Below are 72089 nucleotides of genomic sequence, written 5' to 3'. Positions count from 1 at the left end.
GTGTCTAGATTTAAACACATACAGATTGCTACAGACAGGGAACATGTACGGGAATTTCAAGAAGCCAAAATTACGTCAATGTGGAGCTCCTAATACCTGATCCTGTAACTGTAGTTGTATGAGTGAGGAGGGCAGGCGCAGTGGGGTTTTTTTTTTTTCAGTGGGAGGAGTAAAAGTGAGAGACTGTGGCCTTGAACAGTTTGATCCCTGTAATGACAGAGGGCTTTGGTAAGGGTCAATCTGTCAGCACTGTGCTCCCACTGATCCCTGCTGCTCCCTACTCTACTGCAAAGCATGTGAACGTGGTCATCCACACGCTGCAGAGAAATGTCCCCGATGTGTTCCCCTGTCCTACATGAAATATTATCTTCTGATCCTGGTGTTTTGGACTAATTGAGATATGAGGTAAACACAATTTAACGCTGGTTTTAAGGTCAGGTCATTAGCTCATTGTGGGGTCGAGAAAACGATTTAGGACATTTAATTGAAACCACAACTCCGTCAGCCCAAAACCAGATGGTGTAGCACATTGAAATGAATCATTTCCCAAACTTCCCCGTGATGTTGTTGTACACATAAACTCCTGTCCACACACACACACACTCACACACACACTGTGGTAGGAGACAGGACAGATTAGGTATCAGAGCCTTATAACGCCTTATTTATTCAAGAGACTCAAATGCCTTATCTTATACCAACTGAAAAAACAAACACGCTCACAATGCACATCAATCCCCAGCATGCACATACAGTACACACACACACACACACCCACACACACACACACATACAGACTGCAGAGCTTTAACAGGAGGTGGCAGACGACCAAGAATGGGAGGCTTCATTTTATAGCTGCCTCTTCCTTGTCAGCTTTACTCCTCGCAGCAATAAAACACTCCATAATAAAAGGCGCTATCCCCGAGAAGCAGCAGGACTGCAGCTATAGATAATCCACTCAGCTCACACGGCCTCGCTCGGCGTTTGCATATCTCGCAGCGGAATTCATTTTGTAGGTTTACTTCAGCGCACTCTGGTTTTAAGCATTATGGAAGGCGCAGAGCTATACGGCTTAGCTGCTGGATCATCATGAACAAAGCAATATTGTGACCTTAGCTACAAGTGGGAGAGCAAGCTGCTTAATTAGCACCTACTACATTATCTAAACAAGACCTTTAGAGAGAAGATAATTAAACCTCCAGATAAAAACTAATAAGGGAGAAAGGCTGGCGGGTAGTAAATTAGTATGTACACTATTGTTTTTCGACACTCTATGGCATTCAAGATATCTAACACACTGAGGAGAAACTTTAGTGCGCCTCTATAAACCCAACAGTATGGAAAGAAATGAATTAAAAATGAAATGTTATTCAAAGGACATAACTCTTCACATCAGCTGCGCATGGTTTACTGAACACTCTCGCTCCCTTTAAATCATTCACTACAATTTATAGCGTACTTGTAAATCCGCGGTCAAGGTTACTTGTTTGGAAGCGTATAGCCGAAGCAGGCATGTGTCATTACAGCGGGTATAATTCACACAATATTTATGACACATGATGTCCCAACTGGAGCTACTTCCTGTCTGTCCCCTCCCCCTCGGAGGACTGGCTGCCTGCAGCTCCAGCAGCTTTTCTGTGAGACATCTGCTCATCTCCTCTGGGTGTAATGCTATACAGTCGCCCTCAGACAGCACTGTTTGTCTCCAGATTTATGGTGATATGATGTTTACGGCTGAATCTATTGATAAATATCTGTTGATTATACTAGTGTAAATCTGGATCGATTAGTGGACTAGTTGCTATACACATTTTTTTTGACATTTCATTAATTGGTAAAGTGTAAATTAACATTTTAAGTGGAATAGGAGAAATGTATTTTCCTGTCTATGATAAAAAAAAAAAATAATATTTTAAGGTTTTAGATTGTTGTCCACGTGGGCTTTAGGAAATTGAAGTTAACATTGTTCCCTGTTTTATTTGCTATGCTAAAATGTTTACTATTAAATAGGAAAAAGAATGCAGGTCCAATTATTAAATAATTATCGACATAGCATAAATGTTATTCATAAACCAAAAAAAATACAACTCACTATTTTTGCAAGATTAACCGAGAGGTCGAGCTTTTTAAATCACAGGATTCCTCAAACACAATCTCCACTTAAGAGCACGGTTGGGTTTTCTCATAAAGTCATAAAGTTTGTTTCACATTTATTGTTATTCACTATGATTCAAATAGATCTAACATATGGGACACAGAACACATGCTCATAGACTTTTTTAAAGCTTAAAAACCTTTTCTTTAGAATGACTTCCTTTGCGGTCTTCTTCTCTCCTGCCTTCGCCGGCACAACAGCATTCTTTGGCACATTACCACCACCTGTAGGTCACTTGAACGGTGGGAAGCCTGTTGTAAAGTATGACGTATATTTAACCAGTTCACAGAGTTCACAGCAGCACAATTGGCAGGTGTCACGCTGGATCATTGCAGTGAAACATCAAGGGCCAGTGGATTACTTGTTCTTTGACGAGGGTGGGGGTTAAAAACGCCGTCAGTATAAATATCTGTACATTTGTTGCTGTATGATAATTATCTTTTTATATCCTAAATCGTGGCATTTGGAGGCCTTGTTATTAAATGGTGCAGGAAGGTGTGGCATGTGGGAGCAGACTGAACAAGGCAGAAGCCCTGATTTAACGCAGTGTGAAACTGCTGTTAGTCATAGATCGCCATGACAGCAGCTCTCATTATAACTACCTGGCTATGCATGGCATGGTTGTCAGAGCGACACAGACACAGGGGATGGACACACATGATCACCGCAAATCAACCGAGAAATGGGATGTCTGATCACTCTCAATTTTGATAGAAGCACAGAAATTCAGCTCTGGCAGTTCCACTTTATGGATGTTAATGGAAATGCAGATGCCTTATTAAGGTGCAAATTGAGAGGCGGACACATTCAGTCAAGTTTATTTTCCTGTTTTTGTTCGAGCACAAAGAATAAAGGGGAAATGATTCCCTAATTTCAACATGACAACACTAAAACTCGGGAGCTTTTGATAGAAAAAGTCCAAGTCCTTGGTTTTGGCACCCTCCAGCCACTCAAATCAGACCAGCCTCTCATCCCTGTGTCCTTCTGTCGAGTGCTGCTGGTCTGCCAGTTCTTCTCTCCCCCTCTGCTCTGCGCTGAGAGTGCTGAGGGCTCCAGGACTGCAGGTGCACAGCCTGTCTGCCCACTACAGGTGGGCCCCAGAGAAAAAGCTCACATCTCGCCCTCCTCTTGGCTCATTAAAACCTTCAGCTGTTCCCCCCGCCCCTCCTTTCTCCTCCAGCCTCATATGGCTGCTCACACCACGCTGATCACACCAATCAAGCTTTGATTTACTGTATTTACACCATCCTCATGTCCCCGTTGTGACTACAGGGAATCTGAGGAATGCCCTTCCCCCTCAATGCCCTCAGTACAGCCAGCATGCTTAAATGTGAGCCAATCAGTGGCAGTGGGTGGAGTGCCAAGCCACAGAGCACTTCTTCGCCTTGGCAACCTTCCCTGTGGTGGCTCTGATCACAGCGCAGTGTTAACAACACGTGACCTGGCCCCGCAGCCCGCAGTAATTGAGGTTACATCCCAGGCAATACCTTGATGAATAATTAAAAGGCCAGAAACAAAACTCTGAGTGACTTAGCCAGCGCCCTGGGGTCTAATAACGTGCTTGGACTGTATTAGGTAATCTATCCACTGGTGCCAGTTAGTGCCGCACTCACACACTCGTGCTGAAGCACACAACTGGGCCCGGATAAGGGCAACACAACAATATCAGTCATTGTCAGGGCAGAGTGCTGGGTATGGCTGCGGGAACAACATGAGGAATTATTTCAGGGCGAGTAGTGGGCACTTATCTTGACAGTCATGTGGAGAGAAATTGGAATTGCGGTAAAATTATGTCTAGCATCATATGATGTACAAGAACCCAATAAGTTCAAATATAGTACCCTCCAAATTAGATCAGACATGTGAAAAAAAATTATTACTGTGTATGCTTTATGTCCATGTCAGTGTTTCACATGTGAATTAGGAACTACTCTGTGACCTTGACCGCACTGAAACCCGAGTATGGAAACACAAGCCCCATTTATAAGTTGCCTCTAAGCCTGCAAAGGTGATAAAGATGTACCTCCATACCAACACCAGCCGTTAAAGCCACCAGCGTCATTCACAGGGTAACAGAGGTCATTCACACTATGCTAAAATATGACTTGTTTTATGGACTGCAACCCTGAGTATAAGATTAGAAACTACACGTCCAACTGAATCATCTCTGCAGAGACATTTCTGCTGACAACTCAGCGCGGAGGAAAAAGCTCAGGTGTAATCATAAATAATGGTTGTAAACTTATAAGCACCACAAAGACCAAAGGAACGCAGAACCAGAGAGGAAATAAATCCACACATCCACTGCCAAAAACTCGAGCCTAAAGAGGACACATTTTGTGAGCCAGTAAGCATAAAACAATTGTGGTATGAATTGCATCAAGCAGCACAAACGTGTGCTGAAGAAGGACACACGGCTTTACTAATTTAAAGTCTAAATGGCAGCTTTGTGAAGGGTGTATTCTGTTCATACGATGAACCAAACTGCTGCTTAAATGTTCTGTGGCTGCAGTGCAATATAAAGAACAGTGTGGCCCTTTCCTCTGACAAGCCCTTGTGTGTCAGGGCTTCAGCAGCGAACAGAGGGGAGCTGCCAGTGCAGAATAATTAAGACCTCTGTGGAAGTGACAGGGTCACTAGGAGGTATGCAGCATTGCAAAGCTCCTCTCCTCAGCTGCTTCCTCCGTGAGCTGTCACGGCTGCTGCGTATTTATAGCAGCATGGCGCAGCACTCTCCTCTCCTCTCCCCTCCAGCTTCCCAGACAGATGTCACCTTCAAGCCAGCGTCTCTGGGGCTAAACACGATGCTTTCAGCGGCCTAACAAGCCACACACACACACACACACACACACACGCACACACAGGCAATCAGCAGAACAACAGTAATCTGAGGACAACGTCAACGTCGCATCATTCAGCATGACTTCCTCAGGTGAGAAGGTAGCAGTCCGCCTCTCCCATTGGACTGGCCGTCTTTACATAACAGAGTAAACCAGAGCCAGTCAGGTACTGTTATTGTGCAGCATGATGTGCAGCATGAGGGCTCGAGGCAGGGGACACAATAACACACTCAGTCAGAGAGGAAAGGAACAATGTCTGCCACTCCAGAACAACACTTCATCCAGCAACAGAACCCCCAAAAACACATTCTTAATAATTTAATTCCATGCTGAACCTCTCGGGTGCAAGTATGAGACTTTTAATTTGATTCCATCAATAAATAACGTCTTTCAGTGCTTTCTAATCTTTGCACATTGTAAACAAGGCGAACATGTCCTCACGGCAGACAATAGAAAGATTCCCAAACTCATTTAAATTTCAACACAAAAGCATATTTATAGGAGAAAAACAAGGGGGGACAGTGGAATATTTGATGTGTGTTTGTGTGTGTAAAATGTTGACTTTCTGTCTGTGCCTCAGATAATAGACGAATGAGTGGCCGCAGTAATGTAAGCCCTGCTGACTGAATGTGTTGACATAGCTTTAATTCAGCTTGATACCAGACACCAGTAGTCTGTCTGAGCTTCTGAGCACAGGGGGTGTTAACCTCTCAGAGATTCTCAAAATACACAAACACCAAGCACCACTGGTCAGGAGGGATTAAAATAACTTTTCAGAGTGCCATGCTCGTATAATATCATTTCCACACTTGCCTTCGGTCAGCAATATAACTTATTCAAACATAGCAAAGCACTTGTGTAATGATGAGTAAACCTTTTTTTAGTTTAATGATCTATTAGCAATGTGTTTGCAGATATGATTCTAATCCTTTTCCGCTAGGTACAATCGCTCTGCTCTGCTTATCAAAGGAGTAATAAAGTTCAATTACAGCATCCGAGCACATAAACATCTTGTACGGGCAGCAGATGCAATTTATGACCGTGGCTATGATTTGATCCTTTAACCTTACACAGATTGCTAATGTGTCAGACTATCTGCCCAGTAGTGTGTTCTCAAGGCTAGGATAACACGGCCTGAGCCCCTGGATGAAGTGCCGGTTACTGAATATCAGCATGTCTTGCAAGTCATAAGCCTGTCACTGCCAAAGTGGGCTTCTTTTACTGCGCCGGGGGCGATAATCAGCTGATGCTGGCTGTCAGTTGATGTGGCTACTGGAACAGACAGGGGACAGACTCAGAGGACACCAGATCGCCCTGCTGACAAGTATCCCTAACCCCAGCTGCTCCGGCGGCTCCTCTGTCATGTGGGAGGGGAGACGGGCTGACAGAGGGAGGTGGCAAGAGGACCCTGCTGAGAAGGAGGGAGTCTTGTGAGAGCACAACATTTCAGCACCCATACATTGCTGTACTCTCCGCCCCTCTCAGCAGGTGATTCCCCTCTCCCTCACCGGCTGCAGTGCCTCACTAAACCCCCAGGAGAGCAGGTCAGCGGCTGGACGACAAGCCTCAGTGAGCATAGGCCGGAGATAAGCCAACAATCAGGTGCTACATTGTTCAGGAGTGTTAGCTCAGTTTAGACTGCTATTGTGAAATGTCACAGTACCCTTCAACATATGTGTGTCCTTCCATTTCATAGATATATATACACACACACACACACACACACACACACCATATAGTCACGTAACATAACCAGGTAGAATTATTTAGGTATAGTGTGTTCATTAACAAGGACATGTCATGGAAATTACAAGAGTTCCCTGGTCAAAATAGGAGACAAAATAAATTCATTACAGCGTAATAGCTTATCAAAGACATGCCACATGCCACATCAAACTTGAAATAGAAATGTAATAAAAGCTAAAATGTTTTTTTTTCACAACACAAACACATCTGCAGCATAATAAAACCAAAGAGCTGTCCAAGACAATGATCTAACACCAAGGTTTAACAGTAATTCAGGATTTTATAATTCCATCAAACATCAATACTTTACTTACATACTTTTGAATCCATTGTTTTTATCTTACACCTTTAGTCAGTACTAGAATCCATAAAATACAGATTTATGATTTTCTTTTTAATCCCTCAAAAAGTGTTAATTTGGTGACCAAGATATTTATGTAGTATGGAATTTCACTAGCCAGTGATCTCTGATGGACAAACTATGTGATACTGTTACTAAAACAGTAAATATTTTTCTACACTGCCTTTCTCTGTTACTTATCAGTCAATATACTGTCTGCACAAATACCTTAATCACCATAAATCTTTTATTATCTAATGTTATCATGATATCAGTCATATAACGTTGGGTTCTCTCTGTACAACAGCTCACCTCATCATGATAATATCTGTCTCTGCATACTGTGATCTGTTCTGCACATGTTAAATTTACAAATTATCCCTGCACTCATGTTCACTTCATTTGGCTGTCTACTCACCGTTATATTGTATAGTTTCTGCTTATTATATGTCTACACTCATGCACTTTAACTTATGTCAATACTGTCCATTTACGACTCTGTTTTTGCACATTTACATTTAATCTTTCATATTTAATCTTCCTATTTCAGACTAGTAATGCTTAGTTAAATCCTGGTTGTATATATTCACATTCTTATTTTTGATATCTTTTAGTACTTATTTACTTTGTAGTTAATATTATATTGTGTTTAGATTTGCTAACATTGTGTTTTTTACTCATATTGTGTGTTTGGATAACCTGCTGCTGTAACGCCACAATTTCCCAGTTTGGGATCAATAAAGTAATTCTATTCTATATTCTACTTTTATCATTTGTCAAATTATTTATTTTTATTAACAGAAGTAACTCTGAGTACAAAAATCCAGCAAAATTCTTCCTTTACCAACTTTCAAACTAAAGCCTTATAGTTTACCCGTTTTTTAATAATGACAATGTTTGTAATAGAATAAAACTGAGAGTGACCACTCAGTATTCTTAAGGTTTATGATATTTTGATGTTTTGTCTAATGTAAAGTGTAGCACATATTTTTTAAAGCCCCTGAAAACCTGACTTAGAAACAAGATCCCTCAAGACTCCGTATCTGTTCACTTAGGCGGCACTTTTCATTTGGATTCAGCAAAATGAGAATATGTTGGGTAATGTTCCTGGCTCTAAATAACCCTGCTGCATCTTCAATTTAAATTTAGAATTGGGTCCTACTGCTTGGACAGCTATGCATTGCCTTGAAAAGTTCAGCACCATTAATTAGTGTAAACTTAACTGTGGCCCCTTATAGACGTGCTGTTCTCGTTGTGCGTTGACATGTTCAAATGATCCTACATCAACACACATGCGACAGGGTTCATCCGCCGACCGTGCATGACGACATGGAGCTGTGGGAGCATGCGATACGCACGGTTTAGGCGGGGGGTTGTTGACCCCTTTGGGTTTTGATTGGCAGATAAATGGCTCAACTGGAATCTTCTTTCCGAGGAATGTGCTTGTGTCTTTCAGAGCAAAGAGCAGCTGGCAGGAGGAAAGACAGAAGATCAAGTCAGCTTTAAGTGTTAGAATAAGATCCTCACAGCTCTGCCTGCCATTTAACAGCACACCAGACTGTCTCACTTTAGAAGCTCATGAGCAAACCAAGGACTTGTTATTGCATTGCAGAGGGATTGCACTGCTCATGAACAAGGCAGCCTTGATTCACTCACACCCAACACCTATAGACCTGCTGAAGAGAAGCTTCTCATTGACACACAATGAGGAAATGAAACGTGTTGTTACACGAGTAAACTCGTATACTTAACATCAGAGATCATTGACATAGTGGGGCATTTAAATGATATGTCTTATTATGGCTCCATGTGTGAATTCAATGCTGAGCTGCAGAGACACACACACACACACACACACACACACACATACACACTCACACATTCCTCCAGTCCCTGCCAATTGCAAGTGTTGAGGTGTTGAGTGTTGATGTATGCATATCCTCTCACATAAGGCAGTTAAATTAGCAGTGAAGAGGCCTTAAGAGCTGTGCTCTCAGGCTGTCACTGCCTCACGCAGAATGAATTAACACTCACACCACCACCGATTTAATAAAAAAAGTCATTTAGGGAAGGTTTAGATAATTCCCTCATGATGAATTCAAAATGGCACTCCGACATATTAACACCTTTGCATTTCAACTTACAGTAGCATTCTCATCTTACAAGGAAAGAGGTGTAACTTAAGTGTCCCTCCTGTGGTCCATGACCTTGATCCCTCTTTATATGGTCAGACAGCACTGACAGTTCTCATCATGTCAAAATATCCAATGACGACTGGAGAGAATTTGCCTCAGTGATGAATATGTAAATTCTTTGGTCAGATGATTGTCAACTGCAGAGTCAAATGTAGCCATGAATAAACACTTTTACTTTGAAACCCCCAAACTTTCCTTTAACCCTAATCTATCACCTCAGTTATCCTGCGTGATTAATCATGGGCCTTAAATAACCACCGCAGGCTTGATTAATCGAAAGGGGTAAGGTGTTGAGATCTGGCCCTACAGTGAATGTGCAGAGCCAGCACACGCCTCGTTCTTCTGTGGCCGCTGCCATCTGTCTCCCAGTGGGAGTTGTTCCTCCATAGCGCCCCTCACGACTGTGCAGCTACATTACTAACACATTTCTGACAAAAATAACACCGATTTCCTTTTGCCTCCCGGAAGCCCTGCATCATGGACCCTTAGACCGTTTGGAACAAAGGTAAAATGACAACATAATGCTTCTGAAACACTTAGCTTCCTTAGGTCATCGACACGGTTATGCAGCAATACAATACATTTTATAAAGTGCAGGAAATGAAACATTACCTGAGCCAGCCCATGACAACTGGTCTGCCCAATGAGAGCTGTGAGAGTTGCAGAGAAGTGTGCTAATGGTTCCTCCCGGGCAGCAGCTCTGATAGCAGACAGACAGGGCAGACAGGTGGCATGCCTTTAGCCATGGTAAATCTTTGCCTCACCTCTCTCCAAGCAGCAGTAAATGTGAGCTAATACTGTGTGAGCTAATACTGGTCGACTTTCACTCTGAAGGTGAGACAAGAAAGTGCTCCCTGGAGGAGCTGAGAGGAATCATGTCTGTGGTGTGTCTGTCTGAATCTGTGTGTATGTGTTTGATGTAGACTTGTAAACTGTCTGCAGACATCGCAAATCCAAGTCAGCCCAGCAGTAACAAAGGCAGACTTAGGTTATTACAGTCTCCAGGTAATAAGTATGAGTGTGAAGTCTTTAAAGGAGCAATATGTAACTCTGACATGTAAGCGTTTAAGATTGGTACCGCATACCAAAACACCTAAGTTTGGTAAGTTTCCTAAGTTGGTCAGGTTTTTGTTTGGGTTCTTCTACTGTTGGGGTTTTCTCGTTGTTGGTTTGGTGTGTCATCAGTGGGTTGCTCTGCGTTTTGTTTTTTTGTTTGTGGTTTGGGTTCTTATGCTTTTTTGTCAAATCACTTCGTCGACCCTTCGTTTTTTTAAAAGTGCTACAAATAAAGTCCTTATTAGTATTAACTTTTAACTAGGTTGCTGATTCCTTGTCCTGGGTCTGACGTTGACTTTCAGATGGATGGTATCTGTACTGCAGGTGTCTGAGGTTATTGTTCAAGTGCATATGTGTTGCAGATGGGTGTTTGCCACATCACACACCATGTTTGTTGTGACACATTATTATGGAGCGGAATCTACCTACATCCGCCTGTCATGTGTTGCATGTCTGTGAGTTACCACACATGTAGAATCTAATGTAAAATCTACAGCAACATTCTGATACACTACGTGACACATTTCTATGTTATCTAAGGATAACCAAGAAAACAAACATGATCCAATGTTCAGAGTTTTCTCTGGTGCATACTTACATTCATTATGTGGTAATCAATTTGCATGTATAAAAAATAACCTATAGTATTATATAACATTGGCATTTGATCCTCAGCACTATAAACTATACTTTAAGTGAACACCTTTTCGCCCTGGTGTCTTTGTTCTTTGGTGATATAAAGCGTTATAATCAACAACCGTAAATCCATGATTTTCAGGTGACTTTAATTTTAAGATTTACGATAACCGCCACACCGCCGCTCAATTTCTGCCACAAATCACAAATCGTGTAAGCTAGTTAAGACATGACATCAAATCACTGAACTCTTGGTGTTTTGGTTTCAATACAGTCTATAAATAACAGACTGATGAGAGCGGACAACAAAGCCTGCGGCGCTGATCTTGCTAAAGGCAGTGTCAATGATTAAATTCATATCACGAACATAACAACCAAGAATAGCCCATCAGCTCGATAAATAGGTTTGTATTTAAAGTATGACTTGTTTCACACTGGACTTATACCTCCCTGTGTTGTTGGTGTGCTACATTTTCCACCCTTCTGATAATGACCCTACATACTGACCTAATGATATCATAAACCCTGCAGTTTAATGTTGCTATTAATATGAAGAGAGCTTTTTCGGACCTGTTATTTTAATTACCCACTGATGAAATGTGACAGAGCTACTCCTGGGTTAGATGGCAGCGCGTTATTACCACTGCCTTTCACATTTCAAAATAGTAAACCAACGGTGAAATAATGTAGTTAAAGATCCCCCTCTCTCTGTCTCTCTCACAGCGGTTGCCATTTTGTCTTTTCTGCAAGACTAATCCTTAAAAGTAGGCTCTAACAAGGCTATTTATTCCCATCCTCGCAAGCTGGGACCTGGTTCCTCCTAACACAAGTTACGAGAGGAGCTGAGCTGATACATAACTTCATACCGCTGAGAACAACTTAATTACTGTCAGAAAGGCAGATATACATTATAATCCATATTCAAAAATGCTTGACAAACTACTTTAGCAAGATATAGATTTGTCTTCCAGCCTCTTACGTGTAGTTTTAATTACTGGACAAACAGAACAAGGACAGTGCTAATGATGTCCCATAATCATTCTCTGATACAGACATTTGGTTGCTGTTAAAATTAGAACGGTACAATCTTCCTAGCATAGATGTGATATTTTCTAAATCTTCCCACTGCTTTAATCTTATCATTGCATAGATTCAGAGTTCTGCAGCTCAGCACAGTTTTATTGGTCAGTGTCTTATTTTCCACTGCGGGGGGGGGGGGGGGGGGGGGGGGGGGGGGGGGGGGAGGGAGGGGAGGGAGTGAGAGGCACACTCTGTTAATTGGACATCGAGTGAGCCGAACAATAAGCTATGCATGGTGAGATGTGCCTCGGAGAGCCGGGGTAAGGATTTGGAAGAAGAGGAATTATAATTGGCCGTAAGATGAGGAGCTCAAGCCAGCTGTACACGCTCAAACTGTGACATTGGACTCTTATTCCCCTCTTCTCCGTGAAAATGAGCTCAAGATTCAGAGCCCCGGGAGACATAATACATGTCACAGCCTACAATAATGGTTAATTTGAAATCATGTAGCACCCCTCTCTCTTGCTGTCTCCCCGTCTCCCCCTTTTCTATTCCACTTCCTCTCTCTCTCTCTCTCTCTCTCTCCCACTCTCCCTTTCTCGCTCGCTCCCTGAAATAACCCATTCATCCTAAAAATGGTTTTCATCGTTTTATGCCTCCACCCCCAGCCCACCCCCATACGCCATTAGTCCCATCCCTCCATGCTCTAACGACCAAATGCATTTCCTAGATTTTCTCTATAGCAACCCTTGTTATCCTGGAGCTAATGTTTTAAATTCAATTGCAACAATCCATATCCAGGCCAATTTACTGTCTCCTTTTTAAAAGCGGCCCTCCCAACACAAGCTTTAGAGAAGCGCGTCTGTGGAGCGGAGATAAAAAAAAAAAAAGCAGGCTGGCTCAACGTACAAGCATCCCATCCCCAATACAACACTCCTGTTTGTTGCTAATATATTCACACAGAATGTCTTGACAATAGGCGACCGCCTCCTCCACATTTAGAAAACACTAAAGCAAATGGACTCAAAATATACATGCTTTCATAAATGCACCCCCTCCCACCCACCCCACCCCTACCGTGACCTGTGTTGCTCTCTTTCCAGCTGTAGGCAAACTGCAGCAGTGGCTATTAATGTTTCACAACATAGTGTATCTGTGTCTTCGTCTCTTCTTCTTTTTTTTTTTCAAGGGCACACAGCCAGAGGGAGCGTGGGAGGGGTTTGGTGGAGGGTTGGGTGTTCAGACACAGACAATATTTCCCCCATCTCTTGTGCCTCAATGCTTCACTGCTCACCAGACTCAATCACATGTGCGGTGTGCTTTCATGAATTAATAACAGGCACTTTGGAGGCCTGGCAGGAACACAGTGACCACACGCTGATGGAAGTTTAATGAGCAGCACGGGGACCGCGTCGTCATGGCATTGGCGGGTCTCTCGGCGCACTAGGCCATGTCCCCGACCCCTCCCCACAGAGCCACAGTGTTTGGGCTCTCATTACCTAGATAAATATATCTGCCCTCTGGATCAGCCCACAGGCCCTGCTTCCTCCTCCTCCTCCACTCTAGAGATGCTATCACGGCCCTGATTACACTGCTGTGCCCTTGGGACAATGGCTGGGCTGGAATCACAAGCACACAAACATCAGTCTCAATTCACTCCTCTGCTAAATATCAGGCCTTATAGAAAGAACAGCAGCAGCTCGACCACATCATGACACGGGTTCAGGATTGTACGAGCAGGGATCACTGTGACTGGAGTAAAGTTCAATGGTGTTTCCAATAGGCAATTATCTCAATCGGATCACATTTGGATTCAGGCAGCAGCGCGGGGTAATTACCGAGGTCAGCGGCTAAGAGTGCACCCCTCCTCCTCTTTCACAGTGTCTATCCGCCTCTCCTTCCTCTTTGCTATCCAAGCTCTCTGGGGACAGCCCCGCTGATGAGTCTCTGAGATGCAACACGCTCATTGATTTAAGACCCGCCACAGGCATTGATTTGCAATGGCTGAGGTACCAGCCACCCTGCCTGTCTTAATGACTAGATCAAATGCATCACACCTTCTCGACTGGCCGGTCCAATACTGACTACATTCAGACCAAAATCACACAGCTAATACCCTTTCAGCCTCAGGAGTTTATTCTCTGCACCGTCTTCAGTAAAATCCATAAGAAGTGATTTGATCATTGATGTAAACAATGAAAGCTACAAGAAAACAGCTCAAAACCAAAATAATCAAGTCAACTTAATACCTCTGCTCAAATTGTACTCAAGCAGAAATTGGAAGGCTACTTTCTAATGCTATACCCTAATAGAGGAATATTTCATACTTTAGGGCTTCTACTTGAGGATTTTTTTTTACCATGAAGCAAAATTTTCACCCTTTAGAAATCATTTGGTTATTTGGTAGGGATGTAGTAATACCTCACAAAACAAAAAAACATTGCTACAAATAAGGGACAATTTAAATCTATGAGTCTAAAAAATATAGTTATATAATTTAAACAGGGAAAAAATGCTGGTTTTTGCCTACACCTACACAGCCAATGATGCAACTTGACCACCGACTGTTTGGGTTGGAGATTCTGGTTTGCTATGCTAGTGGCTAATGTACCCTCAAATGGCAACAGACTCCAATTGTCTTTAGCCAAAAGGGCTGACTCAAATGACATCACATGAGGCAATTTAGCTAATTTTGTGAGGCTCTCTATGGAGCCAGAGGGACTTCCTACAACTTTTTTCACACACCCAATATTAATTCTCAAGACCAATAAACAGACGTTCCTGTTGAGGGGAAGTTCCCCTTCATTTGCTCCTATAACATATCAATCAAATATCATAATCAAAAGCCAGTGATCAACTTCCACACTTTATTACATTTACAATGACAATACTTCCTGGATTTCAATCCTGCAATTTCACTTGTATTCAAATACCTTGAAACTGGTTACAGTTACTTTGAGTGTAACAAACCTTCTTAATACATCTTTTTGCCCATAACAGGCCCATGCCCAATGCACATTAATATATCATAGTGGTGTGTAGTTGCAATTTGTATTCAAAGAGAAACTGATGGCTTTGCAGACAGATGTAATATGCACTTGTAATGAAATGGAAGGGCCTCCTTGAATTCCCCGATGTGGAGGGGTCTCTTCGTTTTCTTGCCTCTTGCACCTCTTGCTCTCATGTTTATATAACAGTATAGTCTCAATCATTCTCTCCAGCTGGTTGAAGGTTACCAGGGGCAAGAGGGGTAACAAATGGGCTCTGCGCACCATCTGAGAGCTAGCAAGCTGAAGGCTGGATAATGGCCTGTCATAATGGACAATATAGGCAGAACCCTCCTGAGACCAGGAAACCAAAGAACAAGTAGGCTGAATTATTCATGGTTACCATGGCGGCCCGCACAGCTGCATTACATTAGGCTCTTCATTAGCCGTGGCGTATTCTACAAAAAGCTTGAAACTAAAATATGACCAATATTTCCCATTGAGGGAAGACATTATCATAAGCTCTCAAGGGGTTTTATTCGTGCTTAAATGTGCCTGAGTGCTGACCTTCCTCACCACAGTAATAATGTGGTGGGGATTAAAATGTGATTCCATCCACGACAAGAGCTTCTCATGCTTATTCTAATGATGGGTGCACTGTGACAGCTCGGCTCGCCTGACACTGCAGTCATTTCCCACTAATAAGACACTTAACACAGGGCCTCTCGCTCCTCTCCTCACTCTGAATACTGCAATGAGGCAGAGACAAGTAGGAAAGAAATCTGCACTCTGGGTTATATTTGCTTTTTCACCTACATGTACAAATCCATCTGTCACTCATACTACACTCAGGAGATAATATGGAGAGTGGTATAGCACTTATATCGCAAAAGCTTGTATGCTTTCTTTAATCATACACGGAGGATCATTTTTAACATGAATTAGTTAAGAAACGAGTTTAGAAATAAAGTATTCCAAATTTGCAAATGTAATAAGCAATCTATTTCAACACAGGGATTTAGTTCAACATGTAGTTAACATATTTAGAAACTGAAAGCTTCCGAGCAAATTGTCTTAACTCTGTCGCCAGATGACATTTATTGAATCATTGTTGTTATCTATACTTATCTGTGAGTTAAATCCATTGCTTGCTAATGGAGCAGCATTATCAGTGTACATCATTTAAAAATGGTACGATTGACTTTTCAAAAAAAAAGTGCGAGGAAAAATATGATTTAGTATTTCTTTCTTCAAAAGACACAGAAACGTTCGACATGTAATTCATAAGGATTTGACCATGATTACATAATGGAGTCTCAGCTTTCAGTGAAAAGCTCATTTGTTCCAGCAGTTCTGGATAGAAATCTCAAATATTCATAAAATGACGATAAGCTCAAAATGTCAGCGTCTGACCTTAAAACAAGAAAGATATTCAAAGGGATTGTCTGTGGTTCTTTTGAGAATTGTACTGCATCTTCAAAAGAAATCAGATGCCACAAGTATGTTTGAACAACCCCGCTATGATTGCTGCAACTTTCCTCATGTTACATCTGTTGAATAAAAAATATTGTGTAAAAATAGGAGATTGAAAACGTTTCTATAAGTATTAAAGTCACACTCACAGCTATGCACTTAGAAGCTAGCCTTAAGACCCTAATGGCCGCCTAGCTAGCAGTTAGGATTCTCACGTGCAACTCAGTTTTGAGCTAAAGGCTAACGTGGGAATGCCTACATGCTAATTATGTCGATGATGACAATCTAATGTGAAGCCTTTCAGACTAGCCTTTTAACATGCTAATGCTAAGCACTACCATATATTTTGCAGGTATTCGGTCATAAAAATGTAGATATTGACCTGCTGAAAAGGTCATGAATGGCTATAAATGATGTAACATCAATTATGTTCTTGAGATTGAGATATTTCTGGCTGAGGGAAAGCAACCCGACAATTTGTAATTTGAAAATGCTGCTGCTAACGAAACTACAATTGACTTTCATTATTATTTATCTTGGAAAGAGGCTTTGATTTAAAAGAACAAAAACGACTTTTGTACAGCAAAACTTGTAAAAAAAATTACCTTAGACCTTGATTTTATCATACAAGTAACTCAGACAGCTGTACTGTTCTTGTGTGATCAGCCTGCACTTTTCACCTGCTGAAACAAAGTAGAGATGTACACGGTAGCTTGTCAGTGTTGTGGCCATTTCTGTCATCTACTGTTTCACAGACACTGCATCATTTATTCATAGAGGGCAGTCTGTACGAACAGGATGGCTCGTGTTGGCCACTGTACCTCTACACCTGCAGCTCAGGGCCAGCGAACAGTCAGGCAGACAGCTGTTGGCAGTTCCTGGACGGTCAAAGTAACCTGTCAGGTGGATCTGATTTAGCAGAAAAATCTTATTTTACAGCCACGTAGTTAAAGCAGCTGGTGAGATAACAAATCATGTTTAAATTATTCCTTAAAATGACCCAGATACATGTTAACACACACACACACACACACACACACACACACACACACACACACACACACACACACACACACGCAAACACACACACACACACACACACACACACGCAAACACACACACACAGACACACACACACACACACACACACATCCAATCCGCCTCAAACAGATGCCACACAAATGTTTTATGCAGCAATTAAAGCATGCATGACCTTTCATACATAAACAAGCACACAGAAAACAATCCACACATTAAATCACACACATTTAACCACTCCCTCAAACACGCACACACGCGCACACACACACACACACACCAAACACACACACCAAACACACAAACTGTTAAAGATCCATTTGCAAGTGAAGCAAAATGATTAGCACTGCTGAAACATGAGCAGTTATTAAAAAGTCAATACATTGTCATTATAAGTGAAGACTGTTCCCTCAGAGTGAAGATATTGATCCATTCATGTGCTTACTGGTCATCGACCCAGCCAGTAATTTGCTCCCAAACAGATTTGCGATATGAGGTTTCTTTTCCACAATGGCCTCTATCTCTGTTAACATTTACTTCAAACTGAGGCTCACACACTGAACATGTTTAGAGAAGTTTAAAACATGTCAAAGGCACACGTGACCACCATCTTATCATGCGTTTATAAAGGAAAGCCACATTTTCACTTTATTTAGTGTTTATTTAATTCATCACCACTATGTCCATGTAATGGCCCGACCTCTTCAGGAGCCTTCAATCGCTTCTCTTTCTGCTGAAAGAATTTATGTGTTTGGATTCATAAAGATTACTGTTACTTTTTATTTCACGTGGTTAAACGTGAAGCAAGATTTTTAAGTTTATAATAATGAGTATTAGTATAGTGTTGAACATGAACGTGAACACACCAACCCACTGTTTTTTAAAATCACAAGTGTTGAAGTTCATGGATCAGGCAGACTTACCCTCAGCACAATGTACAAAGCAAGAAATGAACTACTTCAAAATAATATGTAAAAATGTTTTTCAACACAGAGGGACGTTATACCATGAGTGGAAACCTTAATCTAAAAAACTCAATGCCCAAACATCACTGAAAAAGTATGTCAAACAAAGCAAACAAGGATTGAAAATGTATTTATTTTTCTCTCTGGCTTCGCCACTTGGTGGATATTTGTGTTAATTAATTAAAAAGTTGAAAAAAACTTAATCCTTCTCCTTTTCAAACATGTTGTGTTTGCTTTAGGTTTAAAATGGTAGCTGATACGTTTGAAATAAAGATATCAACAGAGCAACCTAAGTTCAATGTAAGGAAAACTTAAATATGGGGCATCTTAAGCCAGGTGGATGGGGCGTGCGTCCCGTTTACAGAGGCTGTGGTACTTCGAGCGGACGGCCCAGGTTCAGATCCGTCCTGTGGCTCCTTTTCCTCATGTCATTCCCCACTCTTTCTCCCCGGTTTTTGACTCTATCCACTGTCTTGTCTCTAAAATAATAAAGGTATATATACATATATATATATATATATATATATATATATAAATACTTAAATATGGTCTACCACCATTCTCCCACTGTGAAAGATTATAGTACAGGTACTCTGACAGTTGTAAAGAATAAGCTTCCTTCAATATCTTGTGAATTATGATAATAGGGCTGACAAGTGGTTAAAGCTAAGTTAGCAAAATGTGTTCAGTAAAAAGAAAAAGTTTATTTATGGGGTCAAGTAATACTTTTTAGTCCCTCATCCAGAGGAATTTTGTCTCATGCTTTCCTGAATTTCTTCAAATGTTTAATATTTTACTGGCCATATTTTATCCTTACTAATAAGCAACTCAAAACATCGGAGGGCTTATATATTATCCATAGGCTTTTTTTACATAACATTTTTTTGCTAAAGTTGTTAAGTACAAAGATGATACTCACTTAAAAAAGGCTGCAACTTTTTAAAATAAAACTTGTTACTATCTTGAAACTCAACAAGATCAAAGTTGAATTTTCCCCACAGTGATGTGTGATCAGAAAAAGGAAAGGTACTTTTTGAGGAAAACAACGGTTGTGCTGTCTTACCAAACTCAAGGCACTGAAAGCTCCTGAGGTGTTTGATCAAACAGCGCTCTCTGCAAATCAAAGCAAAGAGATTATCTGTGGACTTCCACCTGATGTGCTTTCACTCAGCCTTTGTGACAGGCCTGTTTGTCTCAGAAACAATGCATTATTTAATTGGATATTATTCAGAGGTAATTCAAATGCAGACCTTGTCATAAGAGACCTTGAAGATTTATGTTTGCTTAATCCTTTGAATTTGTGTATGCTGTGTGATTCAGCAATGCACTGGAGCAAAACCCAATCATTTGAAAAGAAAGAAAAAAAATGCTCTCTTTAATATTCATAATCCCTTTTGAACTGTAAACTCCATCTGTAGTTAAAAGTGATGACTCGTTCAAAGCATAATCTTAATCCTTTTTTTACGCAGCTTAGTTCTGAAACCAAAGGGAACTGAGAGGGAAATTGAAAGCTGCCATCAATGCAATAAAGCAGAATCAAACACGGGCAGAAGGGCACAATCTAACTCTCATACAAGGGCACCAACACTGTTCATCTGTGAACCTCACTGAGAAGAAAAGGATGAAATAAACAAGCCGGGAAAAAAATACAATACAGGACCTCTCCCTTGTCAAGCTAGATCATTAAGAATTGGGAATAATGTAAGAATGGGAGAAGTATAAAACATTAAAAAAAATCTAGAAGCAGGTCATTATACTCTCACCTTTTTCTTAGGTTAGATTTTGCTGTTCCATACTGAGTGTGTGTGTTTCAAATTTAGACTACTGCGCCATTTAGTTGGGCTGAAATACCACACTGCATCCCTTAGCTTGGAACCAGTCACAGTAAAAGTGTAATTCAGCCATGATGAGGGTAAGGTTAACACATTTATAATTATTACGTAATGTATTGGTTTATGAACTGGATCCAATGTAAACGGTTAGGAAGTGATGAACTAAGATGAAGTCGGTTTATTAATCATGTTTTGTTTAAGTAGTGCACATGGTGTGTAGGGGGCTGTGCTGCTATCGGTTGTATACCTCTTGGAGTGTTAATATTTTGGGGGGTGGTTCATGTTAACGGTGCTGTTTGATATTGCTGAATGACATACTGGAACATTTGGTTGATTTTCAGTTAATGTGTCTGAATAACTCCATGTGGGACGGGTCATGCAAACGATCACACACGCAAATAAAACATTCATTCCTTCAAACCCATCCCTAATCTATAACACAATCATGGTAAACTTGGCCACAGTTTTCCTCAGATCTTGTCCATTACTTTTTTGTTTGCAGCTTTACTATAACAATATTTATTTTTCCATTATCCTTCCATAAATGTTACACCTTTGCAGTTTCCACATTCTGACATTGCTGGAAGGGAGAATTTTAGCGATGGTGGCATTAACATATTTCTAATGCTCTTGTGATCAGAACACACAAACTATTGTCTGACATTAAAAAAAAGTAATGACTCATCTAGTCGAGAACACAATGTTGTTTCATCTCATTGTGAGTAATTTGAAAGACACCCAGAGTCTCTGCAGAGACATTTAGAAGATCTGAAACATTTTGTTGACCTTATCTGTGTCTGTTTTCGCTTAGCTCAGTGATGATGAACGGAGCACTGGGAGTTATGGATGAGTTAATTAGCAGTGAGAGCCCATCTCATTAGACAGTGAATGGCATCAATGCTGAGTGTAACATGCTGTCAGAGCTCCGATGGCACATTCCTCTACAGACCTGCTGCAGCAGATCTCCATGTTGATGTCTCTTTATAGATGGTGACCTCACACGTTTCTCTACAGCACTCAAACCTTTTCTGCATCTACAATTCCAAATTCCTATCAAATTTTTCGCTTCCTTTTCTGCTAATAGATCACATTTTAGCAGACGATATCGCCACGATATTGACCAGAGACTATCAAAAAGGCACAGAAATATAATAAGAATAGAGATGCAGAAGGAAATGTGACTTAAAGTTAGTAAAACAACTTCATAAACTGAAGTTTAACTACATGAAATACAGCCTACAAATCCATAACTGATGTAAAAGTAAGAGCACTTAGCAGATTTCTAACCTTGTGTCCTTTACACCCTTACAATGTAAGAACTAGTGAACCAGCAAGCAAGTCCTCCTTAAAACAACAACAACGATATTTGAGCAAGGACTTCTAGCAGAATAAGGCATTAAACACAAATTCCTTGGAAGTATTGGGTCATAAGCTAAGCCTTATATACTTTTACTAAGTTATCTAAGAGATATCTTAACTTTGAGAGGTCCTTTATCTCCTCTAAATTGTGCACCACTAGAGAGAATATTTCCAGCAAAGCAAAACTGATCAGCAATGCTAAGCTTTCTTAGCCCTTCTTCTTCTTCATACACAACGAAAAGTTGACGTAGAAAGAGCTAAGAGTCCCACAATAAACAGGTTCAGGTTTCTTTTAAAAAGATAAAATGATGTATTTGGCAATAATCATCTTCTTTTTTTTTTTTTTACCTTGTTCAATGATGCCAATTGTGAAACTCAGAATAAACTTTTAACATCATGTGTTCAAAGTTATTTCAAAGTCACGCCTGTCTAAACAATTTCTTGTCTTTGTACTGCTGGGGTTTTTGTTTCAAACATTTTGTGTTAAAAGTGAAAATGTTGCAGTCATTCCTGATTTGAACTAAATTATGCACTTTCAATGACTTCCAACCACATTTTGAAATCTATCGTTTCACACATCATTGCACTAAATCACAGTCTGGTTTAGTCTTATGATTAAAGGTTTGGAAAATTCTGCTTTTTTAACCAAAACATAGTTAGAAAAAAATTCTGTCACTTTTCTGTGGATATGATACCACGAGTTATAGAATTTTATAAACAAAGTCAATTCTGATGATCTCTTTTTTTTAACTTACCCAGTGACTCAGTCATTATAATGATGCATGTACCTTTACCACAAAAGTCTGCTCATTTTGAATATTCTCATTTAATGTGACTTCATAGATTCCTGCCTGAATTGACTGATATCAGATGCAAAGTGTCATCAATTTAGTATCTAATTAAGGTCGATGTTTCCATGGAGCAGGTGGGAATCCCTCCTCTTCCACGCTGGCCATCTATATCAGACACAAAAAGCAACCCTGCATAACCCCACAGGCACATTAACAAGGCACCTTTCAAACCATATGCACGACTTTGAAAATTAAAGACTCTGGCAATTGGATTACACATTATATTTCTTACTTTCTGTTTAGGAAACCACAGGAGCTTTCTACATGTTCATCAAATACGGGCCATTTCACAAATCATTCCCCCCTAGCAGGCCTAATGTCTTGTGCATATTCATGGGTTTTTCACATTTCCAATCAAAGTGGCTGGCGGGTCTCTGGTGTGAGCTGCGCCTCTCACTTCTCTATGAATCATTCATGCTGTTTAGCTCACAGTTGTTTGGGTGCATCTGGCTCGGGGAGGTATGGGGTTGGCCAAATGGAGAGGCCACATGGCGGCTCCAGATGTTTCGCTTTTGTATATGCACAGCTCATCAGAAACAACAAGCAGTGCCACCCTGGAGTCTCTGCCATCTGGGAGAGACCAGACAACAGCTTCTCGTGCTCCCTGGTGAATTATTGTCGGGCTCCTTTCAAAAGACAGTTGAGTTACATTAGCTTCATTCAGCAGCTATAAGTACAGGAGAGCCTTGTCTAGAAAAAAATGGGCAGAAGGCAGCTAATTAGAAGGCTGTTCTTAACAGTCTTCTCAACCTTAACCAAAACACCAAATACCTGACAGAGTAAATAAGGTAAAGCTGGTTGACTTTGCTTCTTGAGAATATGCAAATAAAGATTTACAATTCTTCTCTATCTCTAACTCGTCTTTAGGTGGTCATTGAAATGCATCACAAAATCAATCCAAGTGATGAGAGAAATATTTCAGAGCTGTAGTTCACTTTTCACACAAAGTTTTTGAATATCTGTCAGATCACATTACTCTGAGTGCTGTGTGCCGTGCTCTCTGCAGGCTCTTTGTGTCCAGCCCCCCCTGCACACATCACACCCATCCCCAGATCCCTGCCACTCTCAGTAAAATCATTATTTAGTCCTTTTGTAAGCAAGCAGTGTCCCAGATCACAAATTAATCTTTCATATGTTTCCAAGATCTAGCCTTCTGTAATCCCATCTGTATGAGACACAACAAAGCGCAGCCAGCGAGCGCCCATGAATTATTCATTCATTTCTCATGAAAGCCTTTCGTTATGTCTGTCATGTTTCACTCTTGCAAGGAAAATCCATTGATCCTTGCCTTTTTCTCTGACAACAAGAACAAACAAGCCACATCACATGGCCATGCGTTTTCTCACACTCCGACAAAAAGATCTGATAACGTCGCACCGGCAATAAAGCAACGTATAATATGCATACGTGCATAATGTGCACACACATTACAAACGCTCACTCACACACACTGTATGCACATCACATTAAACACATCTCCATGCTCTTAACTAATAGCTGCAAGCGCGACCGCAGGGGAAATGTTTGAACTAGAGCTCGGCAAGGCGCCGTGGATTAAGTCACACGTGCCTTGCCAGTAATCATTTATCTCCAATAGCATTATAATATAACGGGCATGTCTTCTTTTTGACAAGTTGCCGTCATAATTCAGAGCAACAGAGCAGAGAAAACAGCATAGTTAACAAGAAAAGGCTTTAAATCACACGCACGGAGTACATTTCTTGTGAAATATTAATGTGGAAAGTATGTTTGTGTACGAGGAACAAAGGGCAGAGTGTTGTACATCAATGGACTGACAGTGCTGCGGGCTCTGCTTACTTCAGCCATGGCACGTTGTGTATGTATGGGAGGGTTGGTGCATTGTGGGGAGGGGGGGAGGGGGGGTCATTTATAATATATAGGCCTGCTGGGGCGTGAGGTGTTGGGTCTGCTCAGGTTAGTGTGCACAGCTCTGTGTGGCTGCTTTTTTTTTCTTTTTTTTTACCTCGCTGGTAGCACTTATTTCCCTTTAGAAGCTTTGCTCTGGAGTCTGGATTGTAAACTTGGTGAGGCTGGATAGATAAGACACCTGCAATTCACTAATACCTCCATTTTTTTTTTTTTTTTTACCATGATAAGCCAATCGCCTTACAAGAATTACAGCAGACAACAACTCCTCCTCTGAAAGTCCCAAAGCCATGTTAGTCCACATTAGTGTCTTGTTACCTGCGATGTAATGAGTTTAGTCTGTAGGTCGTCTGCAGGGTGCTTCAGCGCGCCCTTTGGCTCTCAGGTCGGAGGCATCTGACTTGATCCTATTAGAAAAAGAACAGTGAATTTGTCTAATCAAACTACAACCAAAGATCAGTGCACGTTTAAACCCTGCTATATTGGCACCACAGTAATCGCAATCCTTGTGCACCTGTAGCTGGTTCTATTATTGTCACTCATACTTATTTCATACAACACTGCAGCTCTGATATGACAAGTTGCTGGTGCTGATTGTGTGTACTTGACTATGTAGATTACACAGCAGCTTGCAGGATAAGAGTGCTGCTGTTGGCCCAGGCTTGCCTCCTCCCTGCCTGTCAGCGCCAAGCGGAGATGAGCTTGTGGCCCGTTCTGTCTGCTGTTAATCCTGCCTGTTCTGCTTTGTCAAAGCTGCTGTTTGAACAATGGAGCTGTCTTCTTGTCTGCTAATTTAGGAACAAACATTTGCCTGCGTAGCAAACAAGCTCTCCCAGGAAGTGCTATTAATAGGATAATTAAGCAGACGGTAATGAGCAGGATTACTGCTAATTATGACAAGATTTGTTTTGGCATTTGCCTGAGAGGCAGCGGAGTGTTAAAGTCTGCACAGGAGTTCATCACTGCAGAGAGCGAGTGAGCACCTGAGTAAACAGACTGCGACTCACTGGGGGTATGGGTGTGCTGTGTGCATGTGTGAACGTTTATGTGTGTGTGTGCGTGTGCGTGTGCGTGTGCGTGTGTGTGGAAGGGGAGTTGGGGGGGTGGGATAATCAGAGGGAGGATAATAGCAAATGCACAACAATGGAAGAGGTAGTGCCAGAGCCGACTATCAGTTTAAAACAAGGCCGGTCCAACCTGCATCCTGACTGTCTGGCTGTGAGGGGCAGCAGGATGAATCTGTACACAACACCCACACCCTGAGGCCAGAGAAAAATGGCAATCATGAATCCCCAGTGCAACATGATGACTCTTTAATGTCTTCTTCTGTCTGACAAAGAAGACATTCTGTCTGACAAAGAAGACCCGTCCTGCAGCAGGTAGAAGAAACACCGGAGGAAGTCCGTGTGAACATGTTCAGGAGTTTTTCATGAGTTTTGTGCTTGTATAGTGTGAACGTACTATAATACAGAGAGAAGACACACATGCTGAACAACTGTGAAACATTAACTTAAAATATTCTGAACTGTGTATTTCAGGTCTTTCTCATATGCATTCTCATATTTTGACCTTTACGTTTCATCCAGGCAACATTATCACTGACTTCTCAAACCACCTTAATAACAGTATAAGGACTACTTCAGGCCACATGTGACATGAATTCAATCTCTGCTCCCTGAATAAACACCCTAACCGGAGTGGGCTTTTTATTTTTCAGAATCTATTTTCTCACTTTGATTGGGAGGAATAAAAATACAAGCAAAGAACCAATCCTTTTTTTTTTTTTTCACTGCACAGTATGGTATTCACCGTGCTTTGTTAACCAGCCTTTTTTTTTTTTTTTTTTTTCGGAAAGAAGCTGTTTCGTTTTAAGTCAAAATTGTATTCATTTCATTTGAAAGTGTTTTTGTTTGTACTTCAAGGTTTGTTCATTTTGCAGCATCAAAAAGGTCAGAAAGGTAAATCTTGAGTTTTTAAGAAGTTTGATCATTTTCAGCACATTAGTGTGTTATTAGTTGGAGTATTATTGTTGTTCCCACACATGATAAGAGATTAAATTAGACCATTCGTTCCTCAGAATGCAGCTGACAGAAGAATTAAACCATGGGGGTGACTTTAACCTAGATGAAACCTTAATTCACAAGATTCAATCAAAAACTGACTACAAACAAGCGCAGTTGAGGTGAAGGGGAATCTTAATGCGATTGTAGCTAAAGCTCAGACAGCGAGCCGCCTCTATTAAAGCATGCCACACGGCCTAGCAGCTCGAGATAAGACAGCTGAGTCTGGGATTTAGAGCTTTGGCTTATCGTCATCTTCACACCACTGTCTCACCCAGAGCAGAGAACACAGCCCCTAAATCCTCTCCGACTGGGAACCAAGTTTGTCTTTGGGCTGTAGGTGCAGTCCAAGTCAAGCTCAGGTACATTAATGTGTTTTAACTCTCAATTAGGACCTTGATCGCTCAGCCTCCTACAAAACCACAGCAGCCATGGCACGCCGACAAGACTTTTCATTCTGTTGCAGAAGCCGGGATAAGATTATAGAGAGCTGGAGCTGTGTTGAGCACTGTTTCAGAAATAAAATTGCTTTTATTCCACCCAACATGTGTTCAGAGAGATTAAGGCATAATCTTACAACGTTTAATAAGAGCCCGTTTGTGGCCTTCCGGCTGAGGCAGAGAAAGTGGAGCATGCCTGCTCTACTTTAAATCCTGTTTATTGAATTATAAAGAACCTTAAAGGATCAGAAATGTGACTTATATGGTGAAATATTTTAAGGTATTTCTATGCCAAAGCAAATCATCAAGGTAAGTAAGCAGTGTTCAGAAACTTTCTCCATCAATAGACTATATGCAGGATATTTTTTGCTATATAACATGACTTATTTTATGTTAATGTGCAATATCAATTACTTAAGAATACTGGGTATAAAAAGAGTCATGATCCCTTTAGTTAAGATTCAACATTAAAGTAAAAACATGTCAACGTGCACAAGATTTTCCACCGCAACCTACATCCAAATCCTGCTCTATTCTCAAACATAAGGCCATATTGGAAATCCCTAACCTCAATTTATGTAATCCAAAGCCCTTGCATGAACTTCAGTTTGAGCTCTGGCTTTCAAGAGGTATTTGGAAGTTAAAGTCTCAGATCAGATTTGGACAGATTAGAATTAAGAGTTGGAAGTCTGGGAGGGGTGGATATGAGGATTTGCACTGCTTCACGAGACGGCCTTGTCAGTGATAAGTTATACTGAGCCGCGGGTAAGAGGATTGCCCAGACTAATCCGAATCAAAAGACATACCATGTGAATTACATCCCGAAACAGGTTCGCTTACAGAGATTAGAAACCTGCATGTAAATCCTGTCATACTCTACTTGGCGCTCGAAGATGAGCCTGAAAGAACAAACACAAACATGTGCTTTGTACCCCGCTGAAGCTGCTGGCAAGAGGTCGCCTACCAGAATCGTTGCTTTCCTTGATTACCGCTTTCTTTTTCTAGTTCTTTAGAAGATTAGATATCCATTGATGAGACTTTCTATGCCAGGAACACTAATTATGCACACCACATCGAAGAAAGTGCTCATGCGGAGGGTTGAGAATAACCCTCCTCTAGTGAGCTGACACCCACAGACACCCACACAGCACCCTGCTCAGCCCGCCCTTTCTCTCTCCTTCTCTCGCCATTCCCAACATCACCCAGCTAAGCTCTAGTTCAATGAAGCATTTATTTCTCTTCCTGTTTGACACGGGTGATTCTATCAAGGCATCTGGCAGCAAGTTGCTGTAATACAAGGCTTTCTGTGGAGACGTCAAAGAATGTTACTCTGTGCCATAGTGAAAGAAAAAAATAGCTTGCATTTTTCTTTTCCTTTTTTTTTTCTTCCAGAAGTACTGAACAAACAAGACGTGTATCCCTGGCCCAGAAATGCTTCAAAGAGCACATGTCTGCTGGGACTGGCTGTGAAATGTAGAGCAGTGTTGGCTGCTTAGCTTTGCATTTCAGCCAGAGCAAGCTCATAAGAGCACTGCAGAAATCTGGGCAGATCTGTAAACTAGGGAGCGTATGAGGCACAACCTCTCTCGCTCTGCAACATCTACAGAAGATGGAAAGATGTTACTGCAATAGAAAAAAAATTGCATCTGCAGTTTCACAACTCATCCAGCACCCTCATATTCAAGAGACTCGGAATTGCATGCTCTCTGTTGTTAATAAGACACAGTGATCCCAGAAGCATTTGAGCGGCGCAGGGTCGCAGCTGCATGCTAAAAAACTGATGAATAATATCACATCTTAAGGATGGAAGGAAACAGTTGTGCCCCCCCTGTGTACAATGAGATATACTATGGTAATTACCAGACACATCAAGACTCGTGAAAAATGCAGCAAAGCAAAGCAAAGCTATTTTGTTGTAGACTGAATGGATGTAAATGCTTTAGGGCACAGTGTAAATGGAGAGCACTGAGACGAGAGCAGTAGGAGCCGGCATAAGAAAAACCATCAAGCAGTGGTGCAAAACTCTATGCAGCGCTGTGAAGCATGCCGAATAGAGGTCTCTCACTGCAGTATAATGCCTCATAAAGCCGCAAATGGTATTTCCACTTCATTCAGTCTCAAGGCCTGGTTCCAAGCAGCTTCTCAACGACGGAATTGAACCCATTAGCAATCGATTAAAGAACCAGCAGGCAGTCACCACTCTGCCTGCGGGGAGGATGGGGGGTTGGCGGCGGCGGCGGGGGGGGGGGATGACGGCCAGCAGAGGCACTTGAGGATTGAGGTCCAAATCTTTGTTTATGTATTAATAGCGGCGAGCACTCTAACCTCAGATCCCACCCCTGTGGAGCAGATTAAGACGGTCAGATTGGAGCAGATGAAGCAGAGCGGGGGCGGCTTTTTGATTGACACATCGCATCATTGATGCATAAGGTACAACGCTTTCCCTGAGATAAGACAGCACCCAGAGGACACCTGTGACTCCTCCAGAGATGGCCGGCTCCTTATTTGATGAGCATATTCATAAGTCTTATTGAACGTTTGAGCCGCGGATGTTTACCCAGACCACGAGCTGTGAATGATGAACAATTTGACCTTTGGTAACAGATTAGAATTTCAATCAAGTGACCACAAACTAATCCATAAAACTCTATGAAAATCTAGAGTAGAGACATGCTATTACGTTTAAACATCTTAAAATGTCCTCTCTTTACCAGTGTCTTGGGACAAAGTGCACATGGAAAAATGTATTGTTCTTGGATCCTTACTCCTTCCTACACTATACAGTATATGCTCCATACAAGCGCCTGTCGTTCTAGGACTGACCTTTGTCTGCATCCGTCTCATAACTGACATTTTCAATTACACAGCAAACAACTTATCAATATGCATGGATTTCCCAGCCAATATCAGAGCAAACAGAGTCGTTGGGCGAGCTGAGGCTGTCAGGGGAGAGAAATAGGGCAGACATGTCAAGGTCAGGATTTTGTTAATGAGGGACAGGCCGCTGAATAATTGAATGGGCTGAGCAGCATCGACTGTTGAAGCAGAAGCGTTTAAAGCGTTGGCGATCGTTAAGGAAAATCCTCCCAGCACTTTATGTTCCGTGGCAGTAATTTATGCACGGGCATCCAAGCGGGTGCCCTATGGTTCACAGCACTGAATGCACAAAGCAATGAGTGGATTAGCCGAGCACACTCGAGAAATGGCAGCCAAGCGTGCAAGTCATTCCTGTGGATGAAGTAATGACTCTGGCAGTGCAATCATTCTGCTGTGCATTTTAAATACAGAGGCAAATGGTGATGAGAGATAGCGTTAAATATTTGCCCTGTACCTAGCAGAAACGCAGAAAAAAAGAATCATGGCGTATCAAAAACATTTTTACAATTTGATAAGATGCAGCAGTGACAAAAGAGGCTTTTGGGAGTAAAATAAACACAACACGATTGGATGTAAACAGCGATCTGATGAACAACTGATCTGATGACATCAGCTGGTTTTGCCAGATTCCCTGGCTGACAGATCTGTGATTTTTGGCTGCAGAAAATAAATTCAGATAATTGTTGGATCAAAGCAGCAGATGTAAATGCGTGTAAACAAGCTAAGTAATTCAGCTTTAGCCAAATGCCCCCTTTTGTTTAAAGCGCAATCGCAGCCATTCTTAATCTGCACCAAGAACTGCTCAAGCTGTTGTTGTTGCTGCAACACACTCGAGCAGTTCTCAGGCCTCTAAGCCTCCACCCCTCTCTCCTCTCGGTAGGTTGGGGAGCTTTGGGGGGGCTTTTAATCCCTCTATGTAATTACTGTTCCCTGCAATGGCCAGACCATCTCTGTGTAAATCAGATTAGCTGACCTAAATCGCTCTCATTTCTCTCTACCCCATCAAACAATTCCTTATCTACACCCAGAGAGCTAAACAACACACAGACACCACTCCTCCAACCTCCCGCCCCCCAAAGACATGGCCTGTTTATTTGATCAGCACAGGAAAGCAAACAGTGTCTCCATGATACACAAACAGGCAGGGCTGGGCCGGGCCCTGCTGGGTGGCCGGAGAGCGAGGGAAGCGAATCTGGAAGATAACTGCCTCCATCATGTACACGACTTCCATAGCAGGGCATTAAAAGCAAAGGAAGCGAGGCAGACGTATAACATAGACAACAATCTTTCTCAACGCGTGGTAAATAAAGGTCAGTGAACATGATAGAGATGCATTACTTTTTTTTCTGTGCTGCCTCCTTCCCATCCAATTTATTCCTCAGGTCATACATTTACAACTTTGAGAGGGGGCGATGGCAAGGGGGGGGGGTATAGAGAGGAAATGCTGCTCTTCAGTGGGAATAGAGACAGGCTAGAGTAAAGAGGGGGAACAAATGAGGTCTGTGATCCTGCCTGTCCCCTCCTCTCCTTCCCTCCTCCCTCCCCCCTGAGCCCCAATCAGGCTGAACCGCTGCTCTCAGTGCGACAGCCAGGCCTTTGTTGCCGTCTGAATGGAGGTTAAATATCCCTCGAAATCAGAGCTCTTTTGCTTTCTGGACGCATAGTCAGAGTCCCGGCGCCTTTCACATGCTAATGTACTTGTTTTTTTATATCCTTTGTAACCATGGTTAGACAGCGGTATCATGCTAAAGGCCGATGAATAAAGAGGGTGAATTTGTTTTTTTTCTCAGCTTTTCCTCTCTCTCTCTCTCTCTCCTCTATTCTCCAATCCACCCCCCCCTCTTTTATCACCATCTCTTTCCAAGCAAGCCCACATTCCATCCCCCTCCTGCAGGGGTTTAAAAAAGCACAGATGGTCTCTCCTGACCTGCTATTCATCATTGTGTCAAAAGCTTTGTCACAATAATGCACCACAACAACAAGCTGAAGGATTTTATTTGTTTCTATTGACAAGGCCCGTTAATTTCACAGACGTCTCATTAGGCTTAAACCACCAATTAATTTCTTTTGTTCTCATTAAATGGCTAATTCTAAACATGAACCGCGCTGACAATGAGAGCTGCTCAGAGCCGGAGCCAGACAGCGCTGCTCCCGCCACGGAGCCACTGGAGCATGAAGCAGGCAGGTAGAGGGAGAAAATTGAAGAGCAGGAGGGGGTGGGGGGGGGCAGCGAAGGGGGGAGGCGGGAGAATGAGAAAGAAAGTGGTGGCGAGAGCAGGAAAGAGCGAGGGAGCAAAGGAAAGCCCTGTCAAAAGCCTCTGTTAATTTGTAGATGCCCTTAACACCAGGCAGAGATGGCAACTCATTAACTGCTTGCAGATTTTTTTTTTTTTTTCCTGTCAGGGAATCAAGTGGCCCTCAGGAGTAAAGGTTGCAATCATGTGTTGGAGGCAGCAGTCGGCACTCTGCTCTGAATAAAAATAAAATAAAAATGATGGCAGAATAAATCAAAATACAAATGGGAACAAAGGAAAAAATGAACAGCGCAGACTGGGAACCAAGGTAGTGATTTTTCTATTGAAAGTGTGCGCACAAAAGCTATCTTGTGCCTGCACTCCATTATGGAGCTGCAAGCTGTCATTATGGCCAAGGATATATGGAAGCCTCATAATATCCAGAGATTGGTAGTTTGTTAGACAGCACTGTACAATTTGCTGCAGCCTTGAAGGATCCTTGAGCCTCTCTTGACAATTTACCGAGGGAATTGCCGGAGCGTTGCCTTTTGTCTGCTGGAGACACAGGGGCAATTATCCAGCCTCCTGTAATGTTTCCCTGGCTTTAATCTCCTGGCTGAGAGCGTAAAGCAGAATGGGTAAGGTTTCAGAGTGCCTCTGGGTTCTATTAACACACAACTGCTGTTTCTGTTCAGGTCAGGCAGTCAGGCAGACTGCAATCTGACAGACAGGCCTCCCCTGGGCTTTTAGGGAGAAAACATGATTATGTCATAATATATTTTCGAAAAAGAGATCCATTTGAGAGATTGCCCCTCTGTCTTTTCAATCTAACATGGCTCTGCTTTTGTCGGGCTCAGTGGGAGCACTGGGAATGACAGATGCTTCAATGAATCAAACAGGAATAGAAATAAAGTGTTTACCAGGAAGAAGAACAAAATCACCAGAGACCGGAAGCAGGCGGGAGAAATCCATTCTTCCAAACAATTACATCAAAAACACATTATAAGTAGGGTGTCAAATGTTCCTAGGTTTACTTAAATGTATTTTTTAAAAGGTGAATACATAGTAAAAAGACTTCTCCAATATTTGCATTTCTCCAATATAAAGCACTTTTACATCCTTTAAAAGTGCTTTGTAAAAAGATCCTGTCGTGACTCATTTATCATTAATATCACCATAAGACAAGAAGAAAGTTACATTTAAGCCAAATACTGAAGCTGCATATAATCATCCATATGGTTACTGATAAGAAAGATCAAAAGAAAAACCATGTGTTGTGTGTCTTAATAAACTGCCAACTTTTTAATAAAGGGACTCATGATTTAACTCATTTTAACGCATATAATTCAATTACTTTTTATGCGCTCTCCAAATGCTTCGATTTTTATATTATAACAAAACTGCAGCAAAATCAGCAAACTCAAAACCTCCGGTTTTAGAATATTGATTGAAGAAATCAAAACATCAGAATGGATAACCTTGGGCTATGGAAAAGTATGTCTATACAATCCCACAAATATGTAGAAGACTAATCAACAAACTAACTACATTTAGCTAAAGCCCCTAAAGAATATAGCCAATAACTTTGGTTTTATATAACAGTAGTCCAGTTAAAAAACAATGTCCCACTCCAGAGGCCTTAGGTGTGTCTGCCCACTCCACAACATGATAGCAAACATATCACTCTGCAGTAGAGAATAACACTTGAGCCTCACAACAGAGTATTTGGACAGACTGAGCTCTTCAGCACAGAGATCATGGAGCCTCTTCACTACTTATACGTGTAAGAGCTTTCCAAAAAGCCAAGAGACAAGGGCGGGCAATCTTGTGATCAAAGTATACCCTTTTTTTTTTTTTTAGAGTGCAGGCTTTACCTCTACACTGATGACTATAGTACACAAGAACAACACAAAGATGAGAGCATTCGCTGTGATGAAAGTAAAAGATCCAGTGTATCCTGTCACATATAAGAAAGTTACATTATTCTGATGATAATTCAAAATATTATCTTTTCTGCAAACTAGTCAATCTACAGTGAGCACTCGTGACTTCATTTAAAGACAGAAATCCTGTCCAACTGTTGTCAGGATATATGTCATCATAAGGAAGAAATAAATGAGGGATTCTTTATTCAAATTGTTCAAAGCTTTCTTCCACTAAATGAACTTTTAATGAAATTATTCCTTCGTGTCCTTTTATCACCTTTATCTGGAAAATAAATTCCAGCACCTCTATTACACTTCAAATAATCTGTCGTGAGTTTGCCTTCAGAATCAGAACCCTGTTCCTCCACTTAAATAAAGCAGTTACCTAAACGAATTAGCTTGATTAGATTTTCTGATTTGTCATGTGTCAGCTCTTCAAAGTTGATTTGAAATGTATCGGAGCCGATGTCACATCAAATCAAATCAAACACTGACTGAAGGTTCAATGTTGGTTGCCGCAGTCTTTCCTAGTGTCTGGAGCACCTGTTGTTAGCTAGCATGTTTCATGTCAGATATCAGTGATGACAACTCTTCGCGAGGTAAAAAGGTAAATTAAATATAAATATCTGCAAAAAAAAAAGCCTCCATCAAAACCCATTCAACACCTGCGTAATACGAACATTTTGGGAATTTATAACATGGTGTTTAATCAACTCAAACTGAAATAAATCCATATGAACTATTTAGGAAATCAGCCCCCTTTTTTCAGAGCATGTGATCATGCTGTTTATTGGATTTATATATATAAAAAAAGGATATCTAAGAAGTAAACACAAATGCAGAAGAATGGGCCAAGAGGAAACTCAGCTCACTTAAGCTCAATACCACAATTTCCTCTGTAATTAGTAATGTTGCTTATGCACCTCCAGCTGTGCCTTAATCAAAGAATGTGTGTGGAAATATAATTAGCATGTTAGCATAATGCACATGATAAAGTAGTACTTGTAGTTGTCTTGATCTCAACATCAAAGAGCCTGTTGGTTCCTTCTTAGGGCATTAGTATCATACAAATGTAATTACTCTCGGTATTGAATTACTGGGTTTTACTACATACTTGAAACAAGTACAAAGGAGTATCTCAATAGTATTGGGGCCTTCCAGTGCAAAACGGCCTTTGCAAATAAAGCAGACATCAGAAGGTGGTGAACATACTCATTAAGTGGTTACGTTTTTCTATAGCTTCACAGCTCTCCATTTGCGGTGGCAAAAAGCTGCCCCGGTCCAGACAGTCCCTTGACCTCAATATCTTAAATAGCATCCAGTCCAATACTGTGCCCGTGTCCTCTCGCTAAGCCCAAAGGCTCGACAGGGTGATGTGTAACATTGGGTTCTCATGTAGAAAGTCCTGTGAACATCAGTAGTCTGAACGCAGCAGCAAAAGCAGCAGCAGCGGCGGAGGAAGGCAGTGGCAATCCAGCCTAATCCAAATGAATCCAGGTCTCCGAGGTTTGCTCATCCTGGTTGGAGGGCGATGACTGCTCTGCTCGGCTGGGGTGCTTATCTGCTGACAGTGGTTGCTGGCTGTACAGGCCTCGTGTTATCAGGGCTCAACCTGCTCAAGGATTGGAGGGCCCGTGGAACGTAAACACAGAACCTGTCCTTTGCTTATCTATCCCAGGAGAGAGTGTGTATTATGTGTGTATGTGTGCATGTATGTCAGTATGAGGGAGAGAGAGAGAGAGAGAAGCTTGTTTCCATGGCAACCTCCTCCTTTAACCCCCCCCATCCCCTACCCCTCCTCTCTCTCGAGCAGAACCCTGGTGGTCTTTGTGTAATGCGATTCCACTAGAATGCACTGTGGATTAGAGCGCCACTGCCTTTGGGCCCTAAGCAGGGCAACAGTGAAGACATTATTACCCAGATCAAATGCTGTAATCACTAGGCACTGGGGGCTTTCACATCAGTTGCAGATAAAACCCAGGACTGGCAATACTCAGGTGATTAGGGGATTATTATTCTGCATTTCAGCACGGTGCCAGTCGCTCGCTGTTGGGAAAAAAAAAAAAACAAACCTGATTCTCTGTGTGATGGATGGGGGAGGGTGGAAAACAAAATGCCAGCCAAAAGAACCAGCCAGAATTGTGGTGGACTGTGATCAATGCCTGGCAACTAACACACACGTACACACACACATGGACAAAATTCACACAGTGGTTATACGGCCATATTCTGGCATTACTGTCCCCTGTTGAATTTCTGTATGGTCTTAGAATCTTGGCTTTAACAATTGACAATTGGACTATGTGCTATGTATGTGAAGAGCTGCTGTAAAACACTTAGGGCATCCAATTTTGAGTCTGCACTGTAGCCACTCTAAACAGAACAGGGCAGCATGGGCTTTTGCATGAGAACCTGCTGAAAGCCCTCCATTGAGAGGTAGATCAGCGGAAGGCGAGACAATGACCCCCTCAGTGTCCAGCAATAGGCACTCAGAAGCTACAACCTTTCATCTGCAGATATTCCACTGTTTGATTAAGTGAGGAAGAAAATTCTACTTGAGAAAGGAGCTTAAGCTACAAATGCCCACAGGAAGTACACACTTCAGCAATGTGGGAAAAGAAAGACTATAGCCTTTAACAAATGAGCCTGTGAGAGCAGAGCATGGCGGCTGGCTCCATGCTGAAAGCATCCGGCCGCCTCTTTTAAAATCTAACAATAACATCTCTGAAGAGGCAGCCATATGAAGGGCTCACAGCTTCACGCACAGAGTCCTAGAAGAGTCTCGTTCTGGAGTGGAGGGACTGGGCCATTCACCTCATCCTGCCCAAAAGTACTCAACTAGCAAAAGACCACTCGAAGAGCTCGAGCAGTGTTTGCGTCAGCATTCTGAAGTGGGGCCACATAAAAACTCTGCCTCATTGTATCACTCTGAGACGGCTGTGTGTTTCAGTGCTGCCAACATACATTGATACAACAACCGTACAAAAAGAGCTGTTGGTCTCATTGACCACTATTTGGAAGTTCATCTCTCTAATATTAATGAAAAACCTGGTAGTTTTTGGGCACTATCTGGACACATTCGAAGCCATTTACTAATGAACATCCATTTACTGTCAAGTCTGGAAGTTAGCGTGAACCAAACCTAGAACCAGACCAAAGGGCAACAGAAGTTAGCGTTGCCCTCAGTAGCAGTGAAGTTCTCCATGAACCCATACATGGTTAGAATTTGAGCCAACAAGCAGCCATCACATCAACACATTTTATAACTCACCCATTTTGGTTTAATAAATGATACGAGTTTGCATAACGATGGGCGTGACGGATCTGACTTCAAGCAACAGCGTTGTAGCGGTTGGTCATGAGGCTTAAGGCCCGCCTCAGCTCCTGCTCTTTGCCTGTCATTAGGTTGACCAAAAGCTTGAGTCAGCATTGTAACCGCGTTGGACAGGCTTCCAAAACAGCCCTTCAGAAACCAGTGGGTGACATCACTCATGCTTCATCCACTATTGTTTACAGTCTATGGTTCAACCCTGTCCCATTGTAGCACAAAATCCAATATGCATTTATAAATCTAAATCAGCTTTACTTATAGCAAGCAAATGATTGACATTTAACCAAAGTGTAAACATTTTGTTTTGCTGTGTTAATCATGATTGACACTACTGTATTTAAAGTCAGTGTAAAGCTACAGGCTACAGTCACCATCTAGCACACTTAGCTTAGCATAATGTAGAGGAGGAAGCTGCTTGGCAACTTTTTATGAATATGTAAAGCTTACAGATCAACACATTATACCTCAATGTTTAATCAGGACACAGATGGCCTGTGTGCATCAAATGCATTGAAGAACCTGAAATTAACTTCCTATATTTGCAGTTATGGATCCATTATTTTAAAAGGTAATGCTAACTTCCAAGTTTGCCTTTAAAAAAAAAAAAAAAACAGCCCTGCTGGATTCTACTTCTTGGCCAGGAGTCGTCACTTCCTGTGGGCTAGTAATCACAATTTGTTGCTAGGTAACCCCTAAATTACTGAACCAGGATGTTGATAGGAGATATTGTTACTTTGAAACATGGCAAGGCTTAAAGCAATTTCCCCGTTTTCCATCTTTCTGCAAACCTAAGCTCACTGGCTGCTGAATGTAGCTTCATATTTACTGAACATGAGTCACAGGATTTGTGTCAATCTTCTCATCTAACTCTTGGCAGGGAAGTGAATGAGCTTATATTTAAATACCAAATAATTCCTTTAAAACCTGCGACAGTAGCAAGGCCCAAGCACAGTAGGAATTCAGTCAAGATTTTTTAAATATAAAAACAGTTTATTGATTTATCAACAACTGCCAACTGTACAATCCTCAGGGATGATGAATCGTGTATGCTACACAGGCTAACGTGTGCTTATGCAGAGACCATTCCTGTCGATGAGAAGATCGTTGTTGAATATTAGGAAATATTTATGAAAGCAAACTGAGCATACCGGAAATGGTGATGGCTTTTTTTTGCCACCTTTATGAGTAACCATGTAAATCTTGCACATCAGTCACAGAGTCAAACCAGAGAGGAAATAATTAACTCCTGGACTGATGACTAAACTTTGCCGAGTGTAGTTGAGAGAACAGGTTGAATGCAGGTCACAGCTGCTTATTCAGAAAAATCCTTTAGTCCTCCTGTTGAAAGTTTTCAGTTTAACGGTCACTGAAAGCAGCCAGTGTCCTGTGTGATAGGTCTTTTTTCAGAGATGAATATCTACTGAACAGGTCCAGAGGATAGAAATGGGTTGAAAACATGATTTTCTCCTGCCGCCTGTCCGGGAAAAAAAGTCAGGTCCTTTCCAGAATTCTCCACTGTTTAAATCCATCTGATGAACGTCTGTGTTCCTGTGTTCTGTGTTACAGCAAATAGCGAAGAAAAAATGCTGTTGTCAGTAAAAAAAAAAAAAAAAAATCCAAATTAGATTTCCAAAAAGGTCATTCTGGACACCGACACAGAGGGGGAGGAAAAACTGAAATAGAATATCCTTTTACAAAGTCCTAATCTAATTTCCATCCCCAGAGGGGACATAAAATCATGGGGAAAACAAGAAAGAACCATCACAAGCGTAACTGGACACCAAAATATAAATCTATAAAAGGCCTTTTATTACTCCATTATGTACACTTTTCACAGGACCTCCGAGGAGAAGCTCCAGAGCGAAGCGCTGCTTCTAGTTGTGTCATGGAACTTTATCTCCACATTAAAAAGGACGAATAAAAAAGAAATATCCAACAAACAGAAAAACAGCAAGACATTATTTTCTTCTTAGTGCCTCAGGGAACTGCACTTGCTGTACAAGTGTTAGTTGTATGAGTGAGGAAGGGCAGAGCCATAAGATTACAGCATCCAGGGCCACAACGTCACCAACATCTCGCTCAGTCTGGCACTGCCAAACTTCCTGCCCATCCACCCCGGGGCAGCAGGCAACATCCATGCTGTCTGTGTGAGGGAAGGTAGATGGAGGAAGTGTCTACTGTTCCTGAGCACGAGCATGCTCTGATCCAAAGCATTCTGTTCTAATAGATCACTTCATATACGGTGGCCTTCTTGTCACCCGAGCCTGTCACAATATACTTGTCGTCCGTCGAGATGTCGCAGCTCAAGACAGAAGACGATTCCTTGGACTGAGAAAGATAAAAACATATTAGTCTTGGGGGCAGTTAACATTTTCAACCATCTTTGATGTAAAGAGGAGAGAATTCGCTGACCAACGGTTAAGATTAGATTACAATGACATCAAGTTGTTGCCTGACGCTGCTCAGAAAGACTTCTTTGTCAGGTCAATAATTCAGGTTCAGTTTTCACTGATAGGAGAGTACTGTCAGACAGCGGTCACTGTGCCCTTCCAACTGTGCATAACTTTGTGCGGCCTACAGACAGAGTGTATTGATCTGCATACCTGGAATATGCTGGCGCCATAAGGCGTCCTCCATGCATTCAACAGATTGTCCTTCCCCGTGCTCACAAACCATTTCCCTGTGAAGAGAAGCCGCAGAACAGTCAGCCTCTCGTGGACTTCAATACTACATATTAAGAATCTTTCATTTATTTAACCCTGAAAGCAAAATAGTTATTAAGACTTTAAAAAAAAAAAACGTTTATATTGATTACACGTTAAGAAACAGGAAAGCGCTGTGGTTAGGTATAGTGAGACATTTCTGATTAAGTATGTTTTCATACCACAATAAGCAAACTTGAGGGAGAGGACACAGCTCTCATGCAGGTGGAGCTGATACTTGTCAGGCTTTGAGTGGTGGAGCACTTCCACATTACTGCTTTCCATGCCCACAGCGAGCCATTCTCCAGTTGGACAGTAGCCTAAAGAGAAGATCTAGAAAAGGGACAAAGCAGTGTTTACCGACAGTCCCGGAACTTAAAAGGGAATACTCCCTCTTCAGCGAATCTGTGGATCAGCGTGTATTTGAGCAATGTGTTGCGAGTTAGAGGATCGTACCTGTGAAGTGAAGTCATGCTGTTGCAGCTGCCGACCTTCCCTCAGATCCCAGGAGCGAACAGTGTTGTCAAGACCGCCTGTCCACAGCTTAGTGCCATCATGGGATATATCAATACAGCTAGCACCATCCGTGTGACCCTGGAACTGCCTACAATCAAAGTCAGAAGTCAAACAAATATTATTGACTTATTCTTTCAGAATGACTCACACAACCACAATTCTGTCAAGAAGCCAAAGCCCACACAAGAGTGAATAAGAGTTTTTTTTTTTCCACCCTACCTAACGAGAGTCTGGTTGTGCAAGTCCCAAACGGCAATGTTTCCATCGCTGCAGCAGGAGAAGCAGACTTTGGCGTCAGGGCTGATGGCCAAGGCGTAGCATGCAGGGGCAGAGGAGGTGAGCTCGGCCTTGATGCGGGGTGTCGGAGAGGCCAAATCCCAGATCGTCAATGTGCTGGCCTCGCCTCCAACAATCAATGTGCGGCCATCAGGCAGCAGCTTACAGGAGCGGATGTAGTTATCCCTGTTCTGTTGCAGAGAGGAGAACGCAGATCAATACATGTTTAAGGCAGCAGAGCTAGAGAGAGTTAAGGAAAGAGGATGAAAACCCTTCTGTCATAATAAAACCACACTTTGGATTCTGCCAGTCCTTCACTGATTGAATAAGATTTCAAGCTTTACATAATGTTCATCATAAGCTTTATGACTATTTTCTCATTTTTAATGTAAAAACTGACCCAAGCATTGGCTCCATTTGTGTACCATTGAATTAGCTGTAATATTGTCAGTGAGATGCATGTTCCTTGTATTTAACAGAGGATTATCAGATATTTATTGGAAAACAGTTCCATGTCCCTTAAAGAAAAACAAAAACAAAGAACTGGCTAAAGAAAAATTCCTAACAGATGAAATGTAGCGGCTCTCACCAGACAGTCCAGTTGGGACACTGGGCTCTTGCTGCCCGGTTGGCTAATGTCCCAGATCTTGACACAACCTTTGCCACCAGTGTAGACATGACGCGTCGGGTTGCTAATGGTAACGGCGCAGACGACCTCGCCGTGGCTCAGCGTGTTGATCTGACGGGCGTGGCGTGGGATACCAGGGCCAATCAGGGCGTCGGGGGGGAAGGGAACAGGCTGCATCTGCCCGTCTGCACTGACGTGAAAGGAATAAGCCCTGATGGGGGGGAAAAAAGGCACGTGTAACTGTTAAATATCTTTAAAATGCTTTTACATTCTCAACATATGTCAAAGCACTTTGTAAACCTTTTGTTTTTTAAAGTGCTATACAAATTAAGTTATTATAATTAAATGGTGAGAGGCTTACGGTTTGCCACCAGAAATGGATGTGAGGCTGGCTGGAAGGCCGGGTGCTCTCATGTGGGTGTGAGGATCAAACCCCTAAAAAGTGAGGAGATGGAAACCTTTAAAAAAAATGATCATTTCATGACCTCTGATGGCAGTCACTGGAGGTCTAAATTTTCACTGGGACACTTTAACAGACAGATATGAGAGGGGTATTGATCTCTTCAACAAACTTGGTAAAAAGGTTGATTAGTGTATTGTTAAATGTCAGATAACTTTAAACTCAGTTAGTTGATGGAGAGCTAAATAAAAAGGGCAGGATGGAGCGTTACCATTGGGGAGCGTCCATAGGCTGCAGCTGCTGCGACACTCATCTGAGGGGAGATGTGCAGACCAGCATACACACCAGGACTAGTCAGGCCTCCGTTCATTTCATGATGACCCATCATGGCAAAAGGGGTCGGGTAGGAGCCTGCGATGGACAGAGGGGTGCGCAAAGCCGGGGCTGCTACAGTGGGAGACAGAAGGGGGACGTTGGTATGTGATTATAACAGTGCATAAGAAGAAGGATGGAAAAACGATTATCTCAGTTGTTAGAGAGGGAAAAGGCTGGTACCAACCAAGAGCCTCCATGCCTGGTGGTTTGCCCAGGATGGGTCTGAGCCCGGGAGTGGAGCTCGTGCCAGGGGTGGGGGCATCATTGCGAGGTGTGGGGGTGGTGGACTTGAGGCCAGGCGTGGAGGATTTGTCATTCTGTCGAGGGAACGAGAGAGCAAGCACAATCACAATCCGGGAAAGCAGGCACTGTGCAGACTGACAATTTGAGAGCAAACTGAACTTAATCCAATCTAATTCTGACAACCCTCATAGTCCTGCAGAGCCATAAACTGCTATTTATTCTAAAACCTATTATGACCACAATGGAGATGGGGCTGTTTTTATCCCCTTACTGCTTTGGCTTTAATCTTTTAGTGAGGCAGAGGGAGAAAAATCCTGGAATAGTTAAATACATTGAGCTATTAACAGAGAAGACCTGACTGATCCTGATGCGGGACAATATTATCCCTGACGTTTAGTCATGCACTTAGAGCACCAACAGCCATTCCTAATCCACTGCAGAAAACGTCCCAGATTTATTTGCACATATCCCTGTGCTCTCTCTCTCTGCAATTCTCATTTAAACCCCCTCTGTCCTAGTTTGTTGCAAACTCTCGGTGTCTTACATGACTGAGCTCCTTGGTTTTGGAGGATGGAGTGCTTCCAGAGGATGCCACTGATGCCGGGCTATTGGGCGTGTCCTTCTTTGGCGGCCGAGGCTTGTCTATGCCATTTTCAGGCGGCGAGTGTACGGGGCTAGCGCGCGGAGTGGCAGGATCCTGGAGAAATGCAGAAAGATTCAACGCTCACGTAAAAAGCTTCGTCTTAGCTCAACATCAACACGCCATTTTACTAGAAGCTGCTGCTCTGCTCACCTCATTAGACACGTCCACCACCAGGTCATCACTTTTCTCTCCATCACTGTCCTGTAGAGATAATTGGCAAATAAGACACCTTCACAAAGACTTTTTTCCTTTTCTTTAAAAAAAACCAAAAAACATATAAAATACATCTGAAACCACGTATTACTTAAAACATTTTGGAATATAAAATGGTGGTTTTCAACTTTTAGACGGAGCCACGATAGCAGTTTTCCCAAGTTAACCAAATCCTGGTTGTAGCTAAACATTCAATTGGCACAAAGGAGTGCTATCTACTTTCTTATCTTATTTCTTAGCAAGAAAAGTGATGAAGCATATTTTATTAAACACCAAACATTTCCTTTGCAGACTTACATATCTGCTCATGCTGTCTTTCTCCTCCACTTTGCGTTTTTTAGAGTCCAAACTGTAGTCAGAGGAGCTGCGGTGCTTCTCACTGGCTGTGCGTAAGCTTTCCGATGGGGATATGGAGTTATTCTGCAAAGAGAAAAATCCAAAAACACTTTTCTCATCATTTTGTCTCCAATCGTACAACAACAACGAAAAAAAAAAAAAAAAAACACTGAGTCATTCATCAGTTACAAATTCACAGAGAACACACTGAGCCAATCCAAATACTAAAAGCGCCTCATTCACGTCATGGATGCAGCACACTCTTAAAATGCAGCTGCAGGCCCACTCCAAGCAGTACCCTGACACCAGCCAAGCCCGATCTCACACACAGGCCTGTGCCTGGCCAAACAACAGAATGGGCCATTATCTGAACTGAAAGGATGAGGGCTTGTTTTCTGTGCTGGGCTCCCTCCTCCTCATAACTGGACAACAAACAGCCTCACAGGGACATGAGCAGTGTGTTGTGGCTGAACAGAGGGCCTTTTCTCCAGAGTCTGTCAGGCTAAGCGCAAGAGAAAGAGATAGAGAGAGAGAGAGAGCAGGAGGAGGAGAGACACAGAAAGAAAGGGGGGGGGGAGAGAGAGGAGGAGGAGAGACACAGAAAGAAAGAGAGAGAAAAAGAAAGAGAGAGAGAGAGAGAGAGCAGGAGGAGGAGAGACACAGAAAGAAAGAGAGAGAGAGCAGGAGGAGGAGAGACACAGGAAGAAAGAGAGAGAGAGAGAGGAGGAGGAGAGACACAGAAAGAAAGGGGGAGAGAGAGAGAGAGAGGAGGAGGAGAGACACAGAAAGAAAGAGAGAGAAAAAGAAAGAGACAGAGAGAGAGAGAGCAGGAGGAGGAGAGACACAGAAAGAAAGAGAGAGAGAGCAGGAGGAGGAGAGACACAGGAAGAAAGAGAGAGAGAGAGAGGAGGAGGAGAGACACAGAAAGAAAGGGGGAGAGAGAGAGAGAGAGGAGGAGGAGAGACACAGAAAGAGAGCGAGAGGAGGAGGAGAGACACAGAAAGAGAGAGAGAGAGGAGGAGGAGGAGAGACACAGAAAGAGAGAAAGAGAGAGAGGAGGAGGAGAGACACAGAAAGAGAGAGAGACAGAGAGAGGAGGAGGAGAGACACAGAAAGAAAGAGAGAGAGTGAGAGAGAGAGAGAGACTGTATTTGTAGGCATCGGGCATTGATTGCCGCAGTGCAAAGTGTTCGGGCACCATGTCAACTCAGGCTTTGAGCTCTGATAAAGAAAGAGAATCTATATCCTGCCAGTGGGCACCAGCAGCGTGGGACTGACTGGTGCTTCTTCATGGAGCACGCCTGCCCACACAAGCTGGGACAGCTCACTCCAAACACCAACAGAATGGGAGGAACTAGGCAGGTGTCCAGCTTCTTTCACAGTAGCTTGCCATCAGCCTATAAACTGCCAAGTCCCTCTGATTCGCTCCGTCCCTTCCTCTGAAGACCAAAGCAACGACATGGACTAAATCGGTGGCAGCCCAAGGAAGCGAACAATGGCCGATGGACTCGCAGTCTGGGCAAAGGGCCACTGTCTGCATAATGGCTGACCTTTAAAGAGATGCTTAGCGTGACTCATTAACCAAAGTCACCACTCTGCTATCAGATGACCTGGGACAAGAGCACAGAAACAAAACAGTCCTGCTAATCGCCCCAGGAGTTCCATTTCTTCAGACATGACTGCACCCATTCAGCCGGCAGAAACACAATCTCACAGGCCCATCACAAGCCATCAGAGATCGCAGCCATTCAAATGAAATGCTTTAGCAGCTTCAGCCAGACAGGGTGGAGAGAAAGAGAAACAAAACAATTCTCCATTTGTGTTCATAAATATTCATCACATGCCAAGGAGGAGAACGAGTGAGCTGGTAAACAAGGGAGACAGTAGAAGGGATCAAATAAATCCTTTAAGAAGGGGAAGTCCAGGTCTTTCTTTAATTGTGATGAAATTACAAGGCTTCTAATCTCTCCAGCATGATACCAGTCATTTCCCTTCTGGATTAAAAGCACAGGACTTATATTCCAAACCTCATTTCCAATTAATCATTTTATTGAAGGCAGATTACAACAGTGCATGAAATCAGCAGTGGCATGCTGTTAGCAGGATTTTTTTTCCCCCCCACCTGACTTTTGCAGTCGAGACGATAATGATTCATTAAACCAACAAACATTGCAACGAAAACAGCTGTGGGTTGGGACACTCACCGTGCTCTCTGTGTCCCAGACGTCACAATGGCGGTCAAGGTGATGATGAAACCAAGTGGTGCAAAAGGGAAAAAAACAAGTCAGTTAGCGTATCATAACAGATGCTTCTGGCTGAACGTGTGAGAATCAACTGCAGGGCACAGGGCCCCTTTTATCGCCGAGTGTTGGAGCTGTTGAATAGCTTATGCAGTCATAGGCTGGGAATGTACCAGCTCATTACCCAGACAGAATGTGAACAGACAGGATGAGCTCCTCACCTAAGGGCCCTACCATTCTGCTTTAGAGAGTGACAAGCATGCTGCACTAAATTGGTTTTTCCCTGTTTTACCTCCACGCAATAATGTTAAATTAATACATGTGTCAGTTCTTCTAAATAAACCTGCTAAGCAGCGATATGCCCGAGCTCAACTCCTCACCTCTGTGTTCCAGATCGTGGTGGTTCTTCTCGTCCTTCACTGGGAGGTGTGCTTGACTGCCCAGGGCCCCTAGCGCCAGCAGACCTGATCCAGAGCCGGTCACAGGGGGGATGCCGGGCGGCTGCAGGCCTGAGGGATGAGGTGGGAGCTGGATCGGAGGGCCGTGAGCAGAGTGGGAGAGGTGCTGCGCCTGGAGCTGTTGCTGCTGCAAGTAGACGAGGAGAAAGACAGACAGACACCGAGTGGGTCATAGAGATAGGGCAAGGAGAAACCACACACTAAACATGACGCTGATCAGTTAAACCCTGGATGATATTAGCACATCGACACATCTATTACTGTCAGGATCAGACAGCAATTTCCCCGTCCGTGCTATTTCTAAATCATGGCCCAAGTGGCATAAGCCCTACATCTTTGCTGAGGAGGAAAGAAGTTATGACTAACGATCAGCTGCTCAACTTGTCTAATGCAGAACACGGAGGGCCTGCAGGCATTCACTCACACAGAGTTACAGCTGCATGATTAGCTTAAAAAAAAAAAAAATATGAAACAGCAGAGCAAAGTTTGACACACACCACAGATGGACAGGAAATCATTTCTCATCAGGTAAACTAGCACATTTCATACTGCAGGACTACAGCACTGCTGCCATAGGCGAGTTAAGCAATCCTCTTAAGGATCATGAAGCTGAGCAGGAATCTGTGAGCCTGTGGGCTAAACAACTACCTGCTTTTTAAACTCTTCAAAAACACCACCAGTGTCTATTTACTATTCATGTTCCTGGATTAACAGAACATGAATCATTTGCACACCCAAACTTTAAGAGACCGATGTAACACTAAGTGCCCGAAGTTGGCACTCCTTCCCTCTCACTCTGAGTATTTCAGTGTGTGTACGTGTGTGTATGCACGTCTGGAAGACTGCTGCGGGAGCCAGGACCAGGGGTCCCATGCTGGCACTCAGTCAACCCTCCAATATTCACCATCAATATTTGAGAGGCACAGGGAAATGGATGGGAGTTAAAAGGCACTCAGCATTGAAGTAAGCAGTTTAAAGCAAGGTTAAATAATACTTAGCTGAGACACCAATAAAAACATCAGCAATTTATTACCCGTCTACGAGCCAGCTGAATAATTCAGCTGCTGTTACAGCATGCATCTCCTTTCTTTTAAAAGGCCCACTTCAATCAGAGAACAACTACGGCCACTTTGTAACGACTGGGTAGTTGGTACGACGCATAGAACAATGAGGGGAGCCAGACTAACATGGAAAACATACATTAACTCAGTAGGAACATGCTTTAAATGTCTTCATCTCCTTTTTTTTTTAAACAGATTCATCAACTGGCAGATATTTTTTTTAAATATGTCCTTAGAAATCACACCTGGAGGGACTTTTTAATTGCCTTTGCCGTCTGATGTATATCTGCCCTGAAGGTAGAGAATATGGGATCGGAAAAATCTAAGGTTTTTAACTTGCAACCTTTTCCTTAGCTCTATAGGACAGATGTCAATCCAATTACAAAATGTTACCAGGACACACAGGGACAGAGCGGGAGAGAGAGTGCGAGTGTGTTATAGTATCGTGTCCATGAGGGAAATTAAGGAGCCAGTTCATTGGCAGGGGAGAGCCATCCTTGCTCATTGTGTTTAATGAGGCACTGATGGGTAATATGCATGGTTGATCAGCGAGAGCCCTCATTAGAGGGCCATAAATGAAGACAATAATAAATAAAGAAAGGAGCCTGGCCTATTTCCTCTAATTTAATATTCTAAGATAAAGACCCACTCTTTGCCCCCTTTTTTTTTTTTTTTTTAAGAGTGTACGTACTTAAAAAAAAACAAAAACACAAAAAGGCAAATCAAGCAAATGTATTATAGTGGTCTCTAGTGTACTTAGTACACCAACTACTATATTGAAAAGCATAGCACTTGAAAAGGAAAAGTGTACAAGCCCTTCAAGCCCAGATGTGTGCACACACTAAGTGCATTAGAAAAAATTGAACAAAAGGCACTGCGTCCGCTGTGCTCTCTCAATCATCTTATGTTCTAAATGACTGTGTTACAAAAGCCCCGTTTCCACCAAGCAGTCCGGTTCAGTTCGGTACGGAACCCATTTATTGGCGTTTCCACCGTCAAAAGTTGGGAATGGTACCAAAATAAGGGAGCCGTACCGTCCTCCTTTTTTGGAAGCCTTCTGTTTGGGTGCCATGGGTACCAATCCCACCCTAAAGGGTCCCTTGTTTACCGTGCCCCTGTTCTACTTGAACATTTAACTTCATTGACAGGGGGCTACACTGTGTTGGGCTGCTATGAAGTCACACTCTAAGATAGCTGAAGCGGCTATCTCTATCTGGCTTACACTCGGCTTACCAAATAAGGGTTTGGTTGGCTGTGGAAACGCAAGCCAGTTCTGGGTTTACCGTACCAAACTGTGCTGAACCAAACCGGACTGCTCAAAGAAAACTCTCTCACTCACTGGGACAAAGGTGGCGTTATCTGAACTACATCTTGGCTGACTTCAATATTTTTGTGCTTTATCTATTCAAACAGGAAGCACCACCTGTCAGGTTCATCTCCACGCAAGCAGATGCCCTAGATGCATCCTATTAATGGCCCTCTGCCCCATCAATAAGGCATGCAGCTGGCTCCAGGATACTGCCTGTCTGCCTGGCACGCTCTTTCACCCCACCTTGCTTTACAATATGCATGAGGATTTTGGCATGCCTACTGAGCTTCTCCTCGATGAATAACTAATGGACAGGCATTCGTAAAACATAGAGTAGCTACATTTCCACCTCCTCTGACATGACCACCCAGAGAGTGACTTTGGTGGAGACCTAACAGTCTCTTAAAACAGGCTGATACCAAAAAGAGAGCATAATACAAAAGTCATGAATGGCTTGTCCAATATTTTTTAAATAACTCCTCTTCACCAGACTTGCATTTTTTATTGTTTCTAGACCCAGGTATAAATTAATCTGCATTACAAAGTCCCCCTTACATGCACACACAGAACCCCTCATTTTTCATCACCACGACGATACAAATTTGGCCTTGATTGTCAAATGTGCTCAATGAAATAAAGGTGGGTACATTTGTTACTGAACCCAGGGATACATGTGGGAAAAATAAATACATGTCTCCATTCAAGGAAATATATTAAACACAAAACATGGACCTAACAACAAAGTATGGCCCATGTGAAGAGCCCTCTGAAAGTTAACATTCAAACTTATATTTACGAATGCTGCTACTCTTTGGCTCCAGTTATCATAAGACCGGTTGGGACTCAACTTCGTAGGCTTTAGTTTCTTCCCACTAAAACTGTCCATCATAACGCTTCTTACTTTTAACAGAGAGCAACACTGCAAAGACGAGAGCTAGAAATGTGAAGGCACCACAAGAATCAAATATTGTATCGTGAAAACAACATGTACCTGAAGCAGCAACACATGAAACCAGCTTCGCTTAAAGGACGACCGCGGCTTGCATCCGCTTTGATGAAAGATTAATACAGCAGCTGTTCCAGTCAACATATGGGGAAAACTACTCTCCATCCATTTGTAAGACACCTACTCAGACAAATTCTGTTCAATTATCCTGGAACAAAAGGTCACCAAGGGGCCATTAATTGAATTCCAATAAAGTCAGCCATTAGGTCCTTGCTCTTAGGCATGCTAAAGGCTCTGCAAGATTCAACTGTAGAAATAAGATCACTGATAGCCTCAGTGTTGCACCGAGGGTGACACCCCATCAGTTCAGCTTTAAGAGGGCAATATGACCACAGCTGATAAATGAGCGGGTGGTGTTTTGAAGCAGGGATGAACACCATATACCAAAGCGCAGTGCTGTGGTGGTGAGCAAAGAGAAGTGTGCTGCAGAGCTCTGATAGCCGTCTGCTGTCCGCGCTGTATCGGTTAGCTCGCAGCACGGCTAGGCTGCGTTCTGCTCACCCTCAGCCTTTTAATTCCCACAGCTATCCGGGTCAGCGTGAGGGATGAGGCTCCTCGTTAAAACCTTTGCCAATTAAAGCAATACAGGCTGCAAAGGGGATCTCAAGAGCTCTCAAGCTTACATTTATAAACACACAACAAGGCAGTGAAGATGCCAAAGAGACCAAAGCCGGAGCAAAAGACCAGCTCTCTGGAGCCGTGTTTGCTGCGCATATAGTTTGAATGTAGCGGTGGAGAATAAAGTGCTATATGTGAGGAAATATTTACGAGTCAAGAAGATGCTAATTAAACTTTATAGGTGGTGTATTACATTGTAATCAATTAACAGTTCAGACTAGTTGGTGCAAGACTAAGACTTGGAAAAGCATGATTTCTAACTAGTGATCATCGTATGTGCAGGTTAGTCGCTAATCAAGGTCAAAATAAAGGAATAAAAAGGGGGTATACACACGGTGAGAGGCAGATTGGGAAGTCCACGTACCCCGATGATAGCATTCAGCTCGGTCATAGTAACCTGCTTAGCCCTCTCCACTGCCTGAGCAACCTGCTGCTGGTGCTGTGGGGAGACATTTACAGACAATGAGTGAGGCATGCCAACATCTATCACACATCAGTTCTCATTGAATTGAATTTCACATCTTTTTTGTCCCCCCCCCCCGACCACTGCTTCAAACTTTTAAAGAGAGGGCCAAAAAAAAAAATGACTCAAAATTGCTTAACCTGACATGTGACTTTAAGCAGTGTCTTTAATTCAGGAAATAGGTGGCTTTTATGAATAGTGACAATGTTCGCTACATTCAAAACTTACCTCTTGAGACAGGAATGGCATAATTTGAGCTAAAATTGCGTTGAGCCGTTTGGCAATCTCGGTCTGCAAAACAAAAGAGAAGCAAAATGAGACGATAAAGTACGAAACAAACAGTGACTTCAGCTAACCCCGCCTTTAATGTTTACACCGATTAAGTCAATTACTGCGGCAATCAGAACTGCTTGACTCAACATCCTCTAAACAGCGTGATATTGACATTTGAAATATTTAAAACATTAGGAGAGCCCAGGGGGATGGAGCACAGCTGTGCTGAGAGTGCACTCCATGCTAAACGGATATGAGCAGGCAGAGTGCTGCTGTGCTGAGAGGATCCTCTCTAACTCTAACCCTCCTTCCCCTCATCTGCAACAGCGCTGTCCTGCAGTTAACCTCGGCGCTAAACCACACAACCACACCCCAGGAAGTGAGGTCCGCAAACCAGACTGCACTGTTTACTTACATGCGACAGTGCAGGCGGTTTACATTAAGCGTTAGAAATGCAGAGTGAGCAAAGTTTACAAACCATAATGACCTCAAGAGCACCTTTAAATCTGTGATCGATACCATTAGAAGACAGCTTCCAGCATGCAGTGTGTTGGAGCTTTGCCTTCCCAAGACCAAAGCCTTGTCCATTTTCTAACTGCACTAAGCTGTCTAACCCTCCGCCCTCCCAACCTCACATCCATCCGCACAGCTCTGCCTCCATTCTTCCGCTTGTCTACCGACTGCCATGGCAACGGCTACAACCCATATCTCGCTAGGATCATTATGCAAATGGCACCTCTGCTTGACCGTAACAGGGTTTTAAAATCATATTACGTGCTTAGAGGCAGGTCATTAAATTGAATTTTCAGCCTGTCGATCACATGAACGTAGCAAATGAATCATGGGTAAAAAAAAAAAAAAAGGAGCAACGGGAAAAAGGTGTGTGTGTGCGCTCCCTCCCCCTATAAAAACACAGCACAGCCGGCTTGTTCTGCCTCCTTCTTCTTCTTCTTCTTCTTCTTCTTCTTCCAGGGGTGGGAGATGAGACCCTCAGGTTGAACGTCTGCGCTGGGAGCAGAAAAATAACAGTGCCAAAGCTCCATCATCTACGGAATTTATGAGCTGCAGTTCAACCCAAGGCCACTGCGGAACACAAACACATCACAGGGATTTTCTCCGATTTTTCATTTGGAGCAGCACACACAATGTACTTTGCAGACCGCCAGCTTATTTATTACACATGGCAGAAATGCCAGGCAGTTTTGGCAGCCAGATGTATTACCTCTGAGCAGAGCCAGAGAGATTGGAGAGTAATGTCCAACAGAACAAGACCTGCTGACCCAAGCTGCAACGTGGACAGCCACTTACCCGAACGAGCCAGCAGGACAAACAACAAGCCCAAGATGAAATATCACATGGAACAAAGTAAAGCCCGAGGATCAGAGGCAATAACGTGAAACAAATATATGGCAACGTGTATAATACAAAGTACAATAGTCCAGGAGATACTGCTTATAATAACTTGATTACCGTCTGCAGACACTGAACTCCAATCCCCTCTCACACACTATAAATGTGACCTACAACCAATAAAGCACTAGAGGGTTAGATAAAGGTTTTATGGGCATTAGTATTAATACAATGTAGTAAGTGCTCTAGCAAGAGCTCAAGAACGCCCTTAGAAATGGTTGAAAAGCTACAGAGCCTGTATAATCCATGTTTGTAGAGATAAGCCATGTCAATAGCAGTCGAACATTTGACAGGATTTGTGAAAAGGCCTTGAGCGCACAGTCCACTCCTCTGTAGCTTAGTGTCATGGTGACAGCTGGCTGAGAGAGGTCAGGAGGTGGCTGATCCGCTGTGCCCTAAACAACTGGCAGCCTCTACACTCTCACCACACAACATGCAAATGCACGGAAAAGGCATCAACTCGGCTTGCCAGTGCTGTCAAAATAGATACAGTGCAGTGCTAGCAGGATTCTTCCCCCCCCCCCCCCCCCCCCCCCCCCCCCCCTCCCCGGTTCTGCCAGCAGATAAAAATGGGGCTGTTGTCACTTTAAGTAGATGACAGCTCGGCCCTCGAGAGGCCAGCTTTGCGCTGCTGCTACACAATTACAGGTACTCGGACCTGTGTAGCACCACTTTAAGAGCACTCTCAGGCTGGCTTGTCAATGGCGTGCGGAAAGGTATTCACTCGCCTGTTGCTATCAGCATTGGGAAAAATGGAGTCGAGACACTGATGAGTATTAAATACAGAGAGAGAAACCACTAGCAGTGTTGGTCACATGATCTGTCTAAATAACACTTGACTTGTCAGATTTAGAGGGCCTCCAATTTGTCCAAGATGGTAGCGTTGCCTATTTCCAGATTTTCTAGTGTATGAAAATTAGACTAGCACTTCACTTGAGGATCATCAAAACTAGAAAATGAGGCAGTTTTTTTTTTTTTACTATTCTGAGATGTTTCGCAAAACCTGAGAGTCCTCGTTAATGTGAGGAAAGTCCAAGAATACATTTCTAATTGACATTTTAAATCGTCTGTATTGATCCCAGCAAGGCCAAAAGTCTGCCAAAATCAACGCATGAGTCACGGCTGTAATTAACTTTGTGAGCCGCAGCAGTCAGGTGACTTCCAGAGTCTATGTGATCTTAAAACAATAAACTCTCCAGGACAGAAAAAAAAGAAGAACATCAAAGCCTTCTTCATTATAAAATACTAGCTTTCTGGTTTTGTAAATGGACCTGAAACCCAGGAGTCAACAAGCAGTAATCATTACCCTCTAGTCCAGTCCGACATGACAGAATGGTGATGTGGGAGCACTGATGGCTTGGAGAGCCACAGTTTCTTTAACCACACGTCACTGCACACCTCTTTAAAAATGAACACTGCAATCTACTGGCTGACAAAGTTTTCTTTGGCTCCGTGTATGACAGATTGCTCGCTACTTAGCAAGTGCCTTTCACAGCCATAGTTTCGTCTTGTGTTAAGACTATACGTAACACCCGCATGATATTGAAGACAAGCTCTGGATGATAGTAATTAATGGCTGACATCAAACAGTAGAAATTAGCTTTTTTTTTTTTTTTAAATCTACAAACAATGACAGAGGGATCAGATGAAATGCTGTCATGCCCGTCAGAGCTGTTCCAGTGTGTGCATTCTGAAATCTGAATTATTCTCCTGCACAGTAATGAAAAAGGCACAGTTACAGGAATGGATCACCTAACCGTGGAATGAATCTTATGGCAGGGAAAATAATATGCCTATGTGCATCCAATAATCCATCCCAACCCTGCCTGTTAACCACTACCTCCCCCACCACACACCCCCTCTTCTCCTCCTACTCTTCCACCAGAGCTGTAAGCTGGGGAGCTGCTTGGACGGGGCCCACACTGTTTGCTCACAAACACGCCGTTCAGCAGGTTAGGGCCCCACTGATGAATTATTCAGGCACTTCCATCAGCTCTGTTGAGGTTCCTGATAAAAGTCAGGCGCTAAAATGGATCAGTCGATTAACCTGTTTACACAGAGCCGAGCTGTCGACCCCCACCCGCCCCCCCAGCTCTATTCTCCTACGTGTCTCTCTGGCTCCCATCCCCCCTCCTCCTCTTTCTTCTGGTTGGCGATAAGTGCCTGACAGAAGCTATCAGAGCAGCTCGAGCCCTGACAGACATGTGGCAGTGTGACACACTACCCTGGTCGCTGATGGATCACCCCACCGCACCAATCCGCCACGCTGCCATTATCATCATTAACCAAGCCGAGCTGTGGTAGGAGAGGGGACAGCCCAACTGGTTCAAGAGCAGCATGCATGGGAATCTCCGGGTTACTCATTCATACAATCTTTATCTCAATCTCAATCATCAGTGTAATTGATCTGTGGAGCAATGGCAGATAGGATCTTTTTGATGAAGATAAATGCACAATCAGTGACCAAAGGACATTTGCCCCGGTCCTGTGATTACTATTCATCTTAAGAAGAAATACTGACCCATCAGCAATCCTCTCCCTTTAATCATTAAGTCAAAGGCTGAGCCTGCCAAAGTCTACTTTTAATCTTATCACAAGGCTGAGACTAATCCATGGCTTACACCAGTGGTAAATTTAACACACACAAAAAAAAGAGTCACAGCAATTTGTGCATGCGGCGGTACAAGTTCGCAGTTGTTCTGCCTTGTTTGTGTGCAGTAGATCCGTGTGTTTACAGCCTATTAGCGCCGCTCAGTACACAGTCTATGAGCAGCTCCCCCTGGGTCTCACATCCCCTGACACTGTGAGAAACCACTGAGCTGCAAAATATGATGAACATGACGGCACCTACCTGTTTGTGCATCTCTATGTTCAGCCCGTAGGACATCTCGTAATACTGAAAGAGGAAGGCAAAACAGTTTGTTGTGTTAATGAACAAAAAAGAAGAAGAAGTCGGATGAACAAGCAAGCTGTGCTAACATTTACTGTATGTATGCAGTAACTCTCATAGACGTGCCTTTGGTTTTTATTTCTACACGCATAATAATGTGGTCAATGCAACTGACATAGGCTACTTCAAATCATTTGTTTTTTTTCTGGTTACATCACTGATTACATCATCCAATGGTTTTGACCATTTTGAAGCGTGATAAACTAAGAAAAGACAAAAAGGAGTTCATTGAGCAGCTGACAGCGAATAGCCAATAAATCGATATTTGGTTGTTTATAGAGCGGGCCAAGAGAAGAAGGGGTTAGATTTATTGATCGCCACCTTCATCCCTCAGATCTCCAGGATGTCTGTTTACTTAGCGTAACGCAATTGCTCAACACTCTTGATATATCAGGCCAGCTCGGTCTGTCTGGTCTGAAATGTAATCCGTGGAGCCCACAAGTGGCAGCCAGGGCAGAAATGGCTTTCCAGTCAGCCTGTATTTGATGAGGCCAATGCATTATTCAGTCCATTAGCTTCTTCGAAAATTACTCTCAAACAAGAGAGCCATTCTGTCTGAGATCAGAGCCCCACAGCCGGAACGTAACCCGACACCCAGTGCTGGCTGTGGGATACTTCCCTACATGTTTACCTAACCTCCTCCCGTCCGGCTGACATGTTGTTTTCCTGTGAGAAGAATGTTAAACTGAAGCTCGCATGTATTGGTTTAAGTCAACCCCCGGTGTGTTTACCTGGGACAACAGAGGCCTGACCGCAGAGGAAACCTTCCGATTGCGTCATGTCTCAGCTAAATCCCTGCGTCATACTATAGCACACCTGCTTTTCAACAGTTAGACTGAAAAACTAAAAATAACCAAAAATAATTTGGGTTCAAACAGAAACTAACAGTGCACAGTAATACTGCAGCATGTGCTCCACGGCCTCCATTTTGTTTGCTGTGGTGCATTTCCCACGGACTGACTACTCCTGCCCTCCACCATCAGCTCACAGCTAATTTATGGCCATGCGTATGTGTGAGCGCGGAGTCTCCTAGGAGAATAATCAGATCAGCACGCACAGAGGGCAACGCTGCGGTCGACCCTTTGAGATCAGGGGCGCGCTATAATGGAGCCTCAGCCCACAACCGCCCACTGCCCGCCCGTCAGGAGGAGCTCGCAGTAACAACCGGCTACATCAAACCCCCCCTCCCCGGGGGGGCTTTCACAGGCCTGTACCTGACACTCAACCCGCCCTAACCACCACACAGGTGATCACAATAGCCCGTCTCACTCCACCCCAACTACATCTTCAACAAGCCTCGCAATTTGGAACCATAATTGCTCCCTATTGTAACATAATCTTACCATGACATAGTGGCGCTGCATCTCCGTCTTCTCATTGGCCAGTTTGTCGTACTCCACCTTTAGACTAAAATAGAGGACAAGGTGTCAATTTCAGGCATCTCCATTTCTTCCATACCTCACTAACACTTAACCAATTGGCAGCAGTGTCGCTTTGCTTTCCAGCAAGAGTCAACAACCAAATATTAGCCTAAACCATTACATTTTTTAAAAAAAAGGAGGAGGAAGTGTGGATGACTCGCCGCCACGCGTTGGTGTGTTTGTGATAATTACCTGTGATACTGGGCTTGCAGGAACTGAAATTCATCTTTAATCCTGTCACAAGATTCTGCTACAGTGAATTTGAAGCCAGGCTGGCCAGGCTGATGAGGAGCCTGAAAGAAGGTTGTAAAAAAAAAAAAAAAAAATTCACATCAGTCCAGTCACAGAGAGAAAAAAAAAAAAAACTTTATTCATCATTTTTCTTGCATTGTGTGTCCCATGGTGCTGAAGGGAGCTGAATAGTTCTCACATTACTGACTACTTTCAGGATAATATCTCCTCTGCACTGGTGAGTAAGACATTACCACAGCAAAAGAGGTGGCTCTGCTTCACACCTCCAGAAAGCTAATAACACAACTTGAATAGGCTTTCACACCGAAAATGAAAATGTCATTTCAGATGTGAACTGCTGTCCTACTCAGCCCAGTCATATGTTAGTGTACGGCTGAGTGAATATCTCCAGGCATGCAAACCATCTGCATCCATTTACCACTAAGTGCAGAGTCTGTGTAGCATAAATGTAGGCTATCGTAATATTGAAATTCGATGAGCTACATGAAGAGTGGAAAACGCTTTTTTTTGTGTGTGTGGCAGACTTCAGAGAGAAACGGCACAGTCAGGATCCATGTCAACACTGTCAGATAAATATGTAAGCTGTTGTAAGTGTAGAGGAAGCGCTTCTTACCGGATGCCGGCCTTGTGGATACATCTTGTAATGTATCCTTTGTTTATGTCTCCAGTGTGCAGGTCCTTTGGCAAAATGGTTGAAATGTGCTCACAGCCACTCCAGTCTCAGCAGACAGGGGGGTGAGGGTAAGGGGTGGGGGGGGGGGGGGGGGGAGAGGATGAGGAGGAGGGGGGGGGGGTGGGGGTCGTGAAAATCCTGTGTTGGAAAATGACGCGTTTTAATCTGGCTAAAGGCGAGAAGAAAAAAAAACACAACAATTGCGTGCGCCTTATTTGCAGGGTTTTCCTAGAGCGCACGGCAAGTTCACTATGTTGCATGTATCTGGAGTCAAACAGCAGCACAAGTCCAGCGCTTCTGTCTTTTTGATGACCTTATTCGGTCAGTGGTCAAGCGATACACTGAAACAAAAAATCTCCTTTTTTTTTTTTAAACTGAGGAAAACACACACACAAATAAAAAAAGGAGCCACTTTTGCTGAGTAAAACGGAATTGTTCGCGTAAAAAAATTCGCTATTTTGTGGCCCTCTTTTTTTTTTTGGACCGATGTTCGCCAAATGACCAACAACGTTGCCGAGAGCAGCTGCTTTCACCTCCTGTTTGACTCCGCGTACAGCGATGGGAAACGGTGCCGCCGCTTAAGCTTACGCCCTATAGGAAATCAAACTAAAGAAAATATCAACAGTTCTTGTACATAGGCTACATACCCGTGCGTGCGTCCCAGCCGTCCGCCCGACTTTTTTTTTTTTAAAGAGGAAACAGAGTAGAGGCTATAATTCATGCGTTGAATCCCTCCTCATGTAAGCGTGGTGGACGCAGATCTCAACAAGCATCCTCTCTCCCTCTCTCTCCGGAGCGCAACCAAGCCACACTGAGGGAGTAGTTGGGAGAAAATTTGATGCGGTCGGGCTCGATTAAACTACTTTATTCTGCCCCGCGAACCATCCGAGAAATATCCGCCTTTTTGTAGAAGGTTAATCCAACAAAAAGAAAAAAGAAAAAGAGAGAGAGCGAAAACGCATATAAACACGCTTCCAAAAATCTGTCTTCCGACTCGAAGAGGCTGGAGATTCTTTAAAAGCGTAACATGGTTCTCTCCACAATCTCGCATTTCCCCCTCAGTTGTCCAGCTTACCCCCGGTTGCCACACACAGGCAGCAGGACTGAACTGCCGTGAAAGAGCCTATCTGTCCAATCGGATTACTCAGAAGGAGTACGGCCACATCTGCCTATCGGAGAGCGACGGCCCCCACGTGGGGTGCAACGATACATGACATCATCCCGCTGATCCACAAGGCATCATCCGTCCGTCCCACCATGTACAACAACAACAGCAGCAGCAGCAGCAGCAGCAGGCATTGATGTGCCGACGATGATATCCAAATTTGACAGAGACAGCACAAATTCCACATCCGCCTCTCATTAGGGTTGTTTTTTTTTTTAGCTGCCGAAATAAAGTTGATGAATTTTTGGGTGAGAACACCACCCAGTGGGGACGGGGAGGGAGGGAGGTGTGACTGAGGTAGCTTACAACAAGAAGTCTTGATTTTTTTTTCCCCCCCACGAGGAAAAAAAAAAGAAGTGAGAACTTGTCTGTATAAGACGGATATAAAACCTGAAACAATATGCTGTGAAATATCAAAAGTATCCAATATATATGTGCAGGTTAAACTCCCGTGAAGGACACATTATAATGCCCAATCCATCGACGATATCCTCAAAATTGAAGCTACCTGGCCAACTCGGCATACATATTTTTTTTTGTTCGCCTTAAATATCTCACGCTTCTTTCACAACACGTCTGCGCGCCTCTCCCTATCAGCATTTGTGTAATAGTTGCACTGCGGGGGGAGGCGAGATGATTGCCTTTGTCTGATATGAACATCAGCCATGTCTGAGAGCAAGCCTTGTTTTGAAGGATCAACTCTGCCCCCACGTGGGGTCTCCTCTGCGGCTTTAAGGCCTGTCCACCAATGAGAGCGCGGTGCACTTACTCGCCCGCTTCCCATTGGCTGAGCCGCGGCGAGCCTGTCATTCACGAGGCAGCGCTGTCAATCAATACCACGCGGGGTCAAGCGCTGACAAATGCCTGTGCTCCTCGGTCCTCTGCCTGTGAATAGAGCCCGGAATGGCTGCTTAATTAGCTTCGAATGGCTTTTCTCTCCAGTTCAAACAATCTGTTACCACCACGTGGTAATGAGAGCCTACATTAAACAAAGGAAGAAAGGAAGCATGCAAACAGTTGTAACATTACAACCTGTAGTTTTTCTTTACATCTGGGCCTATGTAGTGAGCAGGCCAAAGGCTCTTGTTTACCTTCACCAGAAAGGCTAATCGAGCTGTTCGAAACATAAGACATGAGTGTCATCCTAATACTAATGTTATGATGTATGGATGGATGAATCAAAAGATGTAAAAAACAGAAAACACTTAACTTCTTGTTTTATTAATGACGAAAACAAAATAAGCTTCTGTATGTTAATTTTCGACCGCGATAACAAGCCAGTGAAACATAGAAAGACAACACCAGATGCGGAAAACAGACTAATTATATTATCTCAAGACTTTTTTTAATGTATAACACATGCTCAGAGTTGGTAAATGAGTAAGAGACAAGACGTGTAGTTTTTACACAAATGGTCTTGTACAAACCATGCCTCATTATAGTCATCCTGATGAAAAGCATTCAAATGAATGGCTTAAGTTTCAGTTTGGAGCATGTATAATGTGGCTGCTTCACAGCAGAGGTTTTTTTCAGGAATGCTGAGGTCATATTGTCATGTTAAGGTCTGAGATTGCCCAGCAGTCGTCTTACTTGTCATTCTTGTCAGCCACCTTGAGGATGTGGCATAACTGTGTTATTTCCAAATGTATGAAGGAAGTCTGTGAGAAAAAAAACCTCAAGCACACACAAGAGCCGGCGGGCTAATCTCAGCCAGGCACCCCCTCATGCTTTTCAATAGAGAGTGCTTGGATTAAAGGCAACAAAAGGCCGGGCCAAACCCCAGGGAGTGAGGGGTCTGTCCGCCCACTGAGACCCCCACACTGTTTATTTACACGGAAACCCCAGCCGCAGTGAAACTCCCACCCCCAGGCATTACACACTGGCCTATTTGCAGAGGTGGCTCTAATTCTTGACAGAGCAGGGATTGTCCTCACTCCTGCCATTTTGAACTGAAACTCTCTTTCCAAATCAGATAAAGCTCTTGAGAAGGATTTCTTCCTTCACATCACAAGAACTGTTTTGGTTATTGTCCAAATTTCATACTCCACATTCTGTGGGGAAAAAAAAAACACTCCACTAAGGCACTTTTTGAAATCAGGGTTTTGAAGGAGCAGAACAAGGCAAAGATCAACGACCTGTTGGAGCGATTTATCATGAACGCATTTGGAGATTACACAGTATTGGCTCATTAATGTGACTCTGAGTTAATAAATGACTCGGCCATTTTTCTCTCTCATGCCGGCTCGCTTTTTCTGTTCATGAGGCAGAAAACGAGGGCCCTGTTACTGCAGAGGCCGGGCTTTGTATTGCAGCTACGTACACTTCAGGGTATACTGTGGCAGTGCTGTTTATATGGAGATGCACGCAGACATTCTGCACATTCACAAACAAACACACATGCGCAGTGTATTGGGGGTAAAACGTCATTCACAAGCAGGAGGCAGAAATTCACACACATACACACACACATTCCAGGCAACAAAGGGCCCACAGTGTGCGGTGGAGAGATGAATTGGCTGCACTGTATAATCAGGATGAGTCATCAGACGGTAATCAATGAAAACACGATGAAAGTCCTTATCAAAGGAGAAAAATGCAAACATGAAAAGTGTCTCAAAATAAAAAGAGGTCTTTGGCAGGAATTTGCAGCTGTACTTAACCCTCGGCTGAGGAGGACATGGAGCCAATTGTTCCTCTGAAACGAATATTCTCTGCTATCAAACGGCCTCTCGCTGATAAATACAAGCACAGACATAAAGAGCTATTCCCTTCACTGTGAATGGAGTTTACTTTATGTGAGTCCATTTTACAGAGGTTAAACACAGGTGAACCAGATCAGATTCAAATGTGAAACTTACCCTTTCTTCCTCCTTACATGAAGAGAACTATAAATGTTTTTTTTGTCAGTACTGTAAAAAAGAACGTAACTAGATTGCCTTCTTATCTGAGAGATCCTCTTTGAGTGTTCTCCTATTCTCTTCCCTTTTTAGAAGATTGTTTTAAATTAATTTCCTGACAATATAAAGCCATTGCCCTTTCTCTGGTGGATTAAATGTACTTAAGTATTTGTGTCAATGTGCACCCATAAACAAAACATAATGATGTTGTTATCGTGTCCACAGCATATTCAGTGCTTCAGTGTTACAAGACAAGTGCTCTGTCTGCTAGGTTATAACACAGGGTTACACGATAGGTAGAGTTTGACAAAACAATCACTGAATGCAGTATGCACTAGTTTCTGTTATGTTTGTTTTTTATGCACAGAAGTCAACAAAACATGTTCTTTTAGACATTTCGACGTAGACATTAAAAATGAAGCTTTAACACGGTAACAACATGCTAAAGTTCGGATTAAAAGACGAGGAAATTTGAACCTAAAGCAAATTATCAAATCTAAAAAGCTGACAAGACAATGAACAAAAGTGTCAAAACAGTTGTGCTTCTTAGCCTAATCTGTTTTCAGCATAACCCTAATAGCCATTGAGCTATTTGGGTTATGTATTAGGGTTAGCCCCATAGCCCTCTCTCTTTAATCTCTTTAACACAGGTCAGTCATAAAAACAATGGGGGTTAAATTCAGGCCCTCGGCTCAGAAAAACAAACGGCTGCACCGTTTCCTTTTTGACAACAAATTGCAGATTAGAACCCAGCAAGAGAACGTTTTGAATGTCTCCCCGCCCCCGCCTGGATGTGCTCCATGATTCGGGACACAAATACTCTGAAAGGACCCAACATCAAACTGATCAGAGGATCAAGCTGTACCAGTTGATTGAGAAGACCTTGAGCTGCTCAACAAAGATTTTGTTCCTCTAATCCAGTTTTGCTAAATGGCTAATGTGATTAAAAGGATTCTTTAGGCCCTAACTCAGTTATGGTTGCTGATTACATTCACATGGCAGGGGAATGACTTCACATGACTGTCTCCAAAGGAAATATGTTGTCAAGGTAACAGCCTCATGCGGGAAAAGTGCAACTCTTAGTGAGGTCAGAGTCAGTGAATTGTAAACAAAGTTACTCATACGGATGAACATTATATTCAGTGGCATAGAACAGATATTGTGAATCCTCTATGGTGAGAATGTGATTAGATGAATGTGTGGATGTTGATCATGAGATCAATAGAGTGTTATGAATGGTAAGCATAGCCCTTTAGCTAGCTCTACAATGATAGTATGAGTTGTGCAGTATCTGAAAAATCTCCTTTTTAGGCTGCAATCTTCTGTGCTCATATGCTGTATTTCAGCACTTCTGTCCCACCGAGGAGCATTTCATATTCCCTGGCACACAGTAATATAGCTCCACTCCTCCATGCCAAATTGACTCCACAAGTGCTCCTATACCTGCTGACTGACACATGCTCGTTGAAAATCCAGCAGCAATCCTCCACCAGCAGCCAGCATTGCTGCTTGCTCTGGAGGGGCTACTCGATTCCATTATTAAGTTGAAAAAGAGAGACAGAGTGAGGGGAGGGGGATAGAGAAGTGAAAAAAAAAAAAAAAAAAAAGAGGCTTGACTGGGTAGAGAAGAAGAATAATAGAGAGCTGAGGAAGTTATCAGGGCAGGGGAGAGTGAGCCTGCCGTCTGTCTGACAGCAGATCAGAGAGCTCCTCCAGCTGGAACCCCGGCTCACAAGCCCGGCAGAGCAGAGTCCTGGCCGGCCAGCAGCAGCAGCTCTATACAGTGTACTGCAGCATATATCAGCTGTATGTCTGATCCACAAACCATCACAGAGCTATTCAGATCCTTTACTGAAGCAGTGCTAAAAAGTTACTTTCTTCATGCACTGTATCCATTCTCCTTCGCTGAGGGATATATTCTACTTGTTTTCACACCAACTATTAACTGGAGCAAGAGTTAACCTTAAAAAACATTTGGCAAGACCAGTAGGTGAATCTGTGTCCGTCAAGAAGGTAGACTCTGGAGTCAGGACTTCAGAGATCCAATAATGAATCACTACCTGTACACTTTGTGGATTTCTTTTTGACCTTATATTTCACGTTTTGTATTTTAATGTTTTATTTTTGCTCTGTCACTCTCTTCAAGCTCGTAATGTTGTTAATGTTTTGTTTGTAACACTTTTTATGTTGCTTTATGAATGAGGCTCTATAAATACGCTTAAGGAATGTTAAGTTTAAGATAAAACATTTTCAAACTTTTGGCCTTGTTCAGTTTGATCCACTTGTCATGTTGCAGATCTCTGTAAGTTGTTTGCACGTCAACAAAAGACACGCTTCCCTTCTGAGCTCCTCACTTTTTCATTTATAGAACTATTTGTAATACAATCATTGTACAATTCACAAACTACTCAGTATAGAAACAGTCTGCTCCATCATCTTATAACCCCTCAGACTTGTCATGTGACTCTGAAGGAGCTTAAATCCATGTGCTAAACTACTGGACTATACTAAACTAACAGACATTGGTGAAAATCAAGTCCAGCTAAACAGTCAAAGTGTATTTTTCAAATGGTTTCACAATAATTTAGTATATAAATATGAATCATGCACATACATTTTATCTGCAGAACACTTTGGACTGTAGAGTTAAGTCATTATATACGAGAATGAGGACTTTAGCTTGTAGTCTTATTCGTTTGTGTTACTGCTTTTACTTAACACAGGTTCTGAATACTCCTTTCAATACTGTATAAAGTAAAGGTTTCAATATTATACTAAAACATTCTCAGTTAAAGAGTAAAAATTTGTGCCAAAGTAAATATCACGAGCATGGCTTACCAAAGGTATCAAAAGTAAAAAAGAACTCAATTTACACTTTATAAATCATATTATTGGATCAGTACCAATGACCTATAAACATGTATGTATTATTTTATTGTTGCAGTGTGTCCATTTTAAATACAGGTCAGTAGTTTAATCATAATCAACAAATCACATCTCATACAGTGATCATGGGTTGTGTGGGGGAAAATATCAATACAACATAGTATCGCAATATTTTGTTTGGCGATATTAAACCGTCTCATGGCCACCAAAGTATCAATATTATTATTATAATAATAATAGTAAATAAGATTATTTAAAAAAAATAATTTTTGATTCAAGTTTGATCAGACTGAAATGGTGCATGCAGCCTCTTAGGTTTTACTTTTATCACAGTGTTGGTCAGTCTGTGGGTCTGACTCCCATTGTGTAGAGAAAAAAAGACTGAAAAGTTTTGTCTTGTTTTTTCTTGATATCCACAGTTCTTGATTTAGTTTAATTTTGTGGACCTAATCTTCAGTTAAAACAGTGAAATCGCAATATGCTGTATTGAAATTCTCAGCATATCGCAAAATGTTTAAAATCGCAATAGCACTTTATCGTGGCTCAAGTATCGTGACAATATCGTATCATGGGGTCTCTGATGATTCCCACCCTTAATGTCTTATAGGTTTGTGTTTTAGTAGTCCTGTGAATATTACCATCAGTGTATGTTGTTCCCCAAACGAGGACACATAAGGGTTAAAGAATTAGGAGCCAGAGGCCCAGAGAGAGAAAGCGAGACCAAATCAACAAATTAATGCCTGTCCTATGAGAAGCTAAGCCTCTTATTTTTATTTCAAATGAGGATAGAAATTGACTTCCTTATTAAATCTAATTATTAGCTGGTGCCCTCCAAAAGTCTTCAGATATCGCCTGCAGCGACCAGGCTATTAGCATAAACACCACCACTGGCAAGCTTAAAACAAATGGTATATTTAGTCAGTGTTAATGGGATTAAAGTGTGCCGGATTCAGGAGCAGCTCTCCTAACAGTGAGCATCACATCTTCATTATGGGTACCCTGACTTCTCCATTTCCACTCTCTTTGTTTGCATTTCATTTCACTGTGCTGCCTCCTACTCCTCTAGGTTATTCAACAGATTGTGTTCGATCTTGATCCAAAAATCCCAGACAATCATAAATAATAAAGGATTACGCCAATCTCTGAAAAGCTGATGCCTGGCCAGCAGCAATGCACACACTGAGAAATAATTGTTGGCCATCTGTGCACCAGATTGGTAAGAGAAAGGGTAAACAAAGAGCACAGTGTACCTGCTAAATCTTTCCCCTCTCCTCTGTCTCTCCCTTCACCAACAGAACATTAATGGCTTTGATGACGCTCAGCCCTGCAGAATCCAGCGGCTCGTTCCAAGAGATTTTTTGATTAGGGACGTTTCAGAACCACAGACTGACACGCCGCGCTTGTCAGGAATCTAACAAGGCTCAGGGTTATCTCTCTATCAGCAGACAAGCCATGCTGAAACGCTGCACAATGCCAGCCAAAATAGAGTAAGGATGGAGGATAATTGACCAGGCAAATGATCACATTTACATGTCGATTACACAGCTCTCAGGGAAACAAAGTGAAGTCATGAAAGCTTTTCCTCTGCAGTCTCATAAATCACTCCTCTGTGGGCTGAGATTGGATTTACTGGCACAGTGTTGCGAACACAGTGTTGCTAACACAGTGCCAGAACCGCTGTTAGGGATGCACAAAACTCCACTGAACATTACAGATCCTTATTAGAGAATATTGATCCTGAAGCTAGAGATTGTGCAGGGGTCAATCAATGCATTTTGATGGGTGTAAGCTGTAAAGTTATTATGTGATGTGCTCTAGATTTATGGGTCAGAGAATAAATCAATTTAAAATGGATTTTGCATGGATTGCACTATGTATCCTTTTGACCCCAATTTGTTGTCTCACATTCAGAATTAGTTAAGACTTCTTTGATGTGAGCCATCCCATGTTGTGTTTGGATAATAACCCCAAAAAGTAGGATTTTCCACACAGGTTTTCCCACCTTCAATTGGAAAGAAAGCCTTTTTTTTTTTTTTTTTTTTTGCATAATGCTTACACGGAGAGACAAATGACCTCACAGCTTTGCATCCATCCCAACTGGAGGGACCCTCATTATGGTGTGAGATTTATATATGCATATACAGGGGGGATAAATAGTCTGGGATACTGGAGGAAGGAGGAGACAAAAGATAGGGCAGAGTCATAATGAGCTGTGTTTATGTGTAGCCTTGCTTGGCCTGTTGACAGTGGCTAATGAAGTTACAGTTAGTGGGAGGACCTGCTGGCACTAATTAAACAGACTGTCATGAGCAGTGTTGGAAAAAGGAGGTGCTGAGGCAGGAGTGGGAGGAGAAAACACTGGCTGATCCATCAGAGCAGCAGGCACACACAAACACAAACACACAGAGGTGCGGAATATGTATAACTTTCATTTATACAGGGAACTCCTGTATGCTCTGCATTTACGTTTTTTACACTGATGACACAAAAAAATGACACACAAAAATGACACTCTAAAGCAAAATATTAACAATCTATTTACGGCTGTGATGTGCAGGATTCAATGTATGTCTATCAAGTGACCAAATAAATACATTCAACAGAGTTTTTATTTAACAGCAGCTGCAGGAAATATTTTACACCTCACTGAGCCTACAGCACAGATCGGCTCCTGTAGAAGCCACAGCTCTGACATCTGGAAATGTTGCAGCCACCACTGAGCTGTTAGAAAGTGGGAAAGAGCTCGATTGACTGTCACAGAGGCTGAGTGGAGCGCAGTGTGTGCCATCTTAACCACAGCTCCAACGTAGCCTGTAATCCAGCTCACCACCAAAGCCACCACTGCTGGCTGCCTGCGCAGACCGAGCCTCACTGTTTGTTTATGCAGCACACAGACCCGGCCATTAAAAGTGGGAAGCCTGTCAAAAATAAAAAGAGACTTTTCATGTTTGAGGGCTGCAATTGTGGCTCTTGTGTGATGTTTTTCCTCCACACTGACCCCTCGCTTTGAGGTCGAGAAGCCGCTTAACCCTGGGCCGTGCAGCCAGCTGATTGGCCGAGCCAAAGCAGTATTTTTGAATGTGGTGGCAGTGGGAGCCTCCGGCAGAGGTACTGTGGTTGCGTGCAACGACTATGACTGTGTAACCAATGCAGTCTACACATCATTATAATGGCTCCTCAGGCAAAGGAGCCATAGATCCTTCATAAATGTGCACATCATTTCCCTTATTATGTCCTAGATACCTTTCCTCGTGTTCCCTGAACCTCAGTATAAGGCGAGGGTTAGCATGCAACAAGCTGAGCGATGGTCTAAGACTTCACTGAAGAAGAAATGCAGCTATAAAGCAACACGCATGTACTTACACAATCTACATAAATACTTCCCTACAACGTCCAACCATGACACATACAGAAGCTGCTAACAAATAATCCAAGCTGTTTAAAATAGCTATTCCCTCACAGCTCAAAGCCACTCAAATACTACAGCAGCACAGGGAGAATGTGGAAATTTGCTATGTAGTTAACTTGCGACAGCCATCAATTAGGTTTACGATTCGGGCGCCTTTGGGCCACTGTCGCCAGGCCTCAGTCTCCCTCTGATGTCATTACACAAATCTGCAGCAGTCTGACAGAGCAGCAGGGCTGCAGGACACAGGGGGAGAAGGAGAGGGAAAGTTGGCTCGGCTCCTCTCTTCTGATAGCTGCAGATAAACCGGCCTTGGGGCCTCTTATCTCATCCGTGGATCCTGTGTAAATATAAGTTTAAGTCTGGCAGATTACATCAGCAGAGCCTGTTGGGGACAGAGGCCGCCCGCTGGGGGACCGTGATGACTCCCCTCATGCGACAAATGCATCCCCTCCACCCTCCATGGACTAACAAAGCAGGACTGCAGAGGACTGTGGGAGACGGCTCCTCTCAGCCAGTTAAAGTGAATCCCCAAAGGAACCTGAATTAAAACTGTCAACTTCCATTTAATCCAAAAATGTTCAGCCCATAGCATTTGTTTCCAGTGTCAGCTGCACACTCTGTTTGCTTTGATATTTATGTTAGTGGACAGCATGCCTCACTTTAGATAAATGTTACAGCTGTGTGACGGTGTGTGTTTGTGCTGACAGGAGAAGAACTGACCAGCTGATGAGGGACGCAGACTCTGTGGTCCAAAGGCCACGAAGGTGCCATGTGACTGTGAGAGGTTCATTTTAGGATACATAAACACACCCTCCCTGTTTGTCTAAACATCGCTCTTTCTGTCTACTGTATGTACAGCACATTCCAGACAGACACACAGATGGACAGGCCACATCTGGAGAGCGACAAATAGAGGGCTGTCCCTCTTACTTCTCCCCTCCCTGTTCCCCGAGACTCTCATCCCACCCAGAGAGGGGAAGTGGTGAGGTTGGAGTGGTTGGCCAGACAGGGCCAGCTGTATGACCACAGACCTCTGAGTGTGTGTATATGGGAGGGAGGGAGGGATCTACAGGCCTTATTACAGACCTGACTACAGTGGGCCTGACACACTGCTACTTCACAGCCAGCGGCAGAATCACTGCAGGATGTGCTCTGTGACAGCATGAGAATGTGTGTGTGTGTGTGTGTGTGTGTGTGTGTGTGTGTGTGTGTGTGTGTGTGTGTGTGTGTGTGAACAAGCCAATGTTTAATGCATTCTTCTAAGATATATAGGTGGCTCATTCCCTTATGAAAAAAGGAAAATAAACTTTGCAGCATGTTAGACAAAATACACAGGCTAGCTATGATAAAGATGTTGAGCCCAGCAGTTAGTGTGGAATGTGTTGTGCCACAGTCTGCTGCCATCTCATATCAGCTGAAAGCGACTGCTGCTGCTGCTGCTGCTGCTGCTGGACTGCACCGTCAGCCGGATCACAGGTCAGAGGGTCTCAGAGTGATGATGTCACTGTTTTGCCCGAGTCCCCAGGGCGATGATTTATGATCTAATTTGAGTCTGTCTCTCCAGATTCCAGGTCTTTTTCTCCCTCGGGGAGCTGCTAATGGTACAGAGGGACAGAGCCACCATGCAGCAGAGGTCCTATCAGCTCACAGGCCCTGACATCCATCTCTATGATCACACACTGAAAGAAGAAGGGGAAAAAAAAAAATGTTGACTTCATTTTGCAGCACACATAGGTGTACATAAATGCAGACACACACTCATACAGGCCAGGCCACCACACACACTTGCACAAAAGCAAATACAGAATGTATTAAGTTTCGCATATATAACCTTGGTTATTTGTAATTTGTCATGCAGCCCAAGAAAGATAATTGAAGCAACCTCCCAGTATGCAAATAGAATGATAATCAGCCTGCGCCACTGCCAAACGCGCATGCATAGAAGAAAAAAACATGGTTACATTGTTAGCAATTTCTAATAGAGGACACCTATTGACCCATTTTCTCTTGGAAAGCAATTTGTCCCTCCAAAATAAAACTAATAGGTGGCAAGATGAATGGATTAGAGTGGGCCAGACTGGGTGCAGCATGCCACAAGGCACTAAATCACCAGATTATTAGTTTTATGAGCCAAGCCCAGGAGAGAATAATTGCTAATGTTCCCAGAGTAACCAAGGGAAATAAAGGTAATGGAGCAATTTATAAATTCTGATTGGTATACATAGAGAACTTCCAGCCCATCTCCTTTGTTATTTTACTGCTCTCGATAATATACGCCCCAAGCCACACAAACACTGGGGCAGGCTATCAAAATCAATACAATCACAGAGCCGCGAGTGCTGCATCGGCTGCTTTGTTATTTTTAGTGCAACACAGCCTGACTCGCAGTTATAAATCAAACTAATGTGAAAAGAAAAAAAAAACTACAAGATCAACTCCTATTTCTTAACTTCATTTAGCCTGACTTAGAGACCTACGCATGATGAGTCAACCCCAACACACCCTAAACAGGTGTGTGTTATTGAGGATAAAGACAAGCTCGGTCCAAAAATTTCACATTGAAACTTGTTAGGATTGTTGTGGTAACGCAGACAGACAGACACGCAGACAGGATGCAGAGGCAGGTGTCCCGTGTAATCCACCCCGCTCAGATGAATAACCATCTTTCACTCATCCTGTTTTCGTAAACCACACAACTTTCCATCATCCACATCCCAAATCCCTAATTTCCACCACTTCACAGCTCTCTGATGTTTAAATTGTAAGTTGCACTAAGACCATACACAGGCTGAAATGTTCTGCAGATGTACACACCTCTCATGTGGTTCATGAAAGCAGAGATCTATCCTGTTGGAGAGGGGGGGCTTGTGGCTCTGCGGCTCTAGTCTGTAAATCGAGGTGGGTGGTCTTATTACTGCGTCTCATCTCCATTTCTCTGGAGGATAAACATCCTACAATGTATCCTGCAGCAATCAACTTCTGTTGTTATGTTTTAAACAAATTGGCAAATTATAATTGGATTAAATTGAAAGTGAGTGTTGTGTTTAAAGTAGACATGGGAAGCTATAGCCTCTGATGTAATTTGACTCACTGTTGTATTGGATTACACACTCAAAGCAGGGTAAGGGAGGTAAAACAGATTGCGTGCTGGGAACAATATGTCAATATGAAAGCAGGGTTACAGTCTCGATTCGGCTGTTTGGCGCATCTCTGATTAGGTTGCTGTGCCAGAGCAGAGACACATACATATATACACACACAGAAACTACTTGACCTTTAAAAAGCGGTGATGACAGCTCAAAATCTGCTCTTGCAACTGAAAATCTCTTCAAATACTTTCCGCCCACTTCTTGTTTTTTTTTTCTTTCCTACTTGTGTTCTCACTTCCTCGTCTCACAGGTATGAAGTCACCCTGTGAACTGTGACAGCACTCTGCTCAGACTTGTTAAGGTAAGTATCCTTTTTTGTGTACTTAACGTTCATTCCTAAGAGGGTGATTCAGCAGAGACAATTCACCGCCAACAGGTATAAATCTTTCAAATCCAGACTCCCACATATCTGCACTCTGTCATCCCATCTGTATTCCTGCAGTCCCACAGAGAGGGTGTTTGTGGGTCAGATCGCTGCTTCATCATCACCTCGCAATTCCTGTTATGAAATAGCATGACACCTAACACATTGCGGAACAGATCTTAACGAAACCGCGTGAGCTAAAAAACGCAGGATGAATGTTCAGCTCACAGTTGATTTTTTTTCTTTTTTTGTCCACTTGGTATCCTGACGCTTCAGTTTTATTTCAGCTTTACAGTATCATTTAAATTGGAGCATGTTTTAAAGCAATTCACTCTCAACCTCAAATGTCAATTTAATTCCACACAAAGCTTTCAATAGCCACTGACAGCAGGACGCAAGCTCAGACATGGAAATTGATTTTCCAAAGGATTGATCCCAGCCCAGATCTTGCGCTGATCTACAGAGAGAGATGCAGTAATGACACGTTCCGTGATCCCACAGGTTCT

At 42.9% G+C, this 72089-nt stretch overlaps 1 protein-coding gene across 2 annotated transcripts; it reads right to left on the bottom strand.

Moving 5' to 3' along the window:
* Positions 1-38216: 38216 nt before the first annotated feature.
* On the bottom strand, positions 38217-57810 carry tle3a (TLE family member 3, transcriptional corepressor a). Of its 2 annotated transcripts, none has more exons than XM_061035501.1 (19): positions 57654-57810; positions 56981-57081; positions 56711-56774; positions 55269-55313; positions 50963-51025; positions 50606-50710; positions 46193-46404; positions 43541-43688; positions 43181-43231; positions 42932-43084; positions 42329-42461; positions 42041-42216; positions 41731-41804; positions 41331-41580; positions 40685-40932; positions 40406-40553; positions 40132-40282; positions 39851-39927; positions 38217-39575 (listed from the first exon to the last, which is right to left on the bottom strand). In XM_061035501.1, exons 1-19 carry the CDS (start codon positions 57675-57677, stop codon positions 39468-39470), a joined length of 2331 nt encoding a protein of 776 aa, XP_060891484.1. In that variant the 5' UTR covers positions 57678-57810; the 3' UTR covers positions 38217-39467. The 2 variants fall into 2 exon arrangements, with proteins under 2 accessions (XP_060891484.1, XP_060891485.1); XM_061035502.1 differs by having other exon boundaries at positions 50636-50710.
* Between the last annotated feature and the right edge of the window lie 14279 nt (positions 57811-72089).

The sequence above is a fragment of the Labrus mixtus genome, chromosome 4 (assembly GCF_963584025.1).
Source record: "Labrus mixtus chromosome 4, fLabMix1.1, whole genome shotgun sequence".
In the NCBI taxonomy this organism is placed as follows: Eukaryota; Metazoa; Chordata; class Actinopteri; order Labriformes; family Labridae; genus Labrus; species Labrus mixtus.
The sequence above is the reverse complement of the archived record's forward strand: the minus strand, read 5'-3'. Positions and strand labels throughout refer to the sequence as shown.

Excerpts from the sequence above, each read along its gene's own strand:
- tle3a (XM_061035501.1), bottom strand. The coding sequence starts at position 57,677 with ATGTATCCACAAGGCCGGCATCCG. Across the intron at positions 43,689-46,192 it reads CTGGAACACAGAGGTGAGGA|TGTTTTTGGATTTTTCTCTT; the intron begins GTTGAGCTCGGG and ends TGATGAGAAAAG. Across the intron at positions 39,576-39,850 it reads ATGGCGCCAGCATATTCCAG|TCCAAGGAATCGTCTTCTGT; the intron begins GTATGCAGATCA and ends TATCTTTCTCAG.